The sequence below is a fragment of the Pristis pectinata genome, chromosome 28 (genome assembly GCF_009764475.1).
Source record: "Pristis pectinata isolate sPriPec2 chromosome 28, sPriPec2.1.pri, whole genome shotgun sequence".
Taxonomy (NCBI): Eukaryota; Metazoa; Chordata; class Chondrichthyes; order Rhinopristiformes; family Pristidae; genus Pristis; species Pristis pectinata.
The window spans coordinates 10,279,861-10,351,949 of record NC_067432.1 but is presented as its reverse complement, the minus strand read 5'-3'; the positions used below and the strand labels follow the sequence as shown (position 1 = coordinate 10,351,949).

The following is a 72,089-nucleotide window of genomic DNA, read 5'->3' as shown; positions in this document are numbered from 1 at the left end:
AGATGTTAGGAGGCTGTTTCTCCTGGCTGGAGAGTTCCCAGTTGCCAGAAAAAAGTTGCTTTTACCTCCAAGGTGAGGAGAAATTTCCTGACTCAGATGGTTGTGAATCCAAGTAGATTTCTACCTCAGAGAGCTATAGATGCTCAGATATTGAATATATTCAAGATGAAGTAAATACATTTTTGGACAAGGTTTAAGGGAGAAAGGTGGCAAAGCAGAGCTGGTATCAAAGCCTTTTAAAGCTCATTTCTCAGTTTTATGAAATGGAGCAGGTTAAAGAACAGTGTTCAGTATGAAGACAATAACATGATTTCCCTTGAGCTGGAGATAGTTCTAAGGTCAGTGAGAGCATTCATTTATATTGCTTATGATTGTCAAGAAATAGAGTTACAAAAGTCATAGATCATAGACTCATAGAGATGTGCAGCATGGAAACAGGCCCGTCAGCCCGACATCCATGCCGACTGAGATGCCTATCTTTGCTAATCCCACTTTCCTGCATTTGGCCCATAGCGCTCTTTTCTTTTCCCTTCCATGTACTGTACCTGTCCAAGTAGTTCTTAAACACTATAATTTTAGAACATAGAACAGTACAGCACTGGACAGGCCATTTGGCCCTTTGATGTTGTGCTGATCTTGATGCCAATCTCTACTAAATATCCTCCTCCTGTGTATCATCCATATCCCTCCATTCCCTTCATATTCATGTGTCTATCTAAAAGCCTCCTGAACTCCACCAAACTGCCTGCTTCCACTACTACCCTGGTAACCCATTCCAGGCACCTACCACTCTCTGTGTAAAAAACTTGCCCCTCACATCGCCTTTATACATCCCCGCTCTAACCTTAAAAGCATGTCCTCTGGCGTTTGACATTTCTACCCTGGAGAAAAAATTCTGACTGTCTACCCTATCTATGCCCCTCATAATTTTAAATACCTCAATCAGGTCTCCCCTCAGCCTCTGATGGTCTAGGAAGAGCAACCCAAGTTTGTTTACCTTTCCTTGTAGCTCATACCCTCTAATCCAGGCACTATCCTGGTAAACATCTTCTGCACCCTCTCCACATCGTTCCTATAATGAGGCGAACAGAACCACACACAATACTCCAAGTGTGGTCTGACTAAAGTTTTATATGACTGCGGCATGACTTCCTTACTTTTATACTCAACACCCCTGCCAATGAAGGCAAGCATGCTATATGCCTTCTTTACCACCTTATCCACTTGCATAGCAACTTTCAGTGAACTATGGACCTGGACCCCAAGATCACCCCATACCTCAATACTATTAAAATGCCCACCATTAACTGTATACTTTCTCCTTTCATTTAACCTCCCAAAATGCAACACTTCACTCTTTCCCAGATTAAACACCATCTGCCACTTCTCTGCCCATATCTGTAACTGATCTACATCTTGCTGTATTCTTTGATAGTCCTTTACACTGTCATCCACAAACTTGCTAATCCACCCATCTATATTTTCATCAAATTCATCCACATTTTCATTTACATTTACCTGCACCTACCACCTCCCTTTGCAGCTTGTTCCTTATACCCACCAGGTTCTATGTAGAAAAATTTGTCCCTCAGATATCCTTTAAATATTTCCTGTCTCGCCTTAAACTTATGTTCTTTAGTTACTCCCCTACCCTTGGAAAAAGACTGTGATGATCTACGCCATCTATGCCCCCTCCTCATAATTTCATAAACCTTTATAAGGTCAGCCTCCTGTGCTCCACTGAGAACAATTCCAGTATATCCAATCTCACTTTGTAACTAAAGCCCTCCATTCTAGGCAACATCCTGGTGAATCTTTTCTTCATGTTTTCTAGTGCTACTGCATCCTTCCTGCAGTGTAGTGACCAGAACTGCACACAATATTCCAAGTGTGGCATAAGATCAGATAAGATATCTTTATTAGTCACATGTACATTGAACCACACAGTGAAATGCATCTTTTGTGTAGAGGGTTCTGGGGGCAGCCCACAAGTGTCGCCACGCTTCCGGCACCAACATAGCATGCCAACAACTTCCTAACCTGTACGTCTTTGGAACCTGGGAGGAAACCGGAGTACCCAGAGGAAACCCATGCAGACACGGGGAGAACGTACAAAGTCCTTACAGACAGTGGCCGGAATTAAACCCAGGTCGCTGGTGCTGTAAAACGTTACGCTAACCACTACACTGCCATGCCTGCCCAATGTCCGATGTCTTGTAAAGCTGCAACATGATGTCGCACCTCTTGTACTCAATACCCCTGCCTGTGAATGCAAGCAGCTAAATATCTTCTTCACAACCCTATCCACCTATGTCAGCACTTTTAGGGAGGTATGAACTTGCACCCCAAAATATCTCTGTACATCAATACTTCTAAGGCCCTTGCTGTTTACTGTATATGACCAGCCAGTGTTAGACAATGCAAAATGCATTAATGGGTAATTGGTTTATTATTGTCATATGTACCAAGATACAGAGAAAAGCTTTTGTTTGCATGCCATCCAGACAGATCATTCCATACGTAAGTACATCAAAGTAGTACAAAAGAAAAAAATAGAATGCAGATTATAGTGTTACAGTTACACAGTAAGTGCAGTGCAGGTAGACAAATAAAGTGCAAGGGCCGTAACGAGGTAGATTGAAAGATCAAGAGTTCATTCTTATCATATAAAGGATCCATTCAAGAGTCTTATAACAGTGGGGTAGAAGCTGTACTTGAGCCTGGTGGTACATTTTCCCAACCTTTTGTATCTTATGCCCGATGGGAGGGGGAAGAAGAGAGAATGACCAGGGTGGGGGGGTGGGGGGGGTGGTTGTCCTTGATTATGTTGGCTCCCTTCCCGAGGCTGCAGGAAGTGTAGACAGAGTCAATGGTGGGGCGGCTGGTTTTCTTGATGGACTGTAGTTACCTCACAGTTATCTGGATTAAATTCCATTTGCCACTTCTCCGCCCAACTTTCCAGCTGATCTATGTCCCTCTGTATCCTTAGGCAACCATCCTCACTATCTACAGCTCCACCAATTATCAGATCACAGGCATTCTCATCTTAGTGATTTATATAAAACAAACGACAACAGTGTTATAAACTTGATTACAGGCTTCCAGTCAGAAAAACAACCCTCCACCACTATCCTCTGCCTCCTATCACCAAGCCAATTTTGGATCCAGTTTACCAAAACACCTTGGGACCCAGGTGCCCTAACTTTCTGGACAATTCCATCAAGTAGGATCTTGTAAAAAGTCTTGCCAAAGTCAATGTATACCATTTCTCCCTCCTTGCCTCCATCAGTTTTCTTGGTAACATCTTCAAAAAACTCAATTAGATTTGTGAGGCATGATTTCCCGTGCACAAAACCATGCTGACTCCCCCTAATCAGTCCCAGCCTTTCCAAGTGATCATAAATCCTATCCCGAAGAATTTTTTGCAGTTGTTTCCCTACTACTGACATAAGGCTCACCAGCCTATAGTCTCCCAGCTTATTCTTGTTGCCTTTCTTGAATACTGGAACAACATTAACTACCCTCCAGTCTTCTGGTATCTCACCCATGGCTAAAGATGATGCAAACTCTCCATCATATCACCATAAATCTCCTCCCTTGCTTCCCATAACACCCTGGGATAGATTTCATCAGGCCCTGGGAATTTGTCCACCTTTATATGAGTCAATATCTCTGACACTTCCTCTTTTCTGATGCACACGGGCTCCAGACTATCAGCATACACCTCCTCTAACTCTCCATCTTCCCCATCCTTCTCCCTGGTGAATACTGATGCAAAGTATTCATTCAGGACACCCCATAGCTCAACACAAAGACTTCCGTTTTGGACCCTGAGGGGACCTATTCTTTCCCTACCTATGCTCTTGCTTCTAAAAGATTTATAAAAGGTGAGACAAATGATCTTTTTCTTTGGGCACAATAAAGAAGGTGATTAGTGCTGCACAGACATCTTATCTCACACTTGATGGAAACTGCTCTCATTATTGATGTTGGTCATCCACTTCAAGTCAAGTCAAATCAAGTCTATTGTCATATGCACAAGTACATGTATGCACAGATGCAATGAAAAACACACACAGAAGCAGCATGGGAACATAGCATCAGAGGCACAACATTCACAAGAAAAACATAAATTAAACATGTTAAACAAAATTATACAAGAAAGAACACAACTAGAACAAAGCCAACAAAGTCCATTATAGTGCAAAGTGGTCATAGTGTTGCAATACTAAGGTATTGGTTAGCGATGTGCCGGTTCGTTGAAGAACCAAATGGTTGAAGGGAAGTAGCTGTTCTTGAACCTGGTGGTGTGGAACTTCAGGCTTCTGTACCTCCTACCTGATGGCAGCTGCAAGAAGATGGCATGGGCGGGATGGTGGGGATCTTTGACAATAGATGCTGCCTTCTTGAGGCAGCGCCTCATGTAGATACTACTGATGGTGGGAAGGGATGTGCCCGTGATGTATTGGGCTTGAGTCCGCTACTCTCTGCAGCTTCTTACGTTCCTGTGCATTCGAATTGCCGTACCAGACCATGACGCAACCAAAAGTTTAAAAACTAGTTGCATTAATGAGGTGGGGAGAGGTTGGGATGAAGAGTGGTGTTGGCACTTGAAATAAAGAAGATTGGTATCAGTGGTGCAATACAGGTACTGAGCTATAGGACCAGGCTGGGTTCCTGGCCTGTGCTGAATCAACTGTCCTGACATGGAATGGGTCTAAAATGATGCTCCAGGGAGGGTTATTTGATCAATTTCCAGTATGCAGAAAATATATAAAAACTAGTTTCTTTTTGTTTCAAAGTGGCAATGCAAAAGAAATTGAAGCAGGATGATAAGGGAGAACGTAAGAATGGAGGAATGCCTGCTGTTTTCATGTTGTAATTTCTGTTTAATTTTATTTAATATTGCAGGATTAGTTGGACAGGAAAAAGCGGGCAATTAGTGAGATAGAGAGAATCAGGGACTGCACCATGGTGTGGATCTGTTAAAGAAAGGCTTAAAAGATTAACAGATAAACTTGAGAATTTACAGTGCAATTGGATAAGAGCAGAGGATAAGCCTGAATGTGAATATGGACAAAATAAAACAGATGAAGTAATTAGGAGCTCAATGTAAGTAAGAACACTGAGAATGTAATTGGATATTGTTATAAAATTAAGCATTTGCAGGATACATTGGGGAGTTATATGCAAGAGCTGTGTACAACATCCAAAGTGTGGCAAAGTAATCTCGTAGTTCCAATGTCTTTAAGACTACATGGTTTGATCTCTAGTCTGGGTGTGCCAACTGACTGATGAGCTGAAGGTGTAGAAAAGAGCAATGAACACACCTGTCAACCCTTTTTGGGCCCGATTTGCATCCAGGAGCTTTCAAATCCTCGAGAAATACTTACAAGTCTTAAGAAATGTGTCTATGGCTTTAAAACCAAATTCAAAATATAATAAAGCACAAAGTTGGGTATAAAACTATGACAGAAAAAATACTGAACTTTGGACACTTCATTAATTAAAATATGTAAAAGATAATTTTTATCAGTTGCTATCTTTATTATTGACAGTATGACATTACAAGGTAACATAACAAGTATCTTTAACTTTACAATAGCAGAGTTTAAGCTGTTTAATGCATTAAAAATAAAATAATCGCAATGAATTGTGTAAATTTAAAAAAATCTGAGTTAGTAACAATTTTAATATTGTAAAACAATAATGGAATATCAGTGTTTTTCAAAAGTGTAAAGCAAACACTGTTTTTGAGATGGAGGGAGAAAGAGTGAGGGGAGAGAGTTTGGGTAGAGCGAGCGTGAGGTGGGTATACAGGGAGGAAGTAAAGGAAGGCAGGAGACAGAGAGAGAGAGAAGCATGGGAGTACCGCTTCAAGTTATTGTCTGGAGAGCACATCGCAAATCAAACTGAGCACAGGTTTCAGTCAAAGGTGCAGAGTTTAGACTCTGTGCCTGGAAGATGTCAAGCAATTGCTGCATCCCCCTCTCTCTTCATCCATCTCCAGCTCTCTCTCTGCCCCATTCTATTCTCTCTCTCTCTCTCTCTCTCTCTCTCTCTCTCATTCTGTCTGTCTGTCTCTTCTCTTTCACTCTTCAGATAAGTGGTTACCTACAAGACTGAGAAGGAATATCTTCTCTCAAAGAGTCAGGAACCTTTGGAATTCTCTCCTCCAGTAAGCTGTGGAGACTGAGTCTCTGAATATATTCATATATTTGGTCTACTGATTGTTGGAAAATGGCAGGAAAATGCAGTTGAGATCAAGACTAGATAGCTGTGAACTAAGTGAATAATCGAGCAGGTTTGAGGGGCTGTGTGACTTTCCAATGTTCCTATTTCTTGTGATCTTATCTTTAAATTCCATCCCTCTTTCTTCTCCTCTTCGCTCTATCCCCAAGTCCCCAACCATTTTTTCTTTCTCTCCTTTCTGCTTGCCTCCTTTCTGTCTTTTGCTCTCCGTTCTCTTTCTTTCCCTTTCCCACTCCATCTCTTTCTGTCCACTCTTCCTCTTTCCCCTCACCTCTTTCACTCTCCCCTTATCTCCTGTCTCTCCCTCTCATTTCTTCCACTCTCTCTGCCTTTCTCTCCTTCTGTTCTTTTTCACCTCTTCTTCTTCCTCTCTCTCTCCCATTGCCACTTTCGCTCCAGGGCTCCTACTTCTCCTCACAAGTTAGAACCAAGCAGTGATACCTGCAGCCTTGACTATTAACAAGTCAAGCTCAGCCAGTTCACCCTTTACTCCATCTCAAACAGGCTGACATGGCAGTAGCAGCCAGGGGATGAGAATCTGGCCTCAGGTGGTGAGGGGCTGTTATTTTCTGACTAAAAGCTACATTACTTGTGTCTGGTGCTGGATGAAATGTTTTGTTGCCATTTCCATCAAGTTTGGAATCTTGCAACCCAAGTCAAGTGTAAGACTTTGCATATTTAACAATTCAAACTAAACATGTTTATCATTTAAGGTGCACACAAATCTATCTTGCAGCCACAGATTAAGTACCCACCAAAGTTGCAACGTCCAGACAAACCTCTTAATGCCACAATATCATCTCTGACTATTTCTCCTGCTTTTTGGTTTCTTGTGGCAAATTTGTAAATCACTGTCATTTCAAATGACTCTCATTCAATCTTTCATTTTCTGCATTGCTTCTGTGATTGGAACATCTTTGACTTTCAGTGGAGCTACCATGTGGTAGATCTCAGAGCCAATCACCATCCGTAAAACAGTCTTCTCTCACTCTGTAGCAGTTAGCGTAATGCTATTACAGTGCCAGCGACCCGGGTTCAATTCCCGCCGCTGTCTGTAAGGAGTTTGTACGTTCTCCCCATGTCTGCGTGGGTTTCCTCTGGGTGCTCCAGTTTCCTCCCACATTCCAAAGACGTACGGGTTAGGAAGTCGTGGGCATGCTATGTTGGTGCTGGAAGCTTGGCGACACTTGTGGGCTGCCCCCAGAACACTCTACGCAAAAGATGCATTTCACTGTGTGTTTCTATGTACATGTGACTAATAAAGATATCTGATCTTATCTCTTTTAGCCACCTTCACTTCTTATGCATTTTCAATATGATCTTCAATTTGGAGATTATTATCAGCCATGAAGAACATTTCCATCTGTGAAGAACTTGCATGCTTGATTGGGCAGGCCAAGGCTGACAATGTAGCTTGTTCTGTGCTTGAGCACCCATATTTGTCCCATTTCCCACCTAATAAGTGTTTACCATTGCAATCAAGGCTTCTCAGTTGTCTCGTGCTTAGTGCACTTACTATCAGCATTTCTCTTCATTGGGCAGACTGGACCTATATTGTTTTTAATTGTCGCTTCCTGAATAGGTTTATTAAGTCACTCTGTACCCAAAAATTCTTTGACACCCAAAAAGTTTTCTCTCTCTAATGTGGAGTCTTTTGGTCAGTGTCAACAATCATCAAATGTTTTGTTTTTTTCTGGAGCTAAAACATGTCAGTTGTTGTGACTATTCTTGTCGCCAATTGTAGTGCATTGCAAGGTGGTCCATGAGTAAAACTAGTGGTGATTATCTATAATAATGGTATAATAATCACTAGGAGATACCAGGAAAGTCAAAACATGAATGTACACAATATTATAGTCCAACAGCAACTAATACATGTGGTTACATCCATATGTATGATGATATCATTTCACCACATGCACACATGGCTCATCCACATACAAATATACCATGTGAAATATCCTACTTTTATTGGTACCAGCTTTCCTTTTCCATATTAATCTGTTTGTCAGAACTCTGAATTACTTAGCACAGGCTTCGTAGGTTGACCATGACAATACTGTTCCCTGAAAAGTTCCTGGATTTAGGTATATTTTAAACATGATTTCACACCATATCCATGTGCCCGACAGTAATTGCAGAGCCCAAAATGGGTGAGATTACCTCCTGGAGATAACTGAAACATTTCAACTCATGATGACTAAAATCAAATGCATAAACATCCAATATTTTATCAAAGAAAATGATAATTATCGAGTGTTTATCTTTTGTCAGTTAAGTTAATTGTTATTAATAAATCGTAAATAACTTGTCATTGATTTTCAAAAACACATAAAGAATTACATTGAATATGCAAATCAGCATGAGTGTTAAGAAGAAAATGGATGAAAATGGATTGACTGTACAAATTAAAGTGTGTGTGAGAGAGAGACATCAGTTGGCATCTCCCCTCCCTCTCCAATGTGCGCTTTCTCCTTTTATCAAAAGTCACTCTTCTCAGTGTGGGGAGGATGCTGAGAGTCTGTCACTGTGCTGCTCAATCCGACCTCCCACCAAAGGGTACAACAGGAAGCCTCGGAATCTGGGCTCAAAGCATGGCTGGCTGTTAAACGTCAATCAAAACTGAAAAAGAGATGTCTGCTCCCAACCAGCCAGTTTCTTCAATGGAGATTTTTTTCCCTTCTCCACCAACTTTAGCACCACATGTATTCACACGCTTCAGGCGGTGCCTAGCAACAGGAAACGTGATGGAAGTTGCTTGTCTGGAACGGGTAAAAGGGTCCTTTCTTATTTGGTGAAAGATTCATCGTCCCTGGTTTGAAAGCTAACTCCTCCCTTCTTCAGACACTTGTCATGAACAATGGCCAAAACACTTGGCGGAGAAGATCACTCCCTAATCGCTTGTACATCATTGCTAAGAACTGACACCAACTTAAAACAGCTTTACTGAAGCCCCCCCAACCTCCGCATCCCCCCCCCTCAACTACCACCTCCAAGCCAATGCAGCATGAATGCCAATGAGCCCTCTATTACACAGGTTGATTTGTGCTGCTCATAATGTTTTATGCCCGTCCTGACTCAGCCCAAGTCTGCATAGATTTAGTATGGGAGCGAATCTGAATTGAGGCATTGTGCTTTCCTTCTGCAACTGAAATTCCTTCCAACCTTCACTCAACCCCTTGCCTGTTGTACGTGTGTATGAAGTACCTCAAGGATGTCATTAAATCTGTCTCCATTTATTATCTCTCTTCTTTGTATAACCCACAAATTATCACACCATGTGTGGCACACCATGAATAAAAATGCACAAGCCAGGGGCAATTTGACTAAAGGAATGATTATTTATCTATGTGGGAATTTCTATTTTCCCTTTTTTTTACTGCGGCTGCTTCTATTTCCTTTCCTAAGATGATTGCTCCCTATCCAGTATTTCGTTCAAACTGTGAGGGCAGCTTGTAGACTGACACAGTTCTGTCTACATTCTACTGTCAATGCTGCAATGGAAGAGCCAGGGATGTCGGTGGGGTTGGGGAGAAGGTTACGGGAAGTGTCGGCGTTATCAGCGGATTTGGGGTGATAAGGAGCATGGTGTCTATTTCTCTCTAACCTGAATCAGACAGTGGCCTAGAACTGCCCTGAAGGACAGGCAACATGCAAAATTAAATGGGAGTCCCAGAGTTCAAACCCACAACCTTACATCTGGCACCAGAGTATGCCTATTCCTTGAGGCAAACCTGTTAGATTTGAAAAAAAAATCAATAATGCCAGGAAAAAAATGCATTTAAAACATTTGTTCCTTCCAAATGCAGACAGCAAGTACTTTGATAAATGCAAAGCATGGGGAAAAAAAATCACACCGCTCCACAAGTATAACATAAAATAATATTTAATTGCACAATAAATCTAAATGCATTTTAACAAACTAATGGTCTGGTTATACTACTGGTTTTGCATTGAGGCAAAGCGGTCTCAAACTGGTACCTGCACTATAACAATGTCATTAAGTGCACAATCTCTGATGAAGGTTTCGTTAAGGTTAACAGTGCAGTACTGGATGTTACATAAGCTGGACTTAAAAACCTTAAAGCATAGTCATAAAATCCTAAAATCCTTAAAACTATTGATCATTTGTTTTCATTTTATTAAATGAAAAAAATGAGCCTTTTTCCCTCAACCTCTCACGTGACTCAAAGGCATAATTTTATTCTGATTAATTTGATTTCAGTTATTCATAGAACTGTGAGGGCTGTAAACAAAAAATCAACAACATCCTCTTTGACTGTGACCACCATTAGCTTTTGCTGTCTTCGTCTATCTCTGTATGACCTTTGGCACTGTCAAACACTCCGTCCTCCTAGCAGAATCCTGAGAGAGGCCAACAGGTTCCTCTATGGAGCCATTGGTTCTCCCATGGTGTGACATGTCAGTCATCCAAGTGATTTGCTAGAAGACTGCCTTTTGGTTGGGTCTCATGTGCTCTAATTGAGATTTCCATCATTTTTATCTCTGCAAAGCCCTGTTCAAAGATAGTCCTGGACTCCTCCACACCCTGAAGAATTTCATTGTGCCTACTCCTCAGCCATCTTCTGTAGGTTGCCCCATCAAAGTCCTCAACTGAGCCCACTGCAGCAGAACTTATTGAGCCGACATCCCTCAGGCCCCACTCTGGCTGCAGACAGCTCCCACCCAGTTACTCACCATGTGCAGATCTCACCTCTAAACTAAGTTCTAACTTAGTTGGAATATCTAGGACTAGGAGAAATAGTTTTGGAATAAAGAATCAACCATGTAAGATGGAGATGAGGAGGAACTTCTTCTCTCAGAGGGTTGTGAACCTTTAGAATTCTTTCTCAGAGAGCCACGAAGGCAGAGTCATTGAAAATCTTCAAGGTAGAGATTGACAGATACTTGAACTACAGGTGACCCCTGCGTTATGGGGGGGGGGGGGATTGTGTACATACAAAATGGGCCGTATCACAATTTTCTGTAATGCACACCTGCGTCATCTGCACTCAGGTCAAGAAATGTGAATTTTAAAATAATTTTGTGTTAATTTATTTAATTCTTATTGGCATAAATCCTGTGAGAGTGAATTTTGTGTAATGACTTGTAAGGGAGAAATTCTGTAACCCTAACAGCTATAACATCGAAGTCGCCTTAACCTATACAATGGAGTCAACAGGTACAGGAAGGTTGTCGAAAAGTAATGTTGAGGCCAAGATTGAATCAGTCACGATCTTATTGGTGGAGCTAGCTCAAGAGGTTGATTGGCCTTCTCCTCTTCTTGTTTCTTTTGCTCTTATGTTCTCCATGGTTCTGAGAATTAAGTTGAGTGACAGTGTGTTTTCATCTTTGGTCTCTTCCAACATTGCCTACCAAGATTCAGTTCTTAGCTGCCTGAAAGAAGAAATGTACAAGGGTACTGTTGTGATGAGGGGTAGGCGGTTGTTGGTTGGAAGTGGAAGGCATGCATTTCTCAAGCATCTGCAGCTTGTAAACCAGAAGAGATTGAGCAATTCAAGAAAAGTATATACTGAGGGGAAAGATTATTTAAGAAAGTATGTTCATCTTCTATTGTTTCTAATCTCCACTGGACATGGTATCATAGAGTCATTCTATTGAAATAGGTTTCCCTGGGTCTACGCTGACCATCAAGCACCCATTTACTCTAATCTCATTTTATTCTCTCCATAGTCCTATCAACTCCTCCCAGATTCTACTACTCACTTACACACTGGGACAACTTACAGTTGTCATTTAACCCACCAGCTCATGTCTTTGGGATGTGGGAGGAAACCGGAGCACCTGGGGGAACCATATACAGTCACACAGACAGCAGCGGAGGTCGGGATTGAACCTGGGTATCTGGAGCTGTGAGACTGCAGCTCTACTAGCTGCGCCACTGTGCTGCCATCGCTTACATAATGCAAATTGTGCAAAGCATGTGCAAGGCTAGTCGTGATTTCTTCCATTTTCCTTGATATTTCCTGCAGGATTTCATTGAACATACTCCTTGGTCATCTTCTGTAGGCTGCTCCCTCAAAGTCCTCAGCTGAGACCTCTGCAGCAGAACTTGCTGAGCTGGATCCTCTCTTTCCTCTACTCTGGCTGCGGACAGCTCACAGCCCAGTTGGTAATGGGTGTTCCATGATGCTGATCATGGTCCCTCTGTTAGAATAACGAGATCTCTCTGCACCTGTCTCCGCCAGCTCACTACTGACTATGATTATATGTCATCATGTCCTGATAATAGTATTTATATGAAGTTTGTGTAATCTCTTTGGGTGATGTTGTTAATAGCTAGCAACAAAGGTATTAATTGTAGGTGTGAGGTTCACAGCAATTTAAGCCTGAGAAGCAATGATGAAGTACAAAAACGTTGGGTGAACAGATCTGATTGAATAAGGTTTTTGGGATAAAAAACAGAAAATGTTGGAAGAAGAAACAAAATTAATATTTCAGGTCAAAGACCCTTCTTCAGAACTGGAAGAGAAAACAAGTTTGTTTTAAGTTGCAAAGACGACTGGGTAGGATAAAGAGAACAATTCTGGTAGGGTGAGGTCAGAGTTGCCGTGGGGATAAGATGTCAATGAAGTAATCTGGTTGATGGATTAATGAAGGTTGCTGGAGGGAAATAACACAAACGAAGAAACTTCAAAGCTGTGAGATGAGGGGAGTTGGAGAGAGAAAACCCAAAGGAATGTAAAAGCCGTGAAATGCAGATCTTCAGGTCAGGCAATGCTTATGGCAAGATAAAGACTGAGCCAAGATGACAGATGGATGAGCTCCTGTAGAACTAGGCAGTTCTGATGCAAAAAGAGCGAGTGAGTTACCTGACGACGTTGAATTCAATATTGAGTCTGGAACGCTGCAAAGTACCTTGACAGAAAATAAGATATTCAAGCTTACATTGCACCATGTTATAACAGTGCAGGGGGCCAGAGACAGATGGAAGCAGGATGGAGAATTGATCAGGCCGGCTCTGAGAATTGAATAAAGGTGCCCCACAATGTGGTCATTCAATCTGCATTCAGAAGAGGCCATATTGTGAGCAGCAATCACAGCACTCCAGAGTGGATGAAATGCAAGTGAATTGCTGCTTTATTTGGAAGGACTGTTGGGGGTCCTGTATCGTGGGAAGGGAAAGGGTGAAAGGACAGGTGTTGTATCTCCTGTAGCAGTAGGAAAGTGCTATAAGAAGGGGAGTAGTTGATGCAGACAGAAGAGCAGACCAGGAAGTTATAAAGGGAACTGCCCCTTCAAAATGCTGAAAGGAGAGGGGAATGGAAAATGTGGCTGGAAGTGGACTCCGTTGATGATAGTGGAAATTTATGGGATGATCCTTTGAATGTCGAGACTAGTGGATGGAAAGTGAGGTCCCAAGGAACCTAATCATTCCTGTGTCTTGTAGGAGACAGGTTGAGAACTCAAACATAAAGAGGCTTCACTGTCAATTTTGCCAACTGATTAACACCTGACATTTGAACTCCATCCCACACATAGAGGTGGTCAAGTGAAAAAAGCAAAGTTACCATTATCCAGCTCCACATATAAAAGGGGCACTCTGCTCTTGGAGATCAAAAAAATGGGTTACTACATTCGAGAAAGGGTGTGAAAGCACCGAAGAGGGTTCAGGGATTTATTTAGATGCTACCAGGCCTGGGGAATTTAGTTATGGGGAAGATTGGCTATGTTGGCATTGTTTTCATAAGAACATAAGAAAAAGGAGCAGGTATAGGCCATTCAGCCCTTCAAGCCTGCTCTGCCGTTCATCAAGATCATGGCTGATCTTCCACTTCAATGCCATTTTACTGCCCCCTATCCCCATATCCTTATTCCCTTAATGCCCAGAAATCTACTGCTGTCTGTTTTGTTTGAACATATCTGTTTTTACTGTCTTCTGAGGCAGAAATTCCAAAGGTACATCACCATCTGATGCAGAAATCATCTCCTTATCTCAGTCTTAAACAGTGTACATCTTATTCTCGAATTGTAACCCCCACACCATCCTCTGGTTCCAGACTCCTCAGCCAGAGGAAGCATTCTCTCTGCATCTGTAGCCTTCAACAATTTTGTAGGTTTTGATGAGATCTTCTCTCATCCTTCTAAATTCTGAAGGATATTTTGAATACTGGCATCACAGATAGATGGGGTGGTGAAGAAGGCATTTGGCATACTCTCCGTCAATCAGGGCATTGAGAATAGGAGTTGGTAAGTTATATTGCAGTTGTACAAGATGTTGGTGAGGCTGTACCTGGAGTATTGTGCACAGTTTTGGTCACCCTGTTATAGGAAAGACGTCATTAAGCTGGAAAGAGTGAAAAGAAGATTTATGAGAATGTTGCCAGGACTTGAGAGCCTAAGTTATCGGGAGAGGTTGGGCAGGCTAGGACTTTATTCATTGGAGTGTAAGAGACTGACCTTATAGAAGTGTATAAAATCATGAGGGGCATCATGCACACAGTCTTTTTCCCAGCGAAAAGGAAACAAAAACTAGAGGGAAAAGGTTTAAGTTGCGAGGTGAAAGATTTAAAAGGGACCTGAGGGTTAACCTCTTTATGTAGAGGTGGTGCATATATGGAACGAACTGCCAGAGGAAGTGGTTGAGGCAGGTACAACAACAACATTCAAAAGACACTTGGATAGGTACACGGATAGGAAAGGTTTAGAGGGATATGGGCCAAATGCGGGCAAATGAAACCAGCTTAGATTGGTATCTTGGTCAGCATGGACAAGTTGAGCTGAAGTACCTGTTTCTGTGCTGTATTACCGTTTGACTCTATGACTCTAATATGGCCCTAGCCTACTCAGTCCCTCCCTTGAACCCATATGGGGAGTCTTTGTTGCACTCCTTCTTTTGCTAAAATACTCTTTCTTGGGGTAAGCAGACAAAAATTCTATACAATACTCCAGGTGCGGTCTCATCGTTGCAACTAAGACTTCCTTATTCTTGTAATCAAACCTTCTTTGAAAATACAGAAGCTGAAGGAATATTTGATCAAGACATATAGAATTTTAGACACCTTGATGTAGTGTATGGGAAATGCTGTTCGCCTTTGCAGAGGTCAATATCAAGAGCATAAACTTATCATAATAGATAAAAGGATTAGAGAGGAGTTAAGGATTTTTTTTCATCCAAGGACTACTGAAGGTCTGAAACTCACTGCCTGAGGTGGGAATGAGGCATATTCCCTCACGTATGTTTAAAAATGACCTCAATATCCCATAAGCCACAAAGCTATGAGCATAGAGCTGGAAAAAGGGATTAGCTTCAATAATTCTTCTTCAGCCGATATGGATACAACGGTCCGAATGACTATTTCTGTACCATAAATGTCAATGATTTGATGACCTCTGATATGGTATACGCCAGCCCTAGGTTGGTATTACTATTCTGAATTTGCTATAAAGCATTTGACTATTTTTCGGAACTTTACTCTGGAGTTAACACCCATTTTGCAGACTATAAGCAAAGGTGAATGTTATGCGCAAAGGTGAATGTTATGCAAAACAAAACTTGGAGTTTAATGTTCTGTGGACTGTAGGGGAAGGGGGTAGGGAGGGAAAACTGTAGGAGAAGAGGAGTTTCATAGTTCCAATGTCCTGTGAAAGGGTAACTCCCAGTAGAAAACAAAAGTGCAGAGATTATTGTGATGAAGAATGTATCAGAGATTTCAGAGATCAGGAGAAGAGAAGAAATGCCCACTGATGTCACTGATAAAATAGACACATTGAGCTAAGAGTTAGAGAAAACAACTTATGGACTGAATGAAGACAAAGGTGTTGATTTGAGTTAATTCTTGCACTAAGTGTTAAAAGTGGCTCTGTTATGTTAAATGTTGACCAACCATTGACATTGGTTTCATTGCTTCGAACTGCTTTGGTTGTAACTGCTTTGCTGTGCAATTATTTGAAGTGAAGAGACCATGATAATTGTGTATCAGTCCCAATCATGTACTGATATTTCATCCCATTAGAGGTCTTTTTTCTCTATATAGGTCCAACTCCTGACAGTTCAATAGGTTTACCTGCTGAATAGGTGAACCACACAGACCAGAAAGGAGAATATAATGTGGGAGAAATATGTTTGGTGAGTAAAGGAATGGATAAATATAATCAGGACTCATGGTCACTTGTTACCTTCTGCAAGCAGGTACAACATGTCCCTCACTATTTCAGCTTTGATGGTGCCCTTACAATATGAGTCTTTACTCTTTACCAGAACTACCAAAGTAAAATAAAAGTCCCTCCTTCCAAGACGAGGTCCACTACTTTAGTGGTAGCCAACTGGTTCAGTGGTAACTCACTCTCTGATGAAAAGTTTAGGCTTCACATCCTAAATGTCTTTACTCAATCATCTGTCCCTCATGGACAAGTCCTTCACCATAGCTAATGACTTAACCCGATCAGTTTTGACAATCCTCTTTAAAATCTTGCATGTTCTCTCCTCCATCTGCCTTTGAATAGTGTCTTTCTAAGTAATTATCCCCACACATATATAAAGTAAATCAATTTCCTCTTTCTCATTAGTGATAGAATTTTCTTTGATCTCTCTATTGCTTTGTTCCTGTTCTATTCTTGACAAAATTGTCTCTGTTCGAAAATGTCTCAAAGGCCCATACTCTTTAATTAATGTTTGCAGTTCTCTTAATTTCAATCCTGAAAGATGACAACTGGTGAAAGATTATGCAGTGAGTCATGTGGGGAGCTCAGTGATGCAGTGGTTAGTGTTGCTGCTTCACAGTTCCAGAGAACCAGATTTAATCCTAATGTTGGATGTGGTCTTGCAGAGCTTGCATGTTCTGTGACTGTCTGAGATCCTCCCAGGGGTTCTAGTTTCTTCTTACATGCCAAGGACAAGCTGACGTAACTTAATTGGCTGTAAATTGTCCATAGTGGAGCTGAATATTGGGAGAATTAGTTAGAACAGGGGGAGATGACGGGAACGCAAGGGGAAAAGTGGCATTGGTGTTGATGGTGACGCGGATGGGGTCGGTTCGATGAAATTGCAATCACTTCTTTCACCTCTCACTTTTTTTATAGATGCGCCGTTGAAAGCATCCTATCCGGATGCATCACAGCTTGGTATGGCAAATGCTCTGGCTGAGACCACAAGAAATTGCAGAGAGCTGTGGACATCTCAGTCCATCACGAAAATCAGCGACCCTCCATGGATTCTGTCTGCATTTCTCGCTGCCTCGGAAAAACTGCCAACATAATCAAAGACCCTCCCACCCTGGACATCCTCTCTTCTTCCCCCTTCCATCGGACAGAAAATACAAAAGCTTGAAAACATGCACCACTAGGCTCAAGGACAGCTTCTATCCCGCTGTTATAAGACTCTTGAACATATCTCTTGTATGTTAAAGATGAACTCTTAACCTCACAATCTACCTCGTCATGGCCTTGCACCTTATTATCTACCTGCACTGCACTTTCTCTGTAACTGTAGCACTATATTCTGCAATCTATTATTGCTTTTCCCTTGTACTACCTCAAAGTGCTTATGTTTTGAAATGATGTGTATGTATGGTTTGCAAAACAAAGTTTTTCACTGTATCTCAGTACATGTGACAATAATAAACCAATACCAATACACCTCTTTTTAAGGGAATGTCCTTTTCTCTGTCATCATCCAACAATTTGCATTTATACAGCATTTTTAACGCAGCAAAACACCTCAAGGTGCTTAAGAGGAGTGTCAGGAAACACAATTTGGTATTGAGTCATTGTTAGGGAAAATTACCAAATAAACAAGGGATTGTTAGGAAAATTGCCAAAAGCTTAATCAAGGAAATAAGTTGTCAGGAGCAATTCCTAGCTGGAAATGGATTTCGAGAGGCAGAGAGGTATAGGGAAAGAATTTCAGAGTTTAGGCCCTATGAATCTGAAAACACAGACGTCAATGGAGTAGCGATTAAAACAGAACATGCAGAAGAGGCTGGGATGGGAGATATATGGGGGTGTGTAAGCTTTACAGAGATTATAGAGGAGAGAGGTCCTTGAGGAATTTGAAAATAAAAATGAGAATTTTAAGATTAAGTCATTTCCCATCTGGGAGCAGGGCAGTAGCAAAAGGATAATGTATGAATCAGACTTGGTGTAAATTACAAACAGCAGCAGAGCTTTGGGTCATCCGCAAGTGAAAATCCAAAAACTGCAGATGTTGGAAGCTTCAAAGGGAAACAGAAAATTCTGGAACCACTCAGGAGGTCAGTTAGCATCTGTAGAGGGAGAAACAGAGTTCTTCCATTTCTGAGGCAGCGTCTTTGTCCCGAAATGTTAACTGGCTCAATTTATGTTGAGGGGGAGAGTTAACGTTTCAGGTTGAAGACCCCTTGTCTAATGAAGGATCTTTAACTTGAAACAGTAACTCTGTTTCTCTTTCCCTAGACACTGCCTGACCTGCTGAGTGTTTCCAGCATTTTCTCTTTTTATTTCAGAACCTTGGATCAGATGTCTATGGACAAAGGAAAATGGGACAGACTCCACAGGAGAAACAAGAGAGACTGCTGATGCTGGAAATCTGGAGCAATGAACACAAAATGTTGGAGGAACTCAGCAGGTCAGACAGCATCTATGGAGGGAAATGAACAGTCGACGTTTCCTGATGAAGTCCTGATGAAGGGTCTCGACCCGAAACGTCGACTGTTCATTTCCCTCCGTGGATGCTGCCTGAACTGCTGAGTTCCTCCAGCATTTTGTGTTTGTTTTTCCAGTCCACAGGAATACTAGAATAGTCAGGTCACACATGGAATAATAGAGTCATGGAGTATGCAGCATACTCCACACATGGAGTATGCAGAAATAGGCTCTTTAGACCACTGAGTCCGAGCCAACCAAGAAGCACCCACTTAACTAATCCTATTTTATTCTCTCCAAATTCCCATCAACTCCTCCCAGATTCTACCACTCACCTACACATTAGGGGCAGTTTACAGAGGCCAATCAACCTACCAACCTGCATGTCTTTGGAATGTGGGAGCGAACCCATGGGGTCACAGGGAGAACATGAAAACTCTACACACACACAACACCGGAGGTCAGGATTAAAGCCGGGTCTCTGAAACTGTGCACTACCTGCTGCACTACTCTGCTGCTCGGTCAGACTCAGTACCATGCCCCAACCCCACTCAAGAGCCCAACCTTTTGAGTGAGCCAGAAGATTGGATAGTTACATGTTTTTGACAGTGGAGCCCATTGTGATTAACCTTGATTCTGTATTCATTCAACATGGACTTTACAGCAGGGTTAAATGGGCTGTCTCTTCTCACTCCCTAACCCAGAGGCACAGAAGTAAAGTCACAGCACTACCCTTAGATGTATTGTGTCTACTGTATAATTATAACAACTAAGTCCATGAACAATTAATCCTCTGAAACCTTCCCATTTCCTACTTAAAATCCCCCGTTGCTAACAATACTCTGATCTCCATCTATCTCCAATTCAAAGCAAATTTCCCCAAATAACTAAACTTAACAGAGGAAACAGATACCACAAACTCATTGATTTTTTTAGTACACATAAACCTTGGTAAATTAATAAGGTGGTGATAACCTCTATAATGCTGCGTCAATTGTGTGATAAGACTTTTAAAGAGGTGTCACTCACTGGCAGCTCCTCCTCTGGACACCATTGAGCAAATAATTATCCTATATTAAGCAGGACTGTGTAATTCTAATATGGTCTCACCATTTGAACATGTACCCTTGGGATTATAATTGGATAGTTTACTGCAGGGGAAACTCCTTTACAACCATTCAGATTCAATCACATCAATGTCTAACAACTCTTTATACTCTTGGAGAGTCACACTCTATTATTCAATATCCCTGGAGGATTCTGGCCTACTGACCTTCTTTGACCGAAAGGCAAAAAGCCTTGTGTCCCTACATTAACAAGCATCTGGTGGCTTCAAGAGCTCGCAATGAATATTCATTGTTTCTATTCAAGAGAAACAAGGGAGTGAGGAAGAGGGAGGTAGTGGTGGTTGGGGGGGGGGGGGGGGGAGGGAGGAGCGGGGGGAACTGGAGAGAAGGTGAGCAGGAATGGGGGTGGACGGAGGGAGAAACAGTTAGCAGCACTTGTGACAAATAATTATAAAAATGACCTTTGAAAGGAGACCCTATATTAAAATTTAACCTATAATGGGTCTCAGAGGTTGGGGTGAGATGGTCACAGGTGGGTGGTGTTTAGGGTGTGGAGGGGGGAGGGTATGGTGTTGATGGTGGTAATCTGCCCACAGTCATACAAAAGCCAGCTATCCATCTTTATACAGACTGTACTGATACCTAAGTATTGCTGAGAATTGACAAAATCTAATATAATAAAGAAAAGCTATGTGTGCTGTAAATCTGAAATAAAAACTGAAATTGATGGAAATATGGCATCTAATGAGGCTCTTTTAGTGAAAACATTTCATGTTACCATCATAAAAACGGCAAAATTCCAACTTAAGCATTATTTTGATAAAATTCCACACATATTTGTCCACATTACATTAAATTAAAAATACCTGACCATATTCTGTATTGCCTTTTGTTTAAATAGTTTTCCTCCGTGCAACATTTTGATACGTTATTCCCAGATCTTTAGATGGTTCAGAGTCATAGAGTCAAAGCATCATAGAGTTGTACAGCACGAAAATAGGCTCTTCGGCCTCCCACATGCTTGCCGACCTTTTTTTCCATATTCACTAATTCCATTTGACTGCATTAAGTCCATTTCCTTCTGAGCCTTGCCTATTATAGTGCCTCTTAAATGTAGAGATTGCATCTGATTTCATCATCTCCTCTGGCAGTGAGTTCCAGGAATCAATCGCTCTCTGTGCATAAACAATTTATTCCTCAGATCCCCCTTAAAACTATGCCCTCTTGTTTTTGATACCCCCGCCACAGGAAAAAGATTTTGTCTCACTACCCTATCTATGCTTCTCATAATGTTATATACCACCATCAGGCCACCCCACAGGGAAAACAAGCCCAGCCTGTCCAATCTGCCCCCATAACGCTGCCTGGTTTAGAGAGTATGCATTATGAGGAGAGACTAAGGGAGCTAGGGCTTTATTCTTTGGAGAGGAGAACGAGAGGAGACATGATAGAGGTATACAAAATATTAACAGATGGGGTGGACAGCCAGCGCCTCTTTCTCAGGGCACCAATGCTCAATACAAGAGGGCATGGCTTTAAAGTAATGGGTGGGAAGTTCAAGGGGGATATCAGAGGAAGGTTTTTTACCCAGAGAGTGGTTGGGGCACGGAATGTGCTGCCTGGGGCGGTGGTGGAGGCAGGTACATTGGTCAAATTCAAGAGATTACTAGGTAAGCATATGGAGGAATTTAAAATAGAGGGATATGTGGGAGGAAGGGGTTAGATAGTCTTAAACCAGGTTTAAAGGTCTGGCACAACATTGTGGGCCGAAGGTCCTGTATTTTGCTGTACTGTTCTATGTTCTATGTTCATAACTAAAGTCCTCCAATCTAAACAACATCCCAGTGAATTTCCTCTGCATTCTGTCCAGCACAATCACATCTTTCCTATAGTGTGGTGACCAGGACTGTACATAATACTCCAATGCGACAGAACATTGTTTTGTAAAGTCGCCTTCTATTATTCACATCTTTAACAAGACAAATACACCAATGTGATCCCAAATTCTAGTGAGCTCTCCTCTGGTGATCTCCCAAGAATCTGATTCATTTTGATAGTTTTGTACACAGGACTTTTCAGTCAGCACCAATTCTGCAGTAAGGTATTGGAGAAGTGCTGCACTGTCAGAGAAGTGTATTACCTAGTCTATGCTGTTGTAGATGGGATTGCCTGGTAGGACCATGCCAGGAGTGTTTTAATAAGTACATAATCTGTGCTATCCCTGATGAATGTACTCGATGGAGCTGTGCAGAGAGAGAGCTTTATTTAGTGGCTAAATAGTCCCTGATGAGAGAGTGGTTGATGGGGCCATATGGAGAGAACTTTACCTAGTTTGTATATAACTCAGAATTACTTGATAGAGCAATAAACCACATGAAGCATCATACAAAAAGAAATTGCAAAGCAGAAATAGCCCAATTGGCCAAACCAGTTCATTTTGATTCCTGACCACCTCATTAGCTGCCGTCAGTATCTCATTTGCTTGGTACGTTCCTATATCTCGTCATCCACTTTTGTTTCAACCACTTGTTAGTCAAAGAAAGATTCCATGAGACAGACTTGAGGTCATAGTGCAGTTGATAGAAAAATTGTGTTGACTACCATGGGGATAATATTGAAGATGCAAATTAGGTCATATCAATCAGCTGCCCATTATACACTTGTCCCAATATTCTGTCCATTAGCAATAAGCATGTGTTATATTGTTATTGTGGCACCAATTGTATTAATTCTGCAACAACATCATAAATGTTGTCAAAGGCTCTTTGATCTGAACTGTTTCTCTTTCCACAGACGCTGCCTGACCTGCTGAGTGTTTCCAGCATTTTCTGTTTTTGTTGTATTTTCACAAGGTTGTTGCTATGTGTAGCTGCGAGTCGCAGATGTTCCTGAAAACTTCCTCTGGTTAGTTCAGTAAAATTATAATCCAGTATCCTTGGGACTTCGGCAGAGCTAGACGAGCAGATGTTCCAGATTATTGGATATTACTCCTATTAATACTCAGATGCACTTTTATTTAACATTTTTAACATGTTACACAGTAGTATATTAAACTTTCCAGTGAACCCGGTGAGTTGAAAGGAAACAGGAAATATACAGGCTCTCCGGATCCTGGCTCTAACTGTCAATCTGTCCACATTCCTGACACCTGGTAATCTGGATCCCAACACCGTATCCAGCCGCACGACCGGCCCACAGTCCGGACCTCGACCCCGGCCCTGGCCGCACGTCCCACTTACATTGAGACTTCCCCCTCGCATTTCACTCCAGTGAGTAAGCCAAGTGCCAAACCATTGGGATTTCTAAACAATTGGATGTCAGACCATCAGAATTTGACCCTATTTCTAAGACATTACTGATCTGTTCTCTTTCAGTACGTTTTATAATTTTACCTCAATAAAAAGCACAAAGAAAATCTTGGTTCATTCACTTGCAGTTGTTGCTACACACACCAAACCTCAGTGAGAGCCTTATTTCTCTTCTTTGAATCATTCATGGTGAAGTTTGCCTGTTCTTCCTGTGACCATGTGGGCTTCTTCCAGGTGCTCCAGCTTCCTCCTACATCCCAAAGATGCTGCGGACTTGGGTCGTAGGATCTGCTTCTGTGCTGTATCTCTCTGTGACTCTCTGTGACTTCACGGGATGTAGGTATCATTGGCAAAGTCAGCATTTATTGCCCTTCTTAATTTCCCTCAAATTGACTGGCCTGATCTTTCATTTCAGCAGATGGTTAAGAGTCAGCCACATTGCTATGGATCTAATGTCACCCGACGTTAAAGATAAACTCTTGACCTCACAATCTACCTCGTCATGGCCTTTTCACCTTATTGTCTACCTGCACTGCACTTTCTCTGTAACTGTAACACAATATTCTGCATTTTATTATTGCTTTTCCCTTGTACTACCTCAATGAATTTATGTTTTGAAATGATCTGTATGGATGGCTTGCAAAACTAAGTTTTTCACTGCATCTTGGTACACATGACAATAATAAACCAATATCAATACCAACCCAGAAGGGTGTATTTCTTTTCCTTAAAGTGAACAGGATGGGCTTTTCATGACAATCCAGTAATTTTGTAGTCACCATTTCCAATATAATAACAGATTTTCTTTAATTAATTGAATTTAACCTTCTGAGTCAGTCTTCCACTATACAGCTGACTCTTAATTGCCCCTGGATTAGTAAACCTCTTAATTGAAAATACTTCATCCAGGTTAGGAGTGCTGCTTTGTAGGAATTGCAGTAACAGCAGGTGCAAAGTTAAGATTGAGCAAGAGTCCCTCTGTCCAAGTGTGAGCAATTACATCATTTGATTTCACTTTATATTGTGCATCGCTGTTAAGTGTGACATTGATAAAAATGGTTCAGCGTAGCTGGCTTTGGGCTTTTATGAAAGAGGTAAAGCAAAAACTACTGTGCGAAGAAGGATCAGGCAGAGCTGGAGACTGGGCCACATTATCCCATTGAAACATGCTGCTTCGAAGTGCCCATTTGACAATTGATGCAAAATAACCTGGAAATGGTCATCATTCACTTAAGGTAAAAATAGCATTTCAATTGCAAAACACTGGAGACAAAAACAGAGTTATACTATTGAATATCTAGGCAGTTGTGTTTACACTATGAATGCGGTCTGAGAATTGTCAAGTTGCCCAATCAAATGTGGGTATTTTGATTTTAATGCAAGTGGTGTATTCTTTAAGGGGTGACATTGTTTGCTTTTCCAGTGTGTGATATTCTAAGGTGTTCTGGGCCCCACTTGCTGTTCTTGGCTCCTCGAGTCCTGGCAGTCTGCACTGATGTTTTCTTACTGAATTAGCACATGAATAGAGGAGGTGTGCTTTTCAAAGCAAGGCCCATGTCGGAGCCCATCTGAACAGCTCTACTGTCCACTCAAGCAAACAATTTGGCCACCAAATTGACATAATTATAGAGAACAGTGGAAGAAAAGAACCTCCCCTCAGTGGTACAATTTGCTGAGTGGGCTGAGGCAGATCCTGCTGTGAGATTTGAGGCCTTTATTCAATTCAGCGCCACGTAGTCATTAAAACTCTGGTGTACTCTCAATAGCCATAAGCATGAGGACCGAGTCCTCTAATCTGATTATAATTTAGAGAAATCTTCAGAGGGTCTGATGGTTTCACACACCAGAGGTTTGTTTTAACTGCACGGGTATATGATCTAAGTAGGCTGTCTCAATTTAAGGAGCACTGTGGCAGGCCATTCATGATGAGTCAGATTCGAGCCCACCTGCTCTGTCCATTAACTGAAGGATTAAGTGGTACAGCTCTCGGCAGTTTTAATACCAGCCTCCAAACTGACGTCTTTCCGTGAGAATCCATTGACCTATTTTCCTGCTTTTTTTGAAAGCTAAAGATCAGATGGATTAGCCTGAAGGGAAGTCCCAGGACACTTGAACATCATTCTCCTCAGTGTTTCCCCCCACACCGCCCCCCCTACCACCCCCACACTTGCCCCACACCTCCCCCCCCACCTCTATGGGAACTTGCTCACTCAGGGTTGTCTCAGTCAATTTCACCTTCTCCTCCCATCCAATTTGTCAGCCTAATCCATGCAGCCTGTTGTAGGCCACTCCTCTTCTGGGCACCACAATGGGTAGAGCTCCCCTTCTTTTGTCATTCACAGACGCTGCCTCCCTTTTGTCTCAACCTCTGCGGCCACGCTGTATAGAAATGAGCAAGGCAAGAAAGCTAATGAAATATGTGAGGTGTCTCCCAGCGGCCTTGTCCCTCCAATAAAACAGTGGTTTGCGACCTTGTTAAACCAGTGAGAGTCATTTGACCCCTTGACCTTTGACCACGGGACACCGTGGGGATCTGCAGCTTGTGTAATGACACTCCCAGACAACCAGAGGTAATTAATCATTGCAGAAAATCCAGAAAGGAATAATGTTTGGCAAAAATGATAAAGAAATGAATCGAATGAAACATTCAAGGATTTTTATAGATTTGCAAAATTTAATATGGGCAGGAAAATGAATTGCAAATCAAACTTGTCTAAAGAAACCAGAACCCAATGATTTGCTATTATTTAAATGATCGGTTTACTCAATTCTCATTTCTGTATAAATAAACCATGGAGAGAGACTCTGCACAGTTTGGAAATATGACTGAATATTATCTTATCACGTGATAGAATCACATTTTCCTTTCAATTATCTCCTTTCATATAACACCTTGAACTGAAGTTGTTTCAAGGGAACCTTATCAAACAAAAAAAACACTGACACTGAATTGCTTAAGGTGACATTAGAAAATAAAAGCTTGCTCAATGAAGTAGATATTGAGGAGAGTTTTTAAGAGAGGTCAAGAGGTTTAGGGAGTGAATTCCAAAAATTAGGGTCGTAGCAGCTGAAGAGTCGGATGACATTGATGATTAGAGTTAAATCAGGAACGCCAGGCCGACTGAATTGGAGGAGTACAGATGTCTCTGTTGCTCAAGAGCTGAGGAAGTTATAGAGATGAGGAATGCCTTCAACTTGAAGGAATCGGAAACAGAGGATGAGAATATTAGAACTAAGGTGTTGCTTAACCAGGCAAAGCATAGAAAGATAGGTCCTAGTGTAGATGGGCAGAAAGGACAGCATGGACGTGGTGGGCCAAAGAGCTTGTTTCTACGCTGTACAATTCTATGATTCTTTGAGTTAACCAGAAGACAATGTAAGCGAGCATGTACAAGGGATGATGGGTGAAAGGGAACAATGTCAGTTAGGACACACAGACAGCAGTTTCACGATCTACCTTGTTGTTGTGACCTTGCACCTTATTGCACTGCACTTTCTCTGTAGCTGTGACACTTTACTCTGTACTGTTATTGTTTTTACCTGTATTACCTCAATGCACTCTGTACTAACTTAATATAACTGCACTGTGTAATGAATTGACCTGTATGCAAGACATGTTTTTCACTGTACTTTGGCACAAGTGACAATAATAAACCAATACCAATACCAAACTTCCTCAAGTCTACAACAATAAATGGTCTCAAAGTGCTTCACAAACATATCACTCCATGGAGAGGCATATATGGGAGTTAGGGAGAGTACAGTGGCTTAATACTTGCTGTGACTCCAGATGACTGAGGGAAACTTCCAGGGATGCAATGTAAGATAAGACATCTTTATTAGTCACATGTACATCGAAACACACAGTGAAATACGTCGAGTGTTCTGGGGGCAGCCCGTAAGTGTCGCCACGCTTCTGGTGCCAACATAGCATGCCCACAACTTCCTAACCCATACGTCTTTGGAATGTAGGAGGAAACCCACACACACATGGGGAGAACATACAAACGCCTTACAGACAGCGGCGGGAACTGAACCTGCGTCGCTGGTGCTGTAATAGCGTTATGCTAACCACTACACTACCATGCCTGCCATAAACAGCCTATTGAGCTTTCTCCTCCAGGAGTTCAAACCCTCTTGGATTAGGGAGGGAGACAAGGAGGACCCAACAGAATTCCAGGGCCTTAATTCCTTTTGAAATGCCATCTGTGGCTCTGAAGGCAAACATGCCATGTTATTGTTGTGCTGAGTCAAAGAAACCATGGCGTTGGTGGAATATTGCAAACAGTAAATGAATATTAAAAAATTTGGATGCTGGAAATCCAAAGGAAAATCATAAACTGATGAAAACACTCAGCATCTGTGGAGAGAGAAATGGAGTTATCATTTTAAGTTGAAGACTCTTCTTTAAAGAAGGTCAGCGATGTATTGGAATTGATGGAGTTTAAGATAAGATCTCTTTATTAGTCACATGTACATTGAAACACACAGTGAGGTGCATCTTTTACGTCGAGTGTTCTGGGGGCAGCCCGTAAGTGTTGCCACACTTCTGGCACCAACATAGCATGCCTACAACTTCCTAACCCGTATGTCTTTGGAATGTGGGAGGAAACCAGAGCACTCGGAGGAAACCCGCACAGACACTGGGAGAACGCACAAACTCCTTATAGACAGCGGCCGGAATTGAACCCGGGTCGCTGGCACTGTAATAGTGTTGCGCTAACTGCTATGCTACCTCATAGAGCAGCAGGTAGTGTCAGGGATCTAGGTTGAATCCTGACCGCAGGTGCTGTATTTGTGGAGTTTGCATGTTCTCCCCTGATCACTTTGGTTTTCAGTGGGTGGTCTGATTTCATCCCACTGATGTGCTCAGAGGTTAAGTGTCTACTGTAAATTACCCCTTAGTGCAGGTAAGTGGCAGAAAGTATCAAAGGGCTGTAAAAGTCGACCCGCACTGTAATGAAGCAGACAACAGCAGAACCAAGGAGTTTACAATTCATGCTTTATTATTTATGCTAGCGGGAGTGAGGGATACAGAGAAAGAGTAAACAGTGTAACCCGAGCTCTGTACTGACCCCCACTCAAAGATTTACATGTTTGTGTCCTTCCTTTTATACTTAATTTAAAGATGCCTACGTGCAGAGTTGCACATACTTGGGCAGTTGCTTACAGAAAACTTTAACAAGACAAGATATGCCTTAAGCACTTTGTTTCACCCCAGCACCTGCACATCTTGCAGTCACAACTATAGTCACACCATGGTTGAAGCATTAACAGCTTCACATCATTAACCCTTACATTTCCAGTTACCTTTTACAGGGGAGTTGATGGATGTGTGGCAGGGATTGGGATACAGGAAAATCAAAAGGGGCAGGGGGGAATGGGGCTGATAGGGTTGTTCTGCCAGGAGCAGCCATGGACCCATTAGGCTGAATGGCTTCCTTCCATGGCGATTGGCACCCCAAAATTGTATCCCTGTCAGCAACCCATTCACCAGTTTTCTTTCTCTTTAAGGTGCTAACATATTATAGGGGAGGGTACTAGGGTACTGTCTGCCTCCTCGGATCTCAGCTAAGTGGCTGGTTTAAGAAGGGTCACCTTATAGAGGTTTATAAAATCATGAGGGGCATAGATGAGGCCACGGTCTTTTCCCCAGGCTAAGGGAGTCGAAAACTAGAGGGCATAGGTTTAAAGTGAGAGGGGAAAGATTTAAAAGGGACCTGAAGGGCAACTTTTTCACACAGAGGTTAGTGAGTATATGGAGCGAGCTGCCAGAGGAAGGGGTAGAGGCAGGTACTATTACATCATTTAAAAGGCATTTGGACAGTTACATGGATAGGAAAAGTTTAGAAGGCTATGAGCCAAATGCAGACAAATGGGACTAACTTAGGTAGGCAATTTGGTCGGCATGGAAAAGTTGGGCCGAAGGGCCTGTTTCCATGCTTTGTAGCTCTGTGACTCTATAAGAACATAACAAACAGAAGCAGGAGTGGGCTATTTGGCTTCTGATGCCAGCCTTGCCACTTGATAAGATTATGGCTGATCTTTTCCGTATTAACTCCATATCCCTTGATTCCATTAATATCAAAAGTTTTTCAATCTCTGGTTCAAGGACCAAGCCCCCATTATCTTCATGGGTAGACAATTCCAAAATTCACTAGCCTGTAGGTGAAGGAATTCCAAGTCCTGAATGGCCAACCCCCTGATTTTGAGACAGTGACTCCTGGTTCTGGATACCCCAGGCATGAGAAATATCCCTGCATCTACTTTGTTAAGCCAAGCTCTGTAAGAATTTTGGATGTTTCGATGAGATCACTTCTCATTCTTCTAGACTCAAGGGAGCACAAGTCCAGTCTGCTTAATGTCTCCTCATGAAACATTCCTCCCATCCCAGAAACCAATCTTTCCCCATGTAGGGAGACCAGAGACCTGTCCACAAAGTACAAACAGCAAGTCAGGGAGCATCTGCAGAAAGAGAAACAGACTTATGGGTTTGGCTCGATGCAGGTTGTTTCAGAATACAGTCACGGTTACATGTCATATGACAGTGGAAAGCATTCTGGCTGGTTGCACCAGGGCCTGGTATGGGAATTCCAATGCACAGGAACGCAAGAGGGTACAGAGAGTGGTGGAGTTAGCTGGTTCCATCATAGGTACAGCTCTCCTCATCTTCGAGGACATCAATAAGAGGCAATGTCTCAAGAAGGCGACATGCATCATCAGGGAACCCGCCATCCGGGCCGTGCCCTCTCCTCAATGCTGCCATCAAGCAGGAGGTACAGGAACCTGAAGACCCACACCTCAAGGTTCAACAGTCGGTCCTTCCCCACCGCCATCTGATTCTTGAACTGACCTGAAAACCTTAATATTATCTCAGATGATATTTTTTTCTCTCTTTCAATCTTGCACTAGTGTCATTGTGTTTATTTTGCTGTTTATTTTGCACACATGTATATTATGTATAATTTATGTTAATTAAAGTTTATGTTCACTTATCTTGTGTTGTACTGAGCTGCTGCTGCAAAAAGCTAATTTTCATGGCATTTATACCCTGTGTATGTTTTCCTATGTCAACAATAAACTTCACCGTTCTTCTGGTGAAGGTGCTCTCGCGGTGATGTTAGACCCACCAATGAAGAAGTACAAAGTATGAAGAACAGTGAAGTACTGACATTGAGTGTGAGGAGAGCAGAAATTTCCTCCAGTTAAAGTTTGGGAAGGTCCTGCCACGAACTCTGTTCCATAATGACTGAGACCAACTCTGGCAGTTATTTGAGGCCTGAATATTTGCAAACCTGGTTTTACAGTTGACCCTGTAATGAGCTTCCACCCATTGACCTTCCCATCACTATGACCATTCATATCATGGTAACTGCTCTGCCCAGGACCACAAGAAACAGCAGCAAGTTGTAGACACAGCCCAGCCCATCTCAGAAACCAGCCTCCCCTCCATGGACTCTGTCTATACCTCTCGCTGCCTTGGTGAAGCAGCCAGCACAATCAAACACCCCACCTACCAGGGTCATTCTCTCTCCTCTCCTCTCCCATCAGGCAGAAGATACAGGAGCCTGAGGGCACATGTCACCAGGCTCAAGGACAGCTTCTATCCCACGGTGATAAGACTATTGAACGGTTCCCTTGTACGATAAGGTGGTCTCTTGAGCTCACAATCTACCTTGTTATGACCTTGCAATTTATAGTCTACCTGCAATGCACTTCCTTGTAGCTGTGACACTTTACTCTGTACTCTGTTATTGTTTTTACACTGTACTACCTCACTGCACTGTGTAATGAATTGATCTGTATGGACAGGATGCAAGACAAGTTTTTCATTGTACCCCAGTACAAGTGACAATAATAAACCAATACCAATACCAATACCATTTCGCTGTTCATCTTCAACTGTGTTTCAATTCATCTGCTGCTGACACCCTCATCCATTCCTCTGTAGCCTCTCAAGTTGACTACTGCAACACACTCCTGGTCAGCTTCCCCTTTTCCACCCTTGCTCATCCTGGTTTACAAGTCTCACCCTGGGCTCAACTGTTGCTTTCTTCATCCCTGTGACCTTGGTGATATCTGCACTTCCCCCACCCTGGCCCCTTACATCACTCAGATTTCCTTCACTTCATCATCGGCAACTATAGCTTCAGCCCTAAGGACCACCTTCTGTAAACCTCTTCCCTCCTTCACTTTACTCCTTGGAGATACTCCTTAACCAAGTTAGTCATCTGCCCCAATACCTCCTGTTGTGGGCATCAAGGTTTGGCTGATAATGGGAATACGAGTAGTGACAAGGATGCAAAGAGGCTTGAAGAGGACAAACGTGTGGGTAGCAGCATCCATGGGGAACACCAGAGGTGATGGTGTGAACTGAAATGAGGAGACATTCCAAGTAATCCTCTGGAGGGATAAGAATGAATCAGCAGAACCATGGAAAAAAGGCGATCTTATCCACTGTGGTAGTAAACACAGAGATTCTGAGTACTTTTTGAATGGTGAGAAATTGGGAAATAGAAACATAGAAAACCTACAGCACAATACAGGCCCTTTGTCCCACAAAGTTGTGCCAAACATGTCCCTACCTTAGAAATTACTAGGCTTACGCATAGCCCTCTATTTTTCTAAGCTCCATGTACCTATCCAAAAGTCTCTTAAACGACCCTATCGTATCCACCTCCATCACCATTGCCGGCAGCCCATTCCATGCACTCACCACTCTCTGAGTAAAAAACTTACCCCGACATCTCCTCTGTACCTACTCCCAAGCACCTTAAACCCGTGTCCTCTTGTGGCAACCATTTCAGCCCTGGGAGAAAGCCTCTGACTGTCCACACGATCAACACCTTTTATCATCTTATACACCTCTTTCAGGTCACCTCTCATCCTCCGTCACTCCAAGGAGAAACAGCCGAGTTCACTCAACCTGTTTTCATAAGGCATGCTCCCCAATCCAGGCAACATCCTTGTAAATCTCCTCTGCACCCTTTCCATGGCTTCCACATCCTTCCTGTAGTGAGGTGACCAGAACTGAGCACAGTACTCCAAGTGGGGTCCAAATGTACTCCACAGCACTCCAAATGTTTATGTTAATGTTAAACAGGTGTCCTTGTAAATAAATCAATAAAAGCTAAAGTGCCCAGATGCAGGGTCTCGACCCAAAATGTCGACAATTCCTTTCCCTCCACAGATGCTGCTGAGTTCCTCCAGTGGTTTGCTTTTTGCTCCGGATTCCAGCATCTGCAATCTCTTGTATCTTAATGAAAGTAAACGTGCTGGAAGATCAGGCAGCCAAGAATGCAAGTAGTATGTGGGCATTTATTACTAGAAGATTTGAATATACGATTAAAGTTGTCTTGCTAGAGTTATAAAGTGCCTTGGTGATATCAAACTTGGAGCACTGTGCATATTTTTGGTCTCCTTATCTAAAAATGGATGTAAACAAAGAAAAAGAAAAATTGAGAGTGCAACAGTTACTCACTAGACATGTCCTTAGGGTGACAGGTCTGTCATACAAGGTGAGGCTGAGTATGTCGAGTTTATAAGAATTTCCATATTTCCTTACGTCGTCGTTGTCGTGGCTATCCCTCAAGGTCGGGGATGATGGTCTTCGTTCTGTTGATCTATTTATGGGCTCTCAAGTGGCTTATGAGTCTTGGCTCTGAAAATTCTTCTGCAAGTAGCCCACAGAGTGAAGATGCCTGTGCGTGTATTTGTTTAACGTGTACTTGATGTTGCACTACAAAAAGCACACGACACTTCACAAATCAACCAACTGATTCCAATGGCATGGAAACCATGACAACTGGAGAGGATGGATTTGTTGCAGCCTTCATCCGCCTTCACGGCCGCTGAGTTCAAAATAACTTCATCCGCCTGTTCCACGTTGAGGTCTTGGTTGGATTGTTCTTTGTCAGGGACCTCACCATCAACCTTACCGCCATGGGTGACCGTACCAGGAGCATAGCTCCAGTCAGCATCGGTCTCAGGATCTCAGGACCACACAAGCTTCTCCACCACGACAAGGTGACAATCCATGGAGAAGATTTCCTTACAACACAGAAGGTGGACATTTTGGCCCATCTGGTTCACAGAGCAATCCCATTCCCTACTAATTTTCCCTATAACCTATTCTCCCCATACTCCCAACAACTCTGCCCCCCCCTCCAGATTCCACCTCTCACCTACCCACTCGGGGCAATTTGCAGTGGCTAATTAGCCTACCAACCCGCACATCTCTGGGATGCAGGAGGAAACTGAGGGACACCCACGCGGTCACTGGGAGAATGTGCAAACTCCACACAGACAGCACCCAAGGTCAGGATCGAACCCAGGTTGCTAGAGCTGTGAGGTAGCTGCTCTACGCCTGCACCACTCTGCCATCCACGTGAGCTCAATGAAGATCCATAGAGGGTTCAACACGGTCGAAGCAAGAAGGGTGCTTCCCCTGCAGAGGAATCTGAATCTAAGGGTCACAGTCACCAATAAGTAGGACTGAAATGAGGAGAAAATCCTTCACTTAAATGCCAGCGAATCTTTGGAATACTCTACCCCTTGAGGCTGAGTCATTGATTGCATTCAGAAGAGATCAATTGACTTCTGGATATTGAAGAGATCAAGCGATGTTTGGGGTGGGTCAGGAAAATGGTGTTGGGGGAAAAAGATCAGCTAGGATCTTGCTGAACTACAAAGCAGGCTCAAGAGGTTGAATGTCCTACTCCTGCTCCCATTTCTTATATTCTTAATGCTCCTGTGAAGTGCTTTGCAATGTTTTCTATGTTAACTGTTGTCAGTCTACGCTATTCTAATATTTGTTCTATTTTTCACCACATCATTCACAGAATCACAAAACGTTTACACCACGGAAGGAGGCAAGTTGGCTTATTGTCCCTTCCAACTCTGCGTACACGTGATCCAGCTAGTCCCATTTTCCAACCCTCTGTTCATTGACCTGCAACTCTTCTTTCCTTTCAGATATTTATCCAGCTCTCTTTTGAACGTTACAATTGATTCTGCTTCCGCTATTGCCACAGATCCTAACGCTTAGATAAGATCTCTTTATTAGTCACATGTATATCAAAACACACAGTGAAATGCACCTTTTGCGTAGAGCGTTCTGGGGGCAACCTGCAAGTGTCGCCACACTCTGGCGCCAACACGGCATGCCCACAGCTTCCTAACCCAAATGTCTTTGGAATGTGCGAGGAAACCGGAGCACCCGGAGGAATCCCACGCAGACATAGGGAGAAGGTACAAACTCCTTACAGACAGCGGCCAGAATTGAACCCAGGTCGCTGGCGCTGTAATAGTGTTACGCTAACCGATACACTGTGAAGCAGCTTCTCCTGATATTACTATTGCATTTGGTGCTCCCGATGTGGCCTCCTCTACACTGGTGAGACCAAGCGCATACCAGGGTGACAGCTTTGCTGAGGACCTGTGCTCCTTCTGCCATAACCTTCTGGAACTCCCGTTTGCTAACTATTTTAATTCTCCTCCCCATTCCCACATCGACCTGAACGGCCTCGGCCTCCTCCACTGCTAGGCTGAGGCTAAACACAAACTAAAGGAACAGCACCTCATATTCCCCCTGGGCAGTCTACGACCCAATGGCATGAATGTGAAATTCTCCAATTTCAGGTAACCTGCTCCCCCTCCGTCCCTTTTCTCTCTCCTCCTGATCTACCCAGTTCCTTCTATCCCACCACAGCCCCCCCACCCCACTTCTTTCCCCTTCTCCTCCCACCCCATCTGTGCATCACCCACACGCTCCTCCCACTGTCCCCTCCCCCCACTGTTCCCGTCCACCCTCCCCACCTCCCTTATTTGGTTCCATGCTCCATCTTCCTCTCCTATCAGATCCCACCATCTGCGGCCCGTGGTGGCCTCCACCTAGGTCGCTATTTCCGCCCTTCCATCTCCCGATCACCCCTGCTCACCTGGATCCACCTATCACTTGCCAGCTCTTGCTCCGCCCCTCTCCTTCTCCACTCTACTCTTTCAGTCTAGGTGAAGGGTCTTGACCCGAAACATCGACTGTCCATTTCCCTCCACCAATGCTGCCTGACCCACTGAGTGCCCCCAGCAGTGTGTTTTTTGTCACTACTGGTTCGTCTGCAAATACCTTTCATTCTATGTCCCTTTAGAACATAGAACATTACAGCACAGTACAGGCCCTTCAGCCCACAATGTAGTGCCGACATTTTATCCTGCTCTAAGATCTATCTGACCCTTCCCTCCCACATAGCCGTCCATTTCTGTATCATTCATGTGTCTATCTAAGAGTCTCTTAAATGTCTTTAATGTATCTGCCCCCACAACCTCTGCCGGCAGTGCGTTCCACACACCCACCACTCTCTGTGTAAAACACTTACCCCTGACATCCCCCCTTATATTTTCCTCCAATCACCTTAAAATTATGCCCCTATGTCCCTTTGTTCCTGTCCCCTCCACCGAAGGGCTCAAGTCTCTATACCTTCTCTGTCTATACCGTTCATGATGTAAGGACTTGTATCTGATCTCCTCACAACCTCCTCTGCTCCAAGGAGAAGAACAACTTCTCCCATCTGTCCATAAAACTAAAGTTTTTCACCCTGTCTTTTCCTAATTCTGTCATGACAAGGTGACCCATTTTAACAACAGATCCTTTCACACCTCACCCAATGCTGTCCGTGAATTAGACACAGGAAACATTTAGATCTCTTAGGAAGGTAGGTTTTGTTTTAACATTAAATGTAACTCAGAAATGAAATTAAGAATGAAAACAATGAATGAAAGAATAAACCAATACCAAAGGTATAGAATGAAATAAAATTTTTATTAATGCATTTCTTTGAAAGATCTTTTGGAATATTCTTTAAAAACATTCAAAAATTGTTGCTACAAGGTATGCTTAGAAGCACACTTTAAAAATTTACAGATTTTTCATTATAAATTTTAAAAGCCAAACTTCAATTCCATCAATGTTACCTTTTGCACTTTGGAGATAGAGTGAAATAACTTTGGTTGGAGCTGTGTTTATCACAAACTATCATCTGTAAGGCAAGGAAAAACTAAACCATTATTCTATTGCAGATTCTGCTGTGCCTCATCCCCATTGTGGCACACCAGCTCCTGGATGTACTGGGGCAGCTGATGTTAGCTTGGCTTTTATTTGGGATATTGCAATTGGAAGCTCTGAGCTGAAGGTAAGGTGAGGACTACAGGGCAGTCAGCCGGTGCTCCCAACTCCCCACATGTGGCTTCTGTTGGAAAATCTACCCCAGCAAAGAGCTTGGTTCTGTCAACTCTCACCAGGCACAGGCACACAAATACACACAAATGCACACACACCACAAACGGATGCAGAAACAAGCCACACTGACACACAAAAACACACCACATGGATGCACACACACCACAAACGGATGCAGAAACAAGCCACACTGACACACAAAAACACACCACATGGATGCACACACACCACATGGATGTCCACACACATCTTCAAAAAAACCATCATTGACTGTGCACAGCTATTTAGTTTGAGCTCACCAAGAAGAAGATGAAACCCAACACTTACACAATTCCAGATCAACATTTGCCCTCTCGGATTACAGATGAAAGATGGCTAGTGGCAGGGAGAGAGTTGGGAACTCTAGGGGAGTGAAGGAAAACTATTGGGTGCCACTAGTCAGTTGGGAACTGCCAAGCTCTTCAGCTGGCATCTATGCTGGAGTGGACTTTCCACCAGGAGACAATCTGTCAGTGAACAGAACAAAATGCCAGGAAAGCCTGTTTAGTTAGCACAACGTCAACAGAGTTTTTGCCTGTTTATCTTTCTGCTGTCAAAACCACAGTCAGCAAACTCTAGGCCGTACAGTCTGACAAAGGGATCTGATATTGGAGGAAGGTTGGACTGGACACTTTCTGTTATTTCCAACCCAGATTTTTACTGTACTTATAACTGCATCACTCTCAACCTCATAATGCCAAGCAGCGGCCTGCAAGCCACCGCCTGTATCCTTAGTTCATGGCATAGAATTTTCTGGAACTTTTCAATGTCACTGTAGCAAGAGAGCAGAAGATTTGGAATTTTTTGCAGAATGGACACTTTGTGCAAATTTCCTCATTTATTGACACAGCACCCTCTGCTGTTGACTACACAGGCTAGTCCACTCGCCAAAGACCCAATTTACAGGTGTCTCAGTTCCATCAGTGAAGAATTCACCCCAATGGTTTAATCAAAACTCAAAGACTGCTGGGTATAACTGGAAGAGTTACTGCAGTTCTTGGTCTGAAACTTTCACCTTTCTTCAGAAAAGCAGGACTTTAACATTTCCTGGATTGAAAATACCAATTTCCTATCCTCCCTTACAAATAATTTTACCTGTTGAAAAGAAGCCATGGTGTCAGATCCAGTTTCCCCAAGTGAACTGTGTGTATAGGTGTCTTGGTGACCATCTACCACCTCTAAAAAAGCACAATCACACAGTTTTATTTTTACTACTGTTATTTATACAACTTTAGCCATTTTCTGGTACCTCAGTGTCATCAGACTTGTTGAAATAATCACATTTGTAGGAGGAGGCCCATCTGCCCCTTGAGTAGGCCGCAGTGGGTGCAACAGGTAGTGCGGCTGCCGCACAGGCCTTGATGTTGACGTCCAATGTTTGCTCGTTCTCCCTGTGAGTGAGTGGTTTCCCCCGGGTGCTCCAGTTTTCCCCCACATCAGAGGCGTGCGGGTTGGTAGGTTAAATGGCCACTGTAAGTTGTCCCTGGTGCAGGTGGGTCGGTAGGAGAATTCAGGACAGTTGACGGGGATTTGTGGAAGCTGGAAAAGGAGACACCTCCGCTTAGCAACTCGTCCACATTGAGTGGAGGTGAACAGAACCTTTCCTCCTGAGGCTGCTGCGAAAAGAAGTGGTGGAAAGGAATGGCTCTGAGAGCCAGCATGGATGCGATGGATCGAATGGCTTCCTTCTACATCAGAAGGAAATGTGAGCCATTTAATTAAACCATGGTCGGGCCTGTTTCATTTACTAATATCACACTGTGCATTGTACAGAAGGCACGTTAGCAGTATGCAAGCTCTCAAAACAAAATAACCACTGGCCTAGCTGAGCAATTAAGGTACAAAGTTGGTCTTGTGAAGCTACACAGTCCAGTTCCAACCACTGTCTCAATTTGTTTTTTTTTAAATCTCTTACTTGTGTCTTCCAAGGGAGTTCTACCTGTCAAATATCAACAGCGAGGATCTTTACTTATTAACTAATTTGATCATTTAAGAAAACAATGCAGTGACATAAAGCACCTTACCCCACAAGTAAGGGTTGGATAAGGATTTTCTGAACTTGTTAAGAACAGTTATTGCGAGTGTGGGGAGATGAGAAATAGTTTATTTCGTGCTCTTTCAAGATGGCTTCAAAGTACCCAAGTACATGTGGATCAGTAGGTGAATTGGCCACTGTAAGTTGGCCCCAGGGTGTAGGTGAGGGATAGAATCTAGGAGGAGCTGATGAGAATGAATGGAGGTTAGTGTTGGATCAGTGTAAATGTGTGGTTGATGGTCAGCATGGACTAGGTGGGCTGAAGGTCCTGTTTCTGAGCTGTGTATCTCTGTCACTCTAAGACTCTAAGCTGAATTTAATGAATAAAAATGAAAAAGGTGAATGTTTGGTGGACTTTAGACATCTGTTAAGTCATGCAGTGTTGATGGATTAAACAATCCTTAACAACGCTGAGAAAATTGTTGCCTTAAGAATCACCATGAGAAGTGTTTTATGTGTAACAAAGGGCAGAGATATTACCACAGAAAGAGTGGAAGTTGGTTCTGCTCCCTTTGCTTAGAGTGAATGAGTTGCTGAGATAGTGGGGCCTCCATGTCCCACTCTGTCCTCACCAATCTCTGAGTTTAACACCGTTACATTCCAGCAGAGGAGATGCCTCTCAAACTCAGTGATCTGATCAGGGTTCCACATCAACTGGGCCCTTCTATTGGTTGCATGCAGGGTAAATCAGCAGAGCACAAATGATCGGATCATTTCCTTGCCAGTCATTCTCAGTGACCACAGTATCTGACCTCTACATAATTTATATCTCATTATTCTCAATGCTGCATTTTTTCTGGAGAAGTTATTCTGCTTCTGTGTGAGAAGTTGCTACAGCTTCTGTTTCCTCTGCTCTTTAAGTAGAGTCTGTTTTCTGACTAAATTGTCTTGGCTTGCTGTACAATATGCGAGGCATACATCCCACCCAACCTCCAATGTACAGGCTGAACCAGCACTCCCAATAACAAGTCCACAGCTTTTCAATCGAGTTGGGAGTTTAGCAAACACCATCAGGCTGAAAGAGATGGGGTGGAGGTGACACTTGAAACAGGGGACACCCGTCTGTCCCCGATAAAGCCAAACTTCCATTCCCTGCACCCCACTCCTATCATCACGAGAGCCACCTCTCCCACTTCTCGTCAGCTGTTGTCATGACGTCGAAATGAGGCCCAGAAATTTAAGTCCCCATCACTTGAAACTTCCGTTGTACTCTAAACCAGGTTCCAATCTCCGTTTGGTGTGAAGTTAGTTTGCTTCATTCAGAATAGCCCCCTCCTACACTAGGACAGGCTGCAGGAGCTTGAACCAGGAAGGGGCAAGCTTCCTCCTCCGGACAGTCCATCATTGAGCACATCCTCTCCGCCATCTCAACTTCCCCTGACCTCCCTCACTAAAGACAGACCGCAGGGAATTATCAGCAAGACTTAAGTCCAGAATCTGGGCAGGATTCTGATCTCCAATCACCTGATTTTTTTGTTGCAATGGTGGGTGAAGTTTGTCCTCGGTAGCCAGCACTGAGTGTGCAGCAGGGTGCGGCTACTGCTTGTACCCATCCCTGCAGACACAGCACAGGTGGCTTTGACAGAACTGAACATGAGAAGGTGCGGACAACTAGCGAGAGACCCGTGTAATACCCGAGACCTCCTTCCCTTCCCTAACACAGCCCCCGTTTGCTGAGTGTGGTTTAGGAAGAAGAATTAGATCAGGTTCAGTCCTCTTGTCAAACTGGTCAGCGGCAAAAACACTTAACCTTTGGTTGTTAGGCCCACTGGGGCTTCTGGAGCTGGTGAAAGGCACTATATAGATCCATAACACTCACATGCCTTTGTGTGAACATTTGGCTGTCAGGAGCTTGAGAGACTGTTATCCCCACCCCAGCAAGAGCCAGCACCTTCAGGAGAGGCACACAGGCAAACAAAGAGACAGGACTTGGGGGGAAGAAAGAGGCAGAGATCCGCTGGTGGCAGCGAGCAGCCTATGTACGAATGGAGCTGTCACTGGAAAAGCAAACCACTCAAAGAAAAAGCCCTCCAGTAACAGCAAATATTCCCAGTAACTGAGGCTGAAGAGATGGAGAGAGTCCAGTCCCTGATGGAGAAGGGGCTGGGAGTACTCCAGCAACCACCAGCCTTTTGGTAAAGTTCACTTGTAAGTTGGTGCATTTTAGGATGAGTTCACTGAAGTTGTTGCTCTCGCTTGTACTGGAGAGAACACAGAAGGGTTGAACAAAAAGCCCTCTTGGTAATGTCAATCACAACACACAATCATCTGGAAAGACAAAAATGGAAATATTTTTGTGAGTATCATGATCTTCAACTGGTGACGCTCTCGTTTATCTGACTGCTAACTTTTCACAAAAATTCAAGTGTCCAGTTCCACTTGGTGTTGCTTGCTCAACTGTGCTCTCTTGTGGCAAGTTAGTGAAACTGCAGTGGTCTAATCCAACAACCTAAAACATTGCAGGAAGACAGAAGCTTTTGAGTTTGTCACTCCTTGAGGGTCCAGTATTAATAATAATAATAATCAGTCAGCCTGGACAATTGAGACTCCCTTGAAGAAATTAATGAGTTTAAAATCCTGTCCATTTTACTGACTGATAAACAATATTTACATTATTTACATTATAGTCTAGATTCTGAGGGCACAGCCTCAAAATAAAGGGACATCTCTTTAGAAATGAGATGGTGAGGAATTTCTTCAGCCAGAGGGTGGTGAATCTGTGGAACTTATTGCCACGGAGGGCTGTGGAGGCCAAGTTATTGGGTGTATTTAAGGCAGAGATTGATATGTTCTTGATTGGTGAAGGGGTTAAGGGTTACGGGGAGAAGGCAGGAGAATGGGGTTAAGAAAGAATCAGCCGTGATTGGTGGAGCAGACTCGATGGGCCGAGTGGCCTAATCTGCTCCTATATCTTATGGTCTTATGGTCCACATCCACCCCAGAAAGGCTCATTGTCAAGGATTCGGGATTTCTTTTCAGTTATGTTCTTAAGCACGAATTTTAAAAATAAATAAAAAGCAAAAGCTGGAAACATACTTCATCTCCATAACACCTGATTAACAAAGTGATTCTCAGCTGTGATGCCTTGGCGTGAAGCCTCATGTAGTGGCTGAGCCACCATTTGATGCCTCACAATAAGACAATTCCCTTCCATAAGAGGAAGTATTCCCAGTAAAGGCAGGGGTGAGGGAGACCCTGGTGCTCTCCACACTAAACCAAGTGTGAAGGCTGAGTCCCTCTCAGTGATAATCAGTCCCTCTTTCTCAGGAGCCCCATCCCAGAGAGTGCAGTGGCTCAATAACCACACACTCATCAAGGAGCAACCCTGGATTTCTTTTCTCTATGACAGCTAGGATAGAAATGACCTCCCTTGGGTCATACTATTGGCAATGCAGGAGTTTATTGGCTATTCTTAGTGGCTTTGAAGACATAAGAAACAATCAGGTTCCACATTGGACTACACAAGGTAAGGATGGGAAATTTCCTTTCATTACTGTACAAGTTGGGATTTTATGGCACTTTTTTTTTACTGATTTCCAATAATTGTTGCGTGGGTTTCCTCCGGGTGCTCCGGTTTCCTCCCACATTCCAAAGACATACGGGTTAGGAAGTCGTGGGCATGCTATGTTGGCGCCGGAAGCGTGGTGACACTTGCGGGCTGCCCCTAGAACATTCTACTCAAAAGATGCATTTCACTGTGTGTTTTGATGTACATGTGACTAATAAAGATATCTTATTTCAAATTCTGAAGCTATAGAATTAGGATGATTATTTTGCGGATTATTAGCTGAAATGTCCAGCTGATCAGTGCATACTGTAACAATGACATTACCACATGAGTAGAAAGAGCTGTGCAGATACCTGCAGTACTTCACAAGAAAGGCACAACTCACCTGGTGCCATTACTGACTGTCTCCATTGGTATTTGTTTTCAAGGGCGGGGTGTTTAAGGAATGGACACTGTACAGAGCTTCTTCTTCTGGCACCTGCAGATTCAAGGTTGTAACTCAGATATAATTGTTCTCTCAACCACTTGAACCTCATATAGATCCTAGAAATGTCAGACTCCTAGGGCTGTGGCAGAAGATGTGAGAAATGTCCATGAAATGTCTGTGGGCAGGGGACAGGAAACATTTATTGGCCTTAATGATCTTCCTTAATTCCCACGCTACTGAATGGGAATTAGTTACAGGGATACAAATTCTCTTTAAGATCAGATCTTCTACAATGGGAACAAACCCAGAAGTTTTAAATATCAATAGATATTCCAACCATCAAGGCCAGAGCTAATGTATCATTTAGGTTGATAACTTTTTAGGTGTCTGGGGTTTAAGTGCTAAATTCAACAGCAGGGTAGCCTTAAATAGTTCACATCAGAATGTGGGATGTTGTTGAATGGGTTTCCTCATGGTATCAGAGAACCGACATGAGGGTCAAACAGATTTAATCATCATCTACCTGTGGCAGATGCATCTGTCCATGATGACACTGGTGGAAGTCACCAGTGTCCGCAGTCCTTGTGGAGACAAAGTCTCATCTTCACAATGAGGCCACTGTCCATCATGCTGTGTGGTAGTGCAAACATGCTAAATTGTTTTGTCCTTATTTACTGCATTAAGGCACAAACCGTTGAACCGGGAAACAGTGTAGCCCCAGGAACTGAAGGTTGCAGTGGACGAGGAGGGCAGATGTGTTCTCCCCATCAGTTTCTCCTCTTTATCGGTGAAAAGAGTGGAAGTGACGATATGTCAAGAGGTCAAGAATTGCCTGATTTTTAACAGCATCTCATGTACTGGGAAAGTGGAATCAGGATAGGAGGGCAGTCTAAATGTACAAGTCATCATTTATGTGTACAGCAAAGACCTTCAGTCTTCCAGAAAAACCGAGAACGTGAACTGACATCTAAAATTGTTCATAAATCAGATTGCAAATTCACTCGTTCAGTCTGCTCATGTACGAAACTAACATGAAGACCAACAGTATTCCTAGTTAAAATATTAATTGGTTAACTCTGACATATGTATTCAAGAGTAAAGCTCCTAAATGTGTTCAGTTTAAGCCTATCTTATTGGAACAAAAGTATTGAAATGACCCACTGAAAGCACAAAATGACACAGCTCCTGTTGTCAGCTGCGAGGAATCTGTTACTTTATGTGGCCTCGTGCACTTACCTCCCAGTAGACCGAATCTTCAAAGCAGTTTTCATCTGATGGGTCTCCCCAAAAGGGCAATTTAAGAATAAAACCTTTGAAAGGAAACAGCACTGATCAGATGCATTTTGAATTGTAGCCTGGGATGATGTGACGATGAAGAGCATTATAGGAGCAAACTATTCACATAGGAAGTTAAAGGACCAAACTGTGTCTTGCTGAATAGCAAGTGATTCTTATTTTTCACAAGATTAGTCTGGGTGAAATTTTTGTCCCGCTGATCCCCATTTCTTCACGTCTCCCCTTCGAAGATCTGAGAGAGTCCTGTGAATGAATTAAACCATCTCCCTGATGTAGCTTCTAAGTGCCTTCTTAAGTGATCAAGACTGCAATGAACGAGTTTGGGAGGAGAATCCATAAAGAACTTTCTTGGTATAGAAGAAGAAACAGCTGGAAGTGGAGCTGGGAAGTGTGCTGAGCCCATAACATTAAACCCATTTAAACTAAAGCAGTAAGCACTATTGCAAAGATGATAGGACCAGTACTCTGGAAAGGCTTTCAAATACTTTTACACACCGTTTTTCCACATTCTGTGATAGCTTCTCAAGCTGAAAATATCTTAAATTACAATTTTTAACACACCATTGCAACATCTGTACTTGGTCCCATTTGTACCAGGTTTTTGTTGTATTGAAATGAAATAACAAAGCAACACCACCAGGTGGCAGCCGAAGTCCAGTCTATTAAATCTGACCCTGGCTTCAGCAAGTCAGTACTATTTTCTTAAAGGTGCAGCAACCTTAAAAAGAAAAACCTTTCCTTGGTCTTGTTTAGGCCATAGAAAATTGCATTGTTGTGGTTAATAATGAAGAATTGGTAGAAAGATTGGAGGAGGGTTGAGTGAAAATGTTTGACCAATGGTCAGTGGGGGTCTTGAACTTACTACCTGAAAGAATGAGAAGGCAGAAATTCTCCTCACGTTTAGAGAGTGCTTGGTTGACCATCTGCACTCTTGTAACCTACAGAGCTATATAGATCAAGAGCTGCAAAGTGAGATTTGGCTGATGTCTTCAGCAGCTGTTAATGTAATGAGCAGTATAGCTTCCTACCACAAGGTGGTGGTATAGAGTCACACAGCACAGAAACAGGCCCTTCAGCCCATCTCATCCATGCTGACCATTAAGAACCCATTTACAATCATCCTTACACTAAATTAATTAAATCTCCATGATCTTAGGACAAGGAGAGAAAAGGGCAGGAGGTCATGTTAAACAAAAGATAAACATTACCGGTTATAACTCAGAAAGTTCAGAACTTCCTTTATTCCTATTAAATTGATGCAGTATTTCTAACCAGTCATCAGTAGAGCGCCAAGATTGCATAAAAAGCAGTGGAGACTGTGCTCAGGTAACAGGAGGGACTCTCCTACTCACCGACAATGATTCCTCCCGTCAGGCTAATGACCAGAGTGACGCAAAGAGCAGCAGCTTGAAACCCCCCTTGGACACTTGGGGTTCTCCCTTCAAATCTACCCTCGAAACCAAAAGCAGCGACCAGCCTGAGGGAAATAAAGGGACCATCACTGAGTGTAGAAGGCATTGAGCACAACCTGGTAACCTGCTGTGACCTGTTCCAGTCACCTCACCGCAGTCACAGGAGTAGACCCTTCAGCCCACTGAGTCCGCGCTATGTCAAGCATCTATTTATCCAATCCTACACAAATTATTACACACAGAATCTTAACCCCTTTTCTTTTATTTTCATCAACTACCCCCAGATTCTACTACACACCTACACAGCATGGGCAATTTACAGCAGCTAGTTAACCTACTGACCTCTTGGTATCCGTTTATTATTGTCACATGTACTGATCAGACAGAAGATACAAAAGCCTAAAAGCACGTACCACCAGGCTCAAGCACAGCTTCTATCCCACTGCTATAGGACTATTGAACTGTCCCCTTGTACGATAAGCTGGACTCTTGACCGCACAACCTACCTCGTCATGGCCTTGCACCTGATTGTCTGCCTGCAGTGCACTTTCTCTGTAACTGTACCACTTTATTCTGCATTATTTTTTATTCTGTTGCTTTTCCCTTGTGCTACTTCAATGTACTGATGATCTGTATGGATGGTATAGTCTTTGGCACACAAAGTTTTTCACTGTATCTCGGTATGTGTGACAATAATAAACCAATATACCACTTTAAAATGAAAAACACTGTTTAGCATGCCATCCAGACAGATCATGCCAGACATACGTACATCAAGGTAGTAAAAAGAAAACAGAGTGCAGAATATAGTGTAGTAGCTTCAGAGAAAGTGCAGTGCAGGTAGACAACTGAACTGTAAAGGCCACAACGAAGTAGATTGGGAAACCAAGAATTCATTTTAGCGTATGAGAGATCCAGTCAAGAGTCTGATAGCAGTGGTATAGAAGCCGTCCTTGAGTCTGGTTCGTGCTTTCAAGCTTTTGTATCTTCTGCCTGACAAGAGAGGGGAGAAGAAAGAATGACCTGGGTGGGAGGGGTCCTTGATTATGTTGACTGCTTTCCCGAGGCAGTGGGAAGTGTAGACAGAGTCAATGGAGGGGAGGTTGGTCTTTGGGATATGGGGGGAAACTGGAGCACCCAGAAGAAACCCATGAGAATGTGCAAACGCCACACGAGGAGCGCCGGAGGTGGGAATTGAAGCCGGGTCTCTGGCGCTGTAAGGCAGCAGCTCTTCTGGCTGCGCCACTGGAGGCTGCGAAGGGACAGGAGAGGATGCAGAGAGGATTCACCGGGGAACAGCGTCTGGGCTGGGGTTGTTTTCTTTAGCCACAGGCAGCTGAGTAAAGAGTTCATTGAGGTGTGTGAGGGACCCCTAAGGTGCATAGAGTTAACAGGTAGAAGCAGATTGCCCAGGTCATCAGGTCATAGATTACAATCGGATGCACAAATTAATGATTGCTCTCTTGTCAGGGAGATTACACCAGCTGGACCAATCATCACAGCAGAAGCTGAGGAAGATGTTGTGTTAAGTATGCTGCTCTTTCACAATGGGTGTGGTAAGTCATCCAGTGACAGGTATTGTTCAGTGCAGAAGGCATAGGTGAACCGGTCATTTTGTGAGAAATGTATTGTTGTGCACCTAGCAGCAGTGGCCTGGACCACCGAGGGCAACTTGGCCTTCAGTCTATGTTTTATTTTCCAGAAACAAAGGACTACAGAGGCTGGAATCTAGATGAAAAGCACGCTGATGCTGGAGGAACTCAGCAGGGCAGGCAGCATCCGTGGAGAAAAGCAGGCGGTCAACGAAGATAGGAAAAGGGGAAGCCCAATATATAGGGGAGAAAAGCAGATCAGTGATAGGTGGACAAAAGAGGGGAGGCGGGGTGGGCACAAGGTGGTGATAGGTAGATGCAGGCAAAAAATAGTGATAGGCATGTACGGGGGAGGAGGGGAGTGCAGATCCACCGGGGGATGGGTCAAAGGTAAGGAGAGAGAAAAAAAGGGTAGAAAAAAGAGAGAGAGGCTAGGAAAGGGAAGAAGAGAAGAGGCATGGTGGGGGCGAGGGTGTGGGGATTACTTAAAGCGGGAGAATTCAACGTTCATGCCGTTAGGCTGCAAGGTTCCAAGATGGAAAATGAGGTGCTGTTCTTCCAGTTTGCTCTTGGAATTCTCCCGGCAGTGGAGGAGGCCGAGGACTGACATATCAGTGATGGAGTTGAAGTGACTGGCAACGGGGAGATGCAGATCGCAGTTACGGACGGAGCGCAGGTGTTCTACGAAACGGTCACCTAGTCTGCGTTTGGTCTCGCCAATGAAGGGGCCACACTTGGAGCACTGAATGCAGTAGATGATAGTAAGGGAGGTGCAGGTGAATCTCTGTCTCACCTGAAAGGACTGTTTGTGTCCCTGGATGGAGGTGATGGAGGTGGTGTAGGGGCAGGTGTTGCACCTATGGCAGGGGCAGTGGAAAGTCCCCGGGGTGGGAGCGAGACGGGTGGGGAGGGAGGAGTAGACTAGGGAGTCGCGGAGAAGAGTGGTCCCTGCGAAGGGCAGAAGTGGGTTGGGAGGGGAATATGTGCATGGTAATGGGGTCCCATTGGAGATGGCGGATGTGGCGAAGAATGATATGTTGGATACGTAGGCTGCTGGGATGAAATGTGAGGACAAGGGGGACCCTATCCTTGTTGGGTCTGGGAGGGGTGGGAGGAGCTGTAATCGAGGTAGCTGTGGGCGTCAGTGGGTTTGTAGAAGGTGTCAGTGGATAAGGAATCTCCTGAGATGGATGAAGAAGGAGAGAGAGGTGCCAGAGATAGTCCGAGTGAATTCGAGAGCAGGGTGAAAAATTGTGGCAAAATTTTTGAAACTTTATTTTCATTAGCCGTGGCTGCACTCTGCGTCTGGAGATATTTCATTCCAAAGGAAGTTATGTTCATTGCAAACTTGAATTGTGTGTCTAGATATTTGCCAACACTTATCCAGGTAATCAGAGTGTGAAAGAGAGATGGAGAGAGAAAGATGGGGGTGGAGAGAGTGAGAGAGTGAAAGAGAGACAGAGAGAGTGAGTGAGAGAGATACAGACAGAAAGAGTGAGTGAGAGAGAGACAGAAAGTGAGTGAAAGACAGAGACAGAAAGAGTGAGAGAGATAGAGACAAAAAGACAGAGAGAGGGTGTGTGTGAGAGAGAGAGACAGTGAGTGAGAGAGAGAGACAGACAGAAAGAGTGAGTGATAGAGTCATAGAACAATACAGCACAGATACAGGCCCATTGGCCCAATGAGTCCTTGCTGACCATGGTGCCCACCCAGCTAGTCCCAATTTCCTTCATTCAAGTGAGTGAGAGAGAGAGACAGACAGACAGACAGATAGAAAGAGTGAATGAGAAAGAGAGACAGAAAAAGTGAGTTGAAGCAAAATATAGAAAGAAAAGTGAATGGGGCACAGAAGGAGAGAGAGTGGGGAAGTCACTGGCAGTATGGAGGCTTGAGGGAAAAAATAAAAGCAGTCACAAAGGCAGAGCAAGAGGAAGTGACAGAGAGGAAGAAAGAAAATGAAATTATATAAAATGAAAAAGATAAATACCAACCGAGATGGAGAGAGGAGTGATTCAGAGAGAGAGAGCGCACACTGAGGCAGATACAGAGAGATAGAGCGCACACTGAGGCAGATACAGAGAGATAGAGCACACACTGAGGCAGATACAAAGAGAGAGAGCGCACACAGGCAGATACACAGCCACGGAGATGGAGAGCACAAGGAGTGTGGGAGAAAATGGATAAGAAAAAGATGGAGAGAGAGACTAAAGGAGAGAGAGAGAGAGAGACAGCATGAAAAAGAGGTGGCAAAATAGAGAGAATACAAGAAAGAGGTGGAGAGATAGAGCAACAAATAGAGATAGAGAGATGGAGGGAGAGCACCAGAAATTGGTGAATTGGTTTATTATTGTCACACATACCAGGGTGCAGCGAAAACGTCGTTTTGCATGCCGTCCATGCCGATCACTTCATTACAACAGTGCATTGAGGTTGTACAAGGGAAAACAATAAAAGAATGCAGAATATAGTGTTACAGTTATAGAGAAAGTGCAGTGCAGGCTGACAATAAGGTGCAAGCTCATAACGAGGTAGATTGTGAGGTCAAAGGTCCATCTTATCGTACTAGGGGATGAATCAATAGTCTTATAACAGGGGATAGAAGCTGTCCATGAGAAAAAGTGGAGAGCAAGTATAACAAACAGGCAGAGAGAGAGAGAGATAGAGGGCGCAGGAACAAATGAAGAGATAGAGAATGAGAGTACATAGAACATTACAGCACAGTACAGGCCCTTCGGCCCACAATGTTGTGATGACATTTTATCCTGCTCTAAGATCTATCTAACCCTTCCCTCCCACATAGCTCTCCATTTCTCTATCATTCATGTGTCTACCTAAGAGTCTCTTAAATGTCCCTAATGTATCTGCCCCCACAACCTCTGCCGGCAGTGCGTTCCGCGCACCCACCACTCTCTGTGTAAAAAAAACTTACCCCTGATATCCCCCTTATATCTTCCTCCAATCACCTTAAAATTATTCCCCCCCCCACCCCCGTGTTAGTCATTGTCGCCCTGGGAAAAAGTCTCTGACTGCCCACTCGACCTATGCCTTTTATCATCTTGTACACCTCTATCAAAGAGAGTAAGTTGAGAAAAATGTAATGAACAAATTCAGAAAGTGATGTCTATACAGAGGGGAGAGGAAGCAGGTGACAGGGAGAGACAGCTTGAAGGTGGGGCAGACCTGAAGGTAGGCTCATTGAAAATCAGCCAGAGAAAGAGAGGAAAGGACAGAAAGAGGAAATGAAAGAGAAAAGGAGGAAAACAAATCTAAAGAAGTGGGGAGGAGAGAGAACAGGGAGCGTTTGGGGAATGAAGGAGAGGAACTGGGAGAAACAGATTGAGAAAGGTGAGAGAGATTTTGGGCGAGGGATCGAGAGAGACAGACAGGTGCAATAGAAAAATGGATAGATACAAAGGGAGAAAGGGAACCAGCAACAAAAAGGCAGAAATGCAGAAACAAAGGACTAACTGAGGGAGTGAGCAGGCATCAAATGGAGACACGAGTGGGCCAAACCAGGCCAAGACACAGAGAAAGAGAGAGGACAAGAATTGAGGGAGAGAGGACAGGAAATCAGGTCAAGAATGTAGAGAGAGTGAGTGAGGGGAGGCAAGTAATCAGGTGAGGGGAGATAGAGTTGAAATAAAAGGAAGAAGTATGAGAGAGAGAGAAAGAGAGAGAGAGAGAAAGAGAGAGAGAGAGAGAGAGAGCGAATCCGAGAGCCATTAGGCAGAGGTAAGCAATGTGTTAAGTTGAAAGATAATGTGAAGTTTTTCTGCCTAAGTTGTCTCCACAGCAGAAAGGCAAAGACCCCTTTTGTAATTACTAGTGTAATTTGCACCATTCTACAGGGTCATAGAATAATACAGCACGGAAATAAGTCCTTCGGCCCAACCCGTCCATGCCAACCAAGATGCCCATCTAAACTAATCCCATTTGCCCGCGTCCCTCTAAACCTTCCCGAGACCCTCCCTCCAGCTGCGTGCCCTGCTCCACCATACCCCTCCTTGGTGTACACTCCTTCCGTTGCAGCAGCCGCAGTCACCGCCCCCACAATGGCTCCGATCAATCCCGGGACCGCATGTAGGTTGTGGATGCCACAGGTGTCTTGGATATGAAGATATTTCTCCAGGAATGGCTTCAAACAGAAATCAAACCATAAGATCAGGAATAATGTTTATTATTTAGCAAACAGTTTCAGAACTGCCCACGCCAGTGATCATACACTTCAGGCCCTGGCGTGTGTGTGTGTGTGTGTGTGTGTGTGTGTGTGTGTGTGTGTGTGTGTGTGTGTGTGTGTGTGTGTGTGTGTGTGTGTGTGTGTGTGTGTGTGTGTGTGGTCTAACTTTACTCAATGGTGGCTGTTGAAAGGCTCCACTGAGACTCACAAAAGCCTTATATTAATCAGTGGGCAGACACCAGTTGTGGGGTCAGTGAGATAACGGAGCTCGAGTCCAGGCTGGTTCTGAACACAGCCAGTCCTGACTGAGGCTTGCTTTAGGCAGAGAGACCTCACGTATCCTCTCACCCTCTCTGCCATTGTGGGCACCTGAGTGCCAGCAGCTCCTCCAGGGGAATGGAGGGGATTGGCTGGTTCTCCTGCAACACAAAGCTATGTCATAGAATGGTAGAGCGCAGGAGCTGGCCATTTGGCCCATTGTCACTGTGCCAGCTCTTTTGAAGGTGTCGCCCAATTAGTCCTAGTCCCACTTGCTCCACAGCCCAGCGATAGTTCACCCATACAAGTATACCGGCCCAAAGTATATGGACTGATCAGATGGCGTGACATGGAACAGAAAGCCAGAGAGCATACCCACATGTGTGCACATGCCACATAGCACACACCACATACACAGACACACACACATGTGCAGAACACAATACACACATGTGCCACACACAACACAACACACACACATCCATGCAGAAAACCATCAGTGAGTGTGCGCTGCTATTTATTTTGAGCTCACCGAGACGTAGATGAAACCCAATGTTGATATAACTCCAGTCACGGCACCAACGATCAGCGATCCGTAGGGAGAGAGCATCATTTCAGCGGCCGTGCCCAGCGCCACGCCGCCAGCAAGTGTTGCATTCTGAACGTGAACCTGGCAAGGGGAACAAGAAGGTCACCCTCCTGGAGGATCCAACCTCACCATCTCACCTTCCCACCCACCGTCCCACCCAAAGCTGGCCAGCTCTCTGATCGGCCAAACAAGATCTCACTTTCTTGGCACAATTGCAGTTCAAGTGGACTATTTGGAGAGGCATTGGTGCAGAGATCGATCCTGATGTCTCCACGTGTGTACACTTTGATAGAAGATACCCTTGATTGTGATTAGGAGCAGGTTTCCTGGGCCAAGTCTATTCCCCTGGATAAAGACAGTGGAACTGTATAAAATTTGGTTTAGCCTGAGAAAATGTTTGACCTTTTTCCTTTGTTTCAATCATTGCCAACTTGGAGGAACCCAGAAGAATCAAAGTTAAATGAGCAATAAAACTCCATCCAGTCTATTCCATTGATCTAACCCCAAATCCAAAAACAAACCACCCTCTTCAGAAGCAGTGAGATGATCTGTGAAGAAGGCCACTGTTCAATTGCTGACCTTTATCTGGACTCTTATCTTCACACACAATGGTTACATTGCAGACGTCACACAAACCAAGGGGTTGTATTTTCTGTGAGCTGGTCAGCTATGGGATCATTTGATCCCAGTCTAAGGCACTAGGAAGTGATGTCAGAGAGAGAGAGACGATTTCCACTGGCGAGTCTGGAACAAGGGCCGCTCTCTAAAGGTTAGAGCCAGGCCTTTGTTGAAACGAAGTTAGAAACATTTCTACAAGCAGAGACCGGTGGACATGTGGAACTCTCTTTCACACATGGTAATCGATGCTCTATCAAGCTGGTAATTTTAAATCTGAGATGGTTAGATTTGTGGTTAAAGGGACGTGATGCAGAGTTAGAACAGGATGATCGATCTGACATGATCTATTTAAGGAGTTTGTTTTTATCCCCTTATTTTAGCCTTTGCCAAGGTCAGGTATAGCAAAAGTTAAAGAACCAATGAAGCTCCACCAACCTAACCCTGAGTTCGAAACTGATTCCTGTCCTCCACAAGTTTGGTGTTCTTCAGGCTTGGGACAAGGAGCAAGTAACTCAGACCCTTGACACCAAACAATCTCTACTCCTGTCTGAATGTTTCCAACCTCTTACACTGACTTCATTCTGATTATGGTCTGATTTATCACTGATTTCACGTCAGGGCTCCCCAAGTTGACAAAGAGATTTCATTTGCTTTGGAATCAATCCCAGATTCCTGTGGCAAAAGGTCTGCATCTAATCAACATTGGAGTTCAGTCCCCATCCTGTTATTTTACCACATTTGGCGGTAAGCTTCTCCTGAGGATGCTCCAGGCTAGAAGTGTTACATAGTCCGTTAAACCCCAGGTATCAAGGTGTCCTCATCCTGACCCCCTACCATGTTGATCTTCCCTTTCTTCTCAAAGAGGCTGGAGATAGCGATGGTGGTGAGGACACAGGCAGCCAGCGAGGCATAAGTGTTGATGGCTCCACGATGTTGGCCGTCCCCGTGGTTAGAAATTGCAGAATTAAAGCTGGGCCAAAACATCCAGAGGTAAAGGGTGCCTGGGGAATGAGAGCAAACAACCTGTGTAACTGAATCATTCCCAGACCGGATGGAAGTTTACCAAATTATGAGAGGCATAGATAGGGTAGACAGAATCTTTTCCCCAGGGTAGATATGTGAAATACTAGAGGGGGTAAGTTTAAAGTAGATAAGACATCTTTATTAGTCACGTGTACATCGAAACACACAGTGAAATGCATCTTTTGCATAGAGTGTTCTGGGGCAGTCCCCAAGTGTCGCCACGCTTCTGGTGCCAACATAGCACGCCCATAACTTCCTAACCCGTATGTCTTTAGAATGTGGGAGGAAACCGGAGCACCCGGAGGAAACCCCCGCAGACAAGGGGAGAACGTACATACTCCTCACGGACAGCGGCCGGAATTGAACCCGGGTCGCTGGCGCCGTAATAGCATTACGCAAGTGCAGGGCAAGTTCTTTTTATACACAGAGAGCGGTAGGTGCCTGGAAATGGCTGCCAGAGGTAGTGGTGGAAGCGGAGACGACAGTGGTGTTCAAAGGGCTTTTAGACAGGCACATGAACATGCAGGGAATGGAGGGATATGGATCATATGCAGGCAGAAGAGATTTAGTTTAATTTGGCATCGTGTTTGGCACAGACATGGTGGGCAGAAGGGCCTGTTCCTCTGTTGTACTGTTCTATGTTCTATTACCAAACCTGTCCACAGAACATTCGACAGTAACACCTGCTAGTTCCTCCACCCAACTCTGCTTCATAATTCTTTCCTCCACTGCACTTTCGACCAATCTGCCTTTTGTTCTTATTGATCCCTCCTCCCCTCTGCTAAGCGCCCTCAGATTGGAGAACACAGGTGATGCAGTTAGTAGAGCCACTTCCTCACAGCGCCAGAGACTGGGGTTCAATCCTGACCTCGGGTGCTGCTTGTGTGGAGTTTGCACGTTCTCTCTGTGACTGTGTGGGATTCCCCCGGGTGCTCTGTTTTCCAAAGAGGTGCAGTTAGTATGTGTAGTAGGGATAGTTAGGGGTGACCATTAAAGAAATAATATAATTAGGCATGTTAAATTAGTTAGACAGGTTCAGCAATGGTGTGGTTGGATATGGATAATGTGATCTTCTTGTTTTGCAATATAATATATTATCGTGAATTTGTGGATAGCAACTGCTGAACAAATAGGACACAGCAGCTAGACGTCAGGCTCCTGCAGTAAGAAAAGCTGTTCAGTATGTATGCTGATAACATTGTGTTTGAGGAACATTGATTGCCGCCGCTCTGGAAGTCAGAAACCTCCTGCGTCATGTTCCTGATGCATCAGTTGGGCTGAGCTCTGAACAAACCACCTTGCTGTTAGTGGAACAACTCCAGTGTTGATTTGTGAATTGCTCAAATAGTGTGCTAATTGGCTGCTGTAAATCGCCCCCAGTGTGTGGGTAAGTGGTAAAACCTGGGGGAGTTGATGGGAATGTGGGGAAAACGGAATGGGATGGGTGAAAGGTAAGTGTAAATGGGTCCTTGATGGTTGGCATGGACTCAATGGGCTGAAGGGCCTATTTCCGTGCTGTATGACTCTGTAACTAGGCTCTATATACAGCTTGGTGCTGGAGTCAAAGAGTTTTGCATCGCCCAAGCTCTAGAGTGAGAGTGTAGACGTGAGCTACTCCCAGAGTGGGGGAGATTGGGACAGGACTAACAACGTTAAATAAGATAAGATCTTTATTAGTCGCACGTACATCAAAACACACAGTGAAACGCATCTTTTGCGTAGCATGTTCTGGGGGCAGCCCGCAAGTGTCGCCACGCTTCCGGTGCCAACATAGCACGCCCACAACTTCCTAACCTGTGCGTCTGTGGAATGTGGGAGGAAACCGGAGCACCGGAGGAAACCCACGCAGACACGGGGAGAACGTACAAGCTCTTTACAGACAGCAGCCGGTGTTGATTCCAGGTCGCTGGCACTGTAATAGCGTTATGCTAACCATTACACTACCGTGCCCACCCTGGTTTTGCTTCGGAGTTGGCTCAGATTCTACCACTGGGTTTAGTGTAGGTGTGAAATCGAAAACCAACTTACACCGATGCTGAATATGTAACACTGGACTCTCCTTAACCAGCAATGTGCTGAATTGGTTGAGATTAGTGCTATTCAGCAAACCTGTCATATACCCTGACCCCATGCACATGTTGTGGGTGGAAATCCTATTGCTCCTTAAATGGAGGAAGGAGACGGGCATCAAGACCATGGCCATGACCCCAACTCCCTCTGCAAAACTCAAACTTTACAAATTCTCATCGTCAAGGATATGCTGTCCAGACCTCTATTCAGAGATGGGGTCTGGATGGATGGTGGCCACAGTATTAACTGGGTCTGGGCTCTGGTAGAGAGGAGGGGGGGTTTGAATGGTGTTGGTCAGAGGCTGGGGCCACAAGTGTCAGATAGGAAACCCTTGGGTGCCAGATAGGAGATTAGGAACTGGGAGTGGTGGTTGATGGAGATCGAGGATGGGGAGTGAAAAATTAAAGTAAATGGCTTACCTGGCGGACATCCCCACCCAGCGCTGGGCTGGCAAGACCAGGTTGTCCTGGGAGTACCCAATGCTGGTCACTCCCAAAACATCACGGTGCAAGTCCGCCAGAGCTTTGAACAAGAGAGTGACAATATCCTGTGTGCCCTGGCGTGAAAACTGTGGCAGGGCACAAAGGTGACTCATGGCGACTCAAATTATAGGAATGTCAGGAAATAATCTGGAAGTGGCCACTGCTGCATTTCTCTCTGGATAGATCACAATGTATTTTCAGTTGTGTAACACTGAAAAGAAGTGGTACACAATTGAAATTCTAGGCAAAGTTGACATCATGGTCGGCACAGACATTGTGGGCTGAAGGGCCTGTTCTGTGTTCTAATGTTGTTTGAGCCTCTGAATCCTGAGTTCATAAACCAGAGATTGTGATAAAGTACAAAACAGAGACAATGTTTCATTCTCTCTGTTATCTTCTCTATATTCCCTTGCTCTCAGAAAGGATGTAAGTCAGTTGACTGCTGTTCCAACAACAAAAAACACTCCCCCACATCTCACTGCAAGCAAGATTCTACGTAACACCCCAATTCAGATCAATCAACCAGACTTGGGAAATGGAAGTCACCTGGTCTACGTGGACTCACTTCAACGCTGGCTGATGTACTTTCTCTGCAAATCTAAAGATAACAGAGAAACCAATGTTCTCCTTAGACCAGAGAAGGTTTAAAGCAGGGATGGGTGGGGCCAATTTAATAGAAACTCAGGCTCCACATAGCACTGAAATCAAAAAAAATGGCAGATGTTGGAAATCTAAAACAAAACAGAAAATGCTGGAATTACTCAGACTGGAAACATTGATTCTGTTTCGCTTCCCACAGATGCAGCCTGACCTGTGGAGTATTTCCAGCATTTTCTGTTTTTGTGTTAGCTCCCCACACCACTGACAGCTCAAACCCATTCCTTGTTTGGGCCTTACGTGTAGGACTCCATGCAACACACTGGCCTCCCTTCCTCTGGGGAACAAAAGGTTTTTAAAACTCAGTCAGTCAAAACCGCTCTGTTCAACGGACTGGTTGGTGGGGATTGGGGGATGGGGGTGTGATCCTTCTCCTGGGATTCTCAACAACCAAAGAATGAAACCCTCACCAATCATGGAGAAGATGTCGGAATGGTAGACGGACTCGTTCTTGCTTTGATCCAACTTCGGCCTGTACAGAATACGAGTGACTGCAAGTCCAAAATAGCCACCAAACATATGGATAACCATCGAGCCACCAGCATCCCGGGCCTTTGAGACAGAAATTTCTCAGTAAATAACATTCATTTCTTTGAAAGAACCCATTCCTTCCCACCTTTACCCCTTGCCTGCCTTGTGTCTGGCCATTCTGCTGAATAGAAGGATGCCCATTGGTAGCTACGAGCGCAGCCCAGGGTACAGTTGATGGAAGCTGATCGTAGTGAAGAGATCACTGGAGGAATGAATCCCAAAGGCGATGAAGGTGGGGCTGAAGACTTGCAGCAGCTAAAGAAGAAAGTGATGCGTGTGTCTGATGCTTCAAGAGATGGGAAGGAGCAACCTTGCTGAACGGGCTGGAAGTTGATATAAAACTTAAAACACAAACAGAAAATGCTGGAAACACTCAGCAGGTCAGGCAGCATCTGTGGAAAAAGGAAATGTTAACTTTTCAGGTCTGGGACCCTTCATCAAAGGGTCTCAGACTTGAAACATTAAACTCTGTTTCTCCTTCCACAGCTGCTGCCTGAACTACTAAGTTTTTCTAGCATTTCCTGTTTTTATTTCAGATTTCCAGCATCTGCGGTTTCTTTGTTTTGGATTGAGAGCACTACAAGGGTTTGAGATGAACCAGTGAAGCTGAAGCTGGCCAGCATGCTAAGCACAGACAGGTAAACAGAGCCAAGAATGGCAACTTAAGCTGTAGAAAACAGTGACTCATTCACAGCTAGATGTCGGAATTTTAAGGCAGTGCCACAAATGAAAGGGTTGGAGAGGGGAACACCAGAGTAAAAGGAGAGGCTCGTTCAGGGAGAAGCGACATTAAAGAGGAACTGGTGAGGAGGAGACCATTTACGTTTCCTTTCCCATTTATCCTGGGTGATAGTTTAAAGGAAAGAGGGGTCACTTTCTTAGGGAAGCAGAAGGAGTTGTGTTGGTAAAGTGAAGGATTGTGTATAGTGACCCAGACAACCTGTTCCTTATAGTGAAGGCCTCAAGTTCAGACAACCAATGTTAAAAATTAGCTGCCAGGGATGTTAGAGGGAATCTATCCACCTAACAGTTAATGAGTTTGTTCAATGAATCAATGGGGAAGGATGAGTAGCAGACAATATAAATACGTATAATTAAATGAGATGGGTTTCTGAAAGGTAAATGAGACAGGTCTACCAGAAAGGTTCAGGATTGTTGATCCTAATGAATGTTAGCGGCTCCTAAATTTTATGTCCCATAATCAAAATCTCTTTAAGTAAGAATACAGTAAGGTTAGGCACTGAAAAGGAATGATGGACAACTCACCCCAAGAAGGTTCAGTATGATGTATTCATTCACTGCGTATAGAGTCACTTCAAACAGCGCCATGATTAGCAGCTGCACAGGGCTAACTTTTCCAAGGACAGCTCCAAATGCAATCAGCACCGAAGCAGCACAGAAATCAGCATTTATCAGACTGGGAAAAGAGGAATCAGAACAACAAAATATTGGGAATCAAGTAACAATTGCCATTAGAATCCTGTAACTGCTGTGACAGAGGTATCTGTTGATGTGTGGCCAATTGCCACAATTCACATCTTACTAGTTCTACATGCTTGTCTTGCAGATTGCTGAGCCAGTTGTGAAAAATATTTACTATTGGCTCCATGCTGTATAATTTCAAGAATTTACACAATATAGCCAACAGTCATTTCTACACTTCAGCCTCTTTCTCTCTTTCTTTGAAGGTTTAAAACAAAAACTCTTTCCTGCATGCTGCCTACCTCTTGAACACTTCCAGAATTTTCTGTTTCGATTTCCAACACCTGTGATTTTGTTTTGAAGTTCTTAACATCTCTCTCTCTCCCTCTCTCTGGCTTTCATTGTCTGTCTTTTCACATTTCTCATGCACCTACAGAGCTCTGCCTCTCTGCTTTGCTCTTCCTCTCTACCACATCGCTTGCTGTCCTGGATCCAGTGACATCAGGAGCTGTGGAGAACCAGGGAAGAGAACTGGCGCAAACCTGAACTATACTGATAAACTGAGAGTGTGCAAAGGGCATCCTGTGATAAACAGCACCCAGTGCAGGTGCAGCTTAATGTGAGGTGGTTTCATCTCACTGCATGTGAAAACAATGAAAATTATAACAGAATAATCAAAGCCAGACAGAGAGTGAGAAAGCGCACGTGAGAGAGAGAGAGAGAGAGAGAGAGAGAGAGAAAGACGATAACCTCAAAAGTAAAATATTGTGGGTGATGGAAATCTGAAATGAAAACAGGTAATGCTTAATATGTGACTTCCTTGAAGCTCTTTTAAGTTCTGAGCTCATTTTGGAGCCAGACACCCATTGTTTCCTCAGCCAGAATTAGTGAGGCACAAGCTGCAAAAGGCAGTGTTTGAATGCATGCTCATGTTGTCCCATGTGACCACTGATTAACTCTGCCCTCTGCCCAGATCTTTGTGTACAAGGGCAAACCCACCCTCCCGTCCATTCTTCCCCTGTCCAAAGATCTGTTTTGTTGTTTTTGTGGTATTGGCTCAGTTTCTGTCTTTGTTCTGTTTTGCTTCCCTCTCCATTAGCACACCCTCACCTGCTATTTGCGATGCAGCACATTTCTTTGCCACCCTTGGTTGCGCCATGAACAACATATCCCCAGGGCAACCCTGGCCCCACCCTGTCACTGATATATTCTCTTTATCCTTTCCATCCCTCACCTTAACTTCTCCTCAACTTAAAACTAACTTGTTTCTCTCTTTCAGAGTTCTGAAAGGGTCTTTGACCTGTAACGTAAACTCTGTTTCTCTTACCATAGATGCTGCCTGTTCTTTTTGATTTTCAGATTATATGGCTCACCTTTCCACGCCAATTTTAATTTTTCCATCGCTATAATCTAGGGAATGAAACCATCCTTGCATCAGCAGAGCCCACTGGATACTGAAGGATGCAATGAGGAAGTTGAATCCGACACTTCCAAATCCGTATCTCTTTAGGAAAGTCATCAGAAACCCAAATCCCACGAAAATCATCACATGAACATCTTGAAAGCCTGCAATAAAAATAAGGAAATTACTCAAATTATTTTCTGGAAAGGCAACACCCAGAGAGCAGCATTGTTATCCCAGCCTGTCTGTAGCTACATGTCACAGAAGGAAATTTCAAAATATTGACAAACCCAGGTTGTCTTTGCAACCAGTGGAGTGCTTTTGAAGTGACACATAGCAAGTTCCAGATAAAACAATGTACTCAACCTTTCAGTTGCAAAATAAAAAGTGACCTGAACACCCTTTATTATCTTATTTAAAGTGCAGAACATCTATCAATGCAGCACTTCCTCACTGTCGCACTGAGACCAGAAGCTTAGATTTTGTGCTTGCAACTTTGAAATGGGTCTGACACCCTCCGCCTTCTGCTTCAGAGTTAAAAGTGGCTAGCGGTGAGAGGGGCCTCCCTGTCAGATCCTTCCTGCAGGGTCGGAATATCACTCCCAATGTCCGCTGCCCACGGGACGACTGCATTGAGGGCATAATGGTCACCCACCTCTTTGCAGACTGTGGATTTGCTAAGAGGGTGTGGAGAAGGAGGCAAGTGTCCGTGTCCTGGTTCATCCCCAGCCTGCGTGACAGAGGACTCTCTGATCTACGGGCTGTTCCCAAGGTCACACACCGAGACAGACATCAACTGCTGCTGGAAGATCATCAACTTGGTGAAAGACGCTCCTTTGGTCTGCCCGAAACTTGTTGGTCTCCCAGCACTGTGAGATGTCCATAGGGGAATGCTGCTGACTGGCACATTCTGGGCTGCAGGAGTATGTGCTGAGGGAGACACTGAAGCTCAGTGCAGCCTACGCAAGGTCTCAGTGGGGAAAGACCACCGTCTAGTGTTCTTCCACCACTGAACATCGAGTGGCTAAGTCAGGTGAGGAAGCCCCTCAGATATTCAAATATTGAAATGGTGCATTAGTCCAGGGGTCCACATGAGTCACAAAGGTGCTGTGGGGTTAAAAAATAAGTTAACACCACTGAATGTAATGACCATGTATGTAAAGGTTTTGCACTGTTTATTCTTTGTATATATTTTTTATTATGAATAAAGTTTATTTTTGAAATAAAAAGAAGTTTTATCGCCAAGCCACAGCAGACATTTGAGAATAACCTGGAGCCTTATGCAATCATCTTTGAGTATCAAGTACAAAATTTTCTCTCAGGTGATTAAATGAAGAGTGATAGAATCTGTGATGACATGATGTGCACAAGTAATCAAGATAGATCCATTGTACAGATGGGCAGCTGCCACAATTATACCATGGAAGGTCATTGACCTAAACATTAACTGTTTGCCTCTCCATTGGTCCGCCGGACCTGCTGAGTATTTCCTGCATTTTTTTTGTTGTTATGTCACCAGCATAACACAGCCTGAAGTTACACTCCACAGATGAGTATTAGTATTTATATTTCTTTGCTCCTGTGTTTGCCTGAAGCTTTTGCTCTATTCAGCTGCTCTCTTCTCCTTGTCAAGTTTTAGTGATTTCTCAATTTTTTCTTGTCTGCTATACTTGTTTGCAATTATATATTTATTTCTCTTGCTCTCTCTGTTTGTGCCCTGTTTACTTGTTTCAATGTATATGTGACTAATAAAGATATCTTGTCTATCTATCACAGTACCTCTCTCTGTCACTCTCTAATGCAAGTTTTTTGTCATGTTCTTTTCTTTGTCTTTGTTACCTTCTGTCTCTATCTCTTCTTTCTGTCAGCTTCTTTAGTTTTACCTCTGTCACACTTCCTCTGTTATGCTCTGATTCCCACTCTCTCTACAACACATTTTCTGTCTGTTATCTTTACATATCTTTGCTGGCTGTCCTTATGACTCCACCTACCTTCATAACAATGCCCTTGTACTCTCAAACATGTAATTGTCTCTCTCTCCTTCTAATGTTCTCCTGGCCAGGCTCCCATCCCATTATGTCTTTATGTCTTGCACTGTACTGCTGCCACAAAACAACAAATTTCATGACGTATGTCAGTGATAATAAACCTGATTCTGATTCATCCTTCATGGTCCTTAAACTTCAGCTCACCCAAAGTGCTGGTGTTCCTATTCCGAACCAAACTAGTTCAGTCCAGTGCCCAGTGACGTACATTGATTCCCATTCCCACAAGGATGAAATTTCAATGTCTCACCCTTCTGTTCAAAATTGTCTATTTATAGAGCACCTTCAATATATCAAAAATGAGGTATAAGTGTGCCATCAAACCAAAAACTGATTCCAAATCAAACAAGGAAACGTTTTGGCCATTTTAAGGATTGCCTGAAAGGAAACAAGAAAGGAAGAGGTTTAGGAAGGGATTTCCAGAGGTTGAAAGCAGACAAAATGCAGACATGAAATTCAGCATTATGCAAGGTGATAAAATTGGAGAAGAGACATTTCAGAGGGTAATTAAGCCTCAGGCTTTTGAGGGAGTGGCAAAGATATGTCAGGATGTAAAAACAAGGAACGTAAAAGTAAAGACTAGTCAGAATGGGACCAGATTTATTTGGCAAGCATGTTTGAAGATGGGGGCGGGGGGGGGGGGGGGGGGGGGGGGGGGGTGGGGGGGGCTGCGGTAGAGCAAATAGGATCTTGTTCAAGTTAGGCCAGTAGTTATAGGTAGTGCTAAAGGCTCCTCCAGTTTGAAAAACTTCACTACAGTACTAACATACAGTGTTAACAAAAATCAGCATTTTAACAGTAGAATTCACCAAATAAAGAGTTTTACGCTTTAAGAAATAAAAAAAGGATTTAAATAAATAAAGACAGCAAAGAATGGACAGCTGTAACGGACTATCTTTTATCAAAACTGCATCTTTCTAGAGAATTCAGCAACATTAACCCACTCCACAGTTTTATGAAAAGCAAAAAATCTGCAGATGCTGGAAATCTGAAATGAAAACAGAAAAAGCTGGAAACACTCAGCAGGTCAAGCAGGATCCATGGAAAGAGAAGCAGAGTTCCGCGAAGGGTTTTGGATTTGAGATCTTTTATACTATGATCTTATCAACTCTAGCCTGAGGCTATGAAGCTAAATATTGTTTTAATATCATGATATATCCAATTTGGTCCAGAATAAAGAAAACACTGCCTACTTCCTTGATCCACGTATTTCAGTATTGTCAATGCTTAGAAGAACTGGAAAGATGTATTTACTCTGACATATGCAAATTTTATTGATTTCTCTAAACATATCTGGTAAATGCAGAGATGCAGTTTTGTTAAAAGGCAGCAAGTCTGAAAGGTTCACTGCTTTCCTCGCTTTACAAATGCTGCCTGACCTGTGGAGTATTTTCGGCATGTTCTGCTTACTTTAATCTAGATGCACAGATGCAAGGCGTGGAGGGAATGTTTAATTAAGAACTATTTAATTATGAGCACAATGCTGGAGGTTTGAAGTGAAGGTATGGGTCATAGCCAGCAGATAATGTTTCAGATCAATGAGCTTTCATGGAAAGGTCACTGATCTGAAAGACCAACATTGCAGCTCTCTCTGCCTTCAGGTGCTATCCGACCCGGTGAGTGATCCAGCATTTTCTGGAGAGTATTTAACCTTTGGGTAAAAGGCAGGGATGGAATGGGTCGTTACAGTACTTACTCGGGTACCTGAAGTAGAAATCGTTCTCCAAGTCGCTGCTGATGTTATGAGTTTTCTTGGTTTCGATCCAGTGAGCGTCTGATTCTTCGTCATATCTTATGAAAACGCCGAAGAGAATTATCATCGCCAACTGCCAAATAAAACAGATCACAGGCAGTCTCCAGCGCATCAAGGTGTTCTTCATTCTGCTGTCTCACTAGAAAGTCTCTTTTTCCAAAGAAATAAAATAAGGCTTAATTAGTTAGAAATGCTTAAGTTAAATTCGCAACTTTTCTCGAGAGGACCGAGAAACAACTTCGACTTTCAGAGTCAGTTATTGAACCGCAAGTGAATCTCCCCTCCGGTGGCTCAGATTATTTAAACCTTGAAAAGGGTTGGGACCTTCAGGAAGGCGGAGACTGGCCACATCAATCTTAAAGAAGATGAAATCCAACTGCCTGCTACTGGGGAAAGATTGGAGATGAAAGACTTCGCCAAAAAACAAAGGCTTCTGTAAATTTAAAGAAATTCTTCTGATGTTGCACTACTAGGGTGATAAGATCGCAGTTGCACCCTCAGTTTGCCTACGGCGCAAATTCTGTCAGGTCTGGGACGATAACAGCGGGGGTTCTCATTATGCAACGCCTTGAAATTCGAGTTGTGTCTTTTCAGAGCCAGGACACCACAAAAAGCTTTACAATCGATAATTTATTTCATAGAGAGACAATAAAAACCAGAAATATTCAGCAAATCATCAACCTGAAACGTTAGCTCTGTTCTTCCCTCCACAGATGCTGGCTGATCTACCGAGTATTTCTTGTATTTTCTGTTTTTATTTTCAATGTCCATTTCCTGCTATTTCAAGAGACTGCAGGTGCTGGAGAATCTAGAGCAACAGATAAGATGCTGGAGGAAGTCAGTGGGTCAGACAGGTCGAGACCTTTATCAGCCTGACCCACTGAGTTCCTTCAGCACCTTATTTGTTTCTCCTGCTGTTTTATATGATGGTATTTTTGTACAAAGTCCCTGCTGTAATGGAGGATGTGAGACAGTTGATAATCTGCTTTATGCTCGCAAGATTGCTAATGAATCTTGGTCCAGACACTGGAGAGGTGGGCCCAGATCTTCTGATGAGCCCGGAACTTCCCAGAAATTGTTACTCTTCAGGCTCTGAAATTGTATATTGGGGCGGAATGTTAACGAGCTATCAAAGAGAAAGACACAGAAGATAGCGAGATCAGGGAGGAGTACGCTGATGTTCTAGGTTGGGCATGTTGCCATCACGGTGGAGGAAGTGTTGGGATTCTTGGAGAACATTAGGGCGGATAAGTCCCTAAGGCTTGATGGTATCTAGAACATAGAACATAGAGCACTATAGCACAGTACAGGCCCTCTGGCCCACAATGTCGTGCCGACATTTTATCCTGCTCTACGAACTATCTAGCCCTTCCCTCTCACATAGTCCCCTATTTTTCTATCATTCATGGGTCTCTCTAATAGTCTCTTAAATGTCCCTAATGTATCAGCCAATGTTCCTAATGTATCTCACAAGATCACAGAACAAGGGAGCAGAAGTAGGCCATTCGGCCCATCGAGCCTGCTCCAAAGAAAAGAAAGGGAAGAAGAAAACAGAAATGAGAAATGGGGGGAAAGTCTGCTCCATGAGCTAAAGGAAAAAAAAACACTATTCCTTTCTAGCCCCAATTTCCGGCCTTATCCCCATATCCCTTGATACCTTGACTAATTAGATACCTATCTATCTCCTCCTTAAATGCCTCCAATGATAGGCCTCCACTGCTGTACGTGGCAAAGAATTCCATAAATTCACTACCCTCTAGCTAAAGAAATTTCTCCTCATCTCTGTTTTAAACCTGTACCCTCTAATTCTAAGATTTGCCCTCTGGTGTTGGACTCACCCACCAAGGGAAACAGTTTGGCTACATCTACTCTGTCCAGTTCTTTCAATGTTCTAAATGTTTCTATGAGGCCCCCTCTCATTCTTCTGTACTCCAGTGAGTACGGTCCAAGAGCCAACAAACGCACATCATATGTAAGGCCTTTCATTCTGGGAATCATCCTCGTAAATCTCCTCTGAACCCTCTCCAACATCAGCACATCTTTCCTAAGATATGGGGCCCAAAACTGCACACCTTATTGGGAGAGGAAATAGAGGAGATTTCTGCCATCTTGATAGAGATCTTTCTATCCTCTTTAGTCACAGGCAAGGTGCCAGAGGACTGGAGAAGACCCAGTGTTGTTCCTCTGTTTAAGTTCCAGGAGATTATATGCTGGTAAGCCTTACATCAGTGGTAGGGAAATTATTAGAGAAAATTCTTAGGGATATCATACAGTTATAGAACAATGCAGCGCAGATACAGGTCCTTTGGCCCAACGAGTCCATGCTGATCATGTTGTCTGCCCAGCTGTTCCCAATTTCCTGCCTTTGGCACATATCCCTCCAGGCCCCTCCTCTCCAATGTAACTATCAAAGTGCTTCATAAATGATACTATTGTACCTGCCTCAACTACTTCCTCTGGCAGCTCATTCCATATACTCACCACCCTCTGCATGAAAAAGTTGCTCCTCGGGTCTCTTTTAAATCTTTCCCCTCTCACCCTGAATCTATGCCTCCTTGTATTGGACTCCTCTACCCTGGGGGAGAAAAGACTGTTACCATCCACATTATCTATGCCTTTCATAATTTTAAACACTTCTATAAAGTTGCCCCTCATTCTTCTATGTTTCAAGGAATAAAGACAGAGCCTGGCCCACCTCTAGTCCTGGCAACATCCTCGTAAATCTTCTCTGCACTCTTTCCAGTTTAACCACGTCTTTCCTATAACAGGGTGACCAACACTGTACACAGTGCTCCATGTGCGGCCTCAGCAACAACTTATACAACTGCAGCATAACACCCCAGCTCCTATATTCAATGCTCTGACTGATGAAAGTAAGTGTGCTAAATGCCTTTTTCACCACCCTGTCTGCCTATTACACTTTGGGAGGTCAAATGTAAGAGGAAAGTATACAGTGAATGGCGGGACCCTGAGGAGCATTGATGTACAGAGGGATCTTGGAGTGTAAGTCCATAGCTCCCTGAAAATGGCAACACAAATGGATACATTTGTAAAGAAGGCATATGGCATACTTACCTTCATCAGTCAAGACGCTGAGTATAAAAATCAGAAAGTGATTTGGCAGCTGTATAAAACTTTGGTTAGGCCACATGTGGAGTATTTTGTGCAGTTCTGGTCACTGAAGAGGATGCAGAAGTGGTTCACCAGGATGTTGCCTGGATTAGTGAGGATTAGCTATCAGAAACTGGAAAATCTTGGATTGTTTTCTCCAGATTGCTGGAGGCTGAGGAGGCGACCTGATTCAAGTGTATACATTTATGAGGGGAACAAAGGACTGCAGATGCTGGAACTAGATGAAAAACACGACGATGCTGGAGGAACTCAGCAGGCCAGGCAGCATCCGTGGACTTCTCCTGAGTTCCTCCAGCATCATCGTGTTTTTCATTCAAATTTATGAGGGGCATTGATAGGTTAGATTGTCAGAGACTTTCTCTGGGTTGGAAATATCAAATACTAGAGGGCATAGCTTTAGGTGGGGGGGGGTAAGTTCAAAGATTTATGAGGCAAGTTCTTTACACAGAGAGTGATAGGTGCCTGGAACAGTCTGCCAGGGGAAGTGGTGGAAGCAGATACAATGGCAATGTTTAAGAGGCATTTAGACAGACACATGGAGGGATATAGACTATGTGCAGGCAGATGGGATTTGCTTGGATTGCATCACAGTTGGTACTGGTATTGGTTTATTATTATCACTTGTGCCGAGGTACAGTGAAAAACTTGTCTTGCATACCAATCGTACAGGTCAATTCATTACACAGTGCTGTTAATGAATTGACCTGTACGATCAGTATGCAACACATCGTGAGCTGAAGGCCCTGTTCCTATGCTGTACAGTTCTAAGTTCTATTTTCTGAAGAGATCAAATCTTACCGCAATGTCAATGATAAGGTGACATCTGAGCAATGAACTGACATCTCATTTAAAATATGGCACTCCTATACTGTAGAACTCCCTGAGGGCTGGGAAGGTACAGACGTATATATACACACCATTATTGAAGAATGTTCATATGTCTAATTTAGGTAAGGTGGTCACCAATTAGTGCACAGCAGAATCTTACAAACCAACAGCAATGTGTTCGTTACTAGATCATTTGTTTTCAGTAATACTGAATGTTGGCCAGGGCACCTGAGATAATTTCTTTGCTTCAGAATAGTGATGAGATGGACTCTGACCTCACAATCTACCTTGTTGTGACCTTGCATCTTATTGTCTACCTGCACTGCACTTCCTCTGTGGCTGTGACACTTTACTCTGTACTGTTATTGTTTTTACCTATACTATCTCAATGCACTCTGTACTAACTCAGTGTAACTACACTGTGTAATGAATTGACCTGTACAATCGGTATGCAAGACAAGTTTTTCATTGTACCTCGGTACAAGTGCCAATAATAAACTAATACCAATACCAAAGGAACTATAATGCCTATCTTAAAAAAGTAGACAGGGCCTCAGTTTAATGTTTCGTCATGGGCACAATGCTCCCCACCATCGAGGACATCTTCAAGAGACGGTGCTTCAAGAAGGCGGCATCCATCATTAAGGACCCTCACCACCTGGGACATGTCCTCTTCTCATTATTACCATTGGGGAGGAGATACAGGAGCCTGAAGACCCAAACTCAATGATTCAGGAACAGTTTCTTCCCCTCCGCCAACAGAATTTTGAACGGGTTCATGAACCCATGAACACTATCTCATTATTCCTTTGTTTTGCACTATTTACTTATTTTTCTAATTTTTTAGATTATAGAGTCCTTCAGTTGAGAAGGTAACTGGTTAGTGTCTTTGCACTGTACTGCTGCCACAGAACAACAAATTTCATGTCACGTGTCAGAGATAATACATCCAATTCTGTTCTGAGTTTTGGATATTCCTCCTTTTGTTGCCAAACAAACAGAATTCTGCACTACTGCACTTCACTCTGTAGTGTTTTCTGTAGAAAGGCACAAATGGACAGGCAGAGGAGATGCTAAAGAGATCATGCAAATTTAAAGTAAAAATGCTGACAAGACATGAATATTCAAACTATCAGATTGACAATGGTGTTGAGTATTGATTAAAGAAATTTATGAACAGTTAATGATCAGGATTAGAATGTTTCCTCTGAGAGGTGAATATATCAAATGGACTTCCTGTTAAATCAGTCCTTGTTGTGTCCCATTAAACCCTAAATTTGGCTGAATGTCTTCTTAAGAAAAGGATAGAGAGTTGCAAGTACATCTGGGGATTCTTGGGTGCATGGAGTCCTTCAGTTGAGGTTTATAATACATACCTGAACTGACTTATAACACATACCTCTGATGGCCCACTGACTTAATATTGGAAGATCACAGATTCCCATGTTGACTCAGGCTTATTTCAACCATGGGACTACAGTTGACCACTAGTGTAGGAGGAAAACGCCACCAGGATTCTCAGTCGTTTCTGTTCATAGAATATCCTTAAAGATGGGGAAGGGGTGGGGGCGGGGGGGGTGGGGGAGCAAGACTGAGACCTGCTGTGATGCCCACCATTACTAATTTGCAAATTGGAAGGATGCTGCTTTTGGGTGCTTGAATGAAACAAGTCACGTTGAATGGGTATGAAAAGAGAAAATGCTGGATTGGGCTGCCAGTTTTAATTGCTTCTCACTGAAGTCAACAGGAGTAAATCCCATTGCCCATTATCCATTGCTATTCTTCCAAATTATATAGATTCACACAAGGGATGGCTAGTGAGTCATGGAAAACCACTTTCAAGCCATGGAATAGTAACCATTGCTTTAAAGAAAGAAAGCTTCGCCTTTGTGTAACACCTTTCATAATTTCAGGGTATTCCAAAGCATTTTGCAAGCAATGAAGTGTCTTTGGAATACTTCATTTTGAAATCTACCTTATTTCATTTGTTCAGCGTGTGCAACATTTTGGATTTGAAGTACTTTTGAGGTGTAGCTATTGCTGTAATGAAGGAAATGCAAAAGCAAATTTGCAAATCCGAAGCTCCCAAAAACAGCAATGTGTAAATGACTCAAATGAACCTCTGATAATCCACTATTTGACCATTCAGAAATCCTGATGGTTCAGCATCTGCCTCATAGGGTACAGATTCCCACTTTTGTTTCCTCTCACCAGGGCCCTAGTTCCTGTGTTCACTTCACTCACTGGGGTCCCTGGTCTCTAAGCTCCCTTCCAACTCACTGGGACTTCAGTTCCTGGGCTCCCTTTAAATTCACGTGTTATTCCCTGTGATCCCTCTAAACTTACTGGGTTGACTGAAAACCCTACTTTCTACTGTGTAACATCTTAGAAAAAGCAAATTAACAGAGGTTGGACTATTAATAGAATGACATCCGATAGTCTGGAAAATCTGCTTAGCTGGCACCACCAAAGTCCAAAGAGTGCTGGATTAACATAGTTTTACTGTAAAGGAGCAACAACAATTGTACCTCTACTCATCTAAGAGGTGTCACCATCTTGTGTAGTTCTTTCTCAGTACTGCACCAGAGTTTGGAATTGTGGCCCAAGAACCTATAGTGGTATTTGAGACTACAGCTTTCTGACTCATTCACAAGAGTGCCAAAAACTAAGCCATAACTTGCACTAAAGAGAAGTTAGCAGAATGTCTGGGGAAATGAGTTGAGTTCTGATGAAATAGTTTGATTAGTTAAAGAGGACTAATGAAACTAGGAAATAGAAACAGGAAGTAGCCATTGGGATGAAATTGGGGATCACAGAAAATATCAGTGCAACCTTTCAAAGCCGTGGTAATCTCTTGAGATAGGTGAAAAAGTGAGATTAAAAATCCAAGGCATTCAGGACGTAAATCTGGAATGTATTTTTTCCATGACTTAGATCGCTGGAATGAGTCCAGAAGATCAGCAAGTGTCAGAATTATACAATAAGACATTTAATTCATGTGTATGATGATCTCTAGAGCAGCCAGAAACAGAGCTATTTCACTCCTGAAGGAATACAGTGATTCAATTTATATGACGAAAAACACGATGATGCTGGAGGAACTCAGCAGGCCAGGCAGCATCAGTAGAGAAAAGCAGGCGGTCAACGTTTCGGGTCAGAACCCTTCTTCAGAACTGATGGAAGGAAAAGGGGAAGCCCAATATATAGAAAGGAAAAGCAGAGCAGTGATAGGTAGACAAAAGAGGGGAGGAGGTGTGGGCACAAGGTGGTGATAGATAGATGCATGTAAAAGATAGTGATAGGCAGGTGTGGGGGAGGAGGGGAGAGCAGATCCACCGGGGGGTGGGTCAAAGGTAAGGAGGAAAAAGGGGGTAGGAAAAAGAGATATCGGCTAGGAAAGGAGAGAAGAGGCATGGTTGGGGGTGGAGGAGGGGGTTGGGGATTAACTAAAGCGGGAGAATTCAATGTTCAGTTGAAGTAACCTACAAATCAGATGTTTTTTGTAGATCACTTTCAGTTGAAGTGATCTATCACGACCTTGTGCCCACACCTCCTCCCCTCTTTTGTCCACCTATCACTGCTCTGCTTTTCCTTCCTATTTATTGGGCTTTCAGTTCTGAAGAAGGGTTCTGACTCGAAACGTTGACCGCCTGCTTTTCTCCACCGATGCTGCCTGGCCTGCTGAGTTCCTCCAGCATCATAGTGTTTTGCATCTAGATTCCAGCCTCTGCAATCCTTTGTTTCTCTGATTCAGTTTATAATCTATTTTAAGAATTTACAGTCCTTTGGGAACAGAGGAAGATCTCTGAAGTTACTTGTAGAAGTGCTGTCCCTAACCAATGCAGTTGAAATAATTGGTCTACATATGGCTCAATGTTGTCCCTTCATTATTTGTCAATAAGAGTTGTATTTTCCAGTTCCAATATCAGTTCCTCAGTGTCAACATAGATTTTCTCTGCTGAGTCTGGGTGGTTGACCAAGATCAGGCAGGTGTTATGTGTCAGCCCTAGTCTCTTATAAATTTCAGAGAAGTGATTAAAGCCTATTTGTGATCCTCCTTTGAGTGTGCAACTACAACACAATAATCCATGTAAATGAGTTTGATTATTGTTGCCAGTATTACTTTAGGTCTAGAACAGAAGCAAAAGAAACTGGCATCAACTGCTAAAATATCTGCTGAATAATACACCAAAAATGTGGTGATATGTTTAGAAGAAAAAACATCTGATTTGTTGGACAAGATTTCCTTTCCCAGAAGCTGTGTTGGGTGTCCAAGGTAAGACCATCTCTGTCTAGTGGTCAATCAGTGCATTCCTAAAGGTTCGCCAGCGTCTAGCTTACTACTGATAG

At 43.5% G+C, this 72,089-nt stretch overlaps 1 protein-coding gene across 1 annotated transcript; it reads right to left on the bottom strand.

Annotated features, from left to right (window-relative positions):
• Positions 1–38,768: 38,768 nt before the first annotated feature.
• Positions 38,769–64,079, bottom strand: rhcgb (Rh family, C glycoprotein b). The gene is made up of 11 exons (XM_052040408.1): positions 63,723–64,079; positions 59,953–60,145; positions 58,424–58,574; positions 57,037–57,178; positions 53,229–53,395; positions 51,720–51,857; positions 50,751–50,887; positions 45,101–45,225; positions 43,689–43,762; positions 42,411–42,503; positions 38,769–40,785 (listed from the first exon to the last, which is right to left on the bottom strand). Exons 1-10 carry the CDS (start codon positions 63,904–63,906, stop codon positions 42,420–42,422), a joined length of 1,395 nt encoding a protein of 464 aa, XP_051896368.1. The 5' UTR covers positions 63,907–64,079; the 3' UTR covers positions 38,769–40,785; positions 42,411–42,419.
• Between the last annotated feature and the right edge of the window lie 8,010 nt (positions 64,080–72,089).

What these genes read in the sequence shown, in the direction of transcription:
- rhcgb (XM_052040408.1), bottom strand. Translation starts at nt 63,906, where the DNA reads ATGAAGAACACCTTGATGCGCTGGAGACTGCCTGTGATCTGTTTTATT. An exon ending in ATTAAAATTGGCGTGGAAAG is followed by an intron (nt 58,575 to 59,952) that starts GTGAGCCATATA and finishes CTCTTTTCCCAG; the next exon opens with TCTGATAAATGCTGATTTCT. An exon ending in TCATACTGAACCTTCTTGGG is followed by an intron (nt 57,179 to 58,423) that starts GTGAGTTGTCCA and finishes TCTGTCTCAAAG; the next exon opens with GCCCGGGATGCTGGTGGCTC.